Here is a 72,089-nt window from a genome sequence, read left to right on the forward strand (position 1 = left end):
TACTACTGTTTGTTAACAATAGCCCTGTTTAGGAAGTTGGTAGCAGGGTTATAAGGAATTGTTTAGCAGCTTTTCTTTAATTAATAAGCAATAAATATAACATTAGTTGAAATAGATTAGTTTAAAAAGTTGAAGTTATAGTTAATAATAGTGGTTAAGTTAGGTGAGTTATTTGAATAAGTGAATTTAGAAATTACATATTCTAGATATTTATAATGCTATTATATATAACTGTTATAGAATATAAGAAGTAATATAAGAAAGCTTTTTGTTGTAGAGAAATAGTGTGTATTGTTTTAAAATTAGAAAAAATTGGTTCAGTTCTTATTCAAGTTTTATTGTTGGTATATATACCTTAAGATACAGAGATAAGTAGTTATTTTGGCTGTGCAATTGTCTTCTATAGAATTTTTTTTAAAATTAAAAAAAATATTTCTACTTGAACGTAATAGAAGTTCTGCTTATATTAGAAGGTATTTAAATTTATTATAGTTTAAGGTGGTTAAAGTGTTATTAATAATTAATATTTTTGGAACCTACTTAATTGGCTAACTCATTGAATACAATAAATATATACCTTAATATTTTTTATTATTGTTAACATTGAAATAAATCTTAACATACATATTTATGGCTGATTCCAAGTTAAAAGTGGTATCTCAAAATATTCGTGGTCTTGGTAACCCTATTAAAAGGAAAAGAGTTTTGACATCTCTAATAAAAGCAAAACCTGATGTAATCTTGCTTCAAGAAACTCATCTTCATGCAAAATTTGATAACGAATTAAAATCTTCATGGATACAATATCAATATCATGCGAAAGGCACTTCTAAAGCCAGAGGAGTTGCCATAATTATCTCTAAAAATACTAAATTCATATACAAAAATATTCAAAGAGACCCCAAAGGTAGATATATTTTTTTAAAGGGCAAATAGATGGACAAATTTATACTTTTGCATCTGTTTATGCACCTAACAATAACCAACTAAGCTTCATTGAAGATACCTTGAAAAAATTAAATACTTTTCAGGAAGGTTCAGTAATTATAGGTGGAGATCTAAATTATATTTCAAACTATAAATTAGACAGAACATACTTCAACAATAAAAAACAAAAATAATAATAACACTTATTTACCTACATTGTTTAAGCAATTTCAATTAACAGATATTTGGAGAGCATTTAATGGAACAGACAGAAACTATACATACTTTTCAACTCGACATAATGTTTATACTAGAATTGATTATGTTTTAGTATCAACAGATTTACTTAAAAAAACAATTCATACTGACATAAGTCCTATAAATTACTCAGACCATGCATGGGTAGAATGTACCCTTTCTATAAAATTAGTAGCAAAAAAAGAACGACAGTAGACCTTTGACAAAAAAATAATCTCTAATGCAAACACAGTTGGTCTTATCGAACAATACATATCCCAATATTTGCAGGACAATCAAAATATTCATATAGCTCCCCATATGTTATGGGATGTATTGAAAGTAGTTGTACGAGGGCAAATAATTGCTTTATCAGCTCATCTGAATAAAGAAAAAAATATCCAAAAACAAAAAGTACTTACTACAATACAACAATTAGAACAACGCCATAAAGAGACAGGTAGCAAAAAAACATATAGGCAATTATTAAATGAGTGGAAATTATTGGAGTCTATGGAAATTAATAAAATTTATAAAAACCTTTTATTTCTGAAACAAAATTTTTGGAATAATTCACCAAGAACTCTACGAACTCTAGCTTGGAAAATAAAAGAAAAAAAATTCTCAAGAGATATTAGATTTATAAGAGACAATAAAGGACTAATCCAAACCAATGCTACAGAAATAGCAAGAGTGTTTAAAGATTTTTATTTTAAATTATATTCAACTAATAATCCCCGTAAAGAAGACATTGAACAATTTATAAAAAGTCATAAAGGAATTAAAAAATTGAAAGTTATACATCAAGCAATAATGGAAAATCCTATAACATTACAAGAAGTATATAACTCAATTAAAAATCTAGGTAACAACAAAGCATCAGGCCCCGATGGTTTTCCACCAGAATTTTATAAAAAATTTGCTGACAAATTATCTTTCACTTTAACAAATGCATGCAATAATATCATTGTGTCAGGAATTTTGCCTCCATCATGGTATGAAGCCACAATATCATTGATACCAAAACAAACTAAAGACAGTTTAAACCCAAGTGCCTACCGTCCAATATCCCTACTAAATTCAGATTACAAAATATTTACTGGAATATTAGCTAAACGCCTCAGTACCTTTATTGGGGATTATATCTCACAGGAACAAGCAGGATTTATTCCTAAAAGAGACTTAACTGATAATATTTTTAGGACACTAAATGTAATAACACACTGCAAGGAAAATCAGATAGAATCACTGTTACTATCACTTGATATACAAAAAGCATTTGATTCTCTTGAAATTTCATATCTCCTAGAATTATTGAAGCAAATGAATTTTGGTGATAACTTCCTTCAAATTATTAAAGCTTTATATGCCAAACCAATAGCAAAGATTAAGACAAATGGGATATTTTCAGAAAATTTTAATTTATATAGAGGGACTCGTCAAGGCTGCCCACTGTCTCCAGTCCTTTTTGTTATAGCATTGGAACCATTAGCGGAAATGATTCAACAAAATTCACAGATTAAAGGGATACATATAAACCAAAACATGCATAAAATAAGTCTATTTGCAGATGATATCATAGTGTATGTTACTGATCCATTGAACTCTCTGAAATACCTTGAATTAGACTTAATTAAATTCCAGCAAATTTCAGGCCTAATAGTAAATCAAACGAAGTCAAACATTCTGATAATTAACTTATCAGATAAACAAAAAACTTTAATAAAACAACAACATAAATATCAGTGGGCAAATCCATACTTAACTTACTTAGGGGTCAAAATAACATCAGATCCAAAATTATTATTACAATATAATCATATACATAAAATGCAAGAAATAAAATCAAACATATACAAATGGCAAAAACAAAGACTTTCCTGGTATGAAAGATATAATTTGATTAAATCATTTATAATGCCCAAACTATTATTTTTATTTAGATCTCTTCCTGTTCATATTCCCATCAAGCTTCTGAAACGTTGGCAATCGATATTGAACCAATACCTCTGGCAACGCAAACATGCAAGAATTGCATTCAAAACTTTACAGAGGAAAAAATCACAAGGAGGATATAGCTTCCCAGATTTAGAATTGTACAATGCAGCAACAAGAATAATTAATGTATTGCATATAATTCTGCATATAATTGCATATAATTCTGCTTCCCATCCCAAGATATACCTGTTGTGGGGCTAGGATATTAAACCACTCTCCGACACTGGCGCTGTGCAATGCCAGGTCCATAAATAATGAGACCAAAACGCTGCAAGATTATCTTGCAGCATTGAACGTGGACCTGGCTTGCGTGACGGAGACATGGGTGAGGGAGGGCGAGACAGTCTCTTTGAAAGAACTAGCCCCCCCAGGTTATACGATCCTCCACCAGTCCCGGACAAGTGGTCGGGGGGGAGGCGTGGCTTTGCTCATTCAGGAGTCTTTCTCCTTCAGACCACTCCCCACCCCAAAAATTACTGGCATTGATTGTGTGGGCCTAGCGTTGGACACCAAGGAGAGGTTGGCAATATGCATGGTGTACCGACCGCCTACTGCACCTGCATCTTCCCTGTCTGGTCTCTTGGAGGCGGTGGCCAGCTGGGCCTTGGAATTCCTGAAACTTTTGGTTCTCGGGGATTTCAACGTCCATGCTGACGACGATGCCTCCATGCAGGCCATTGACCTGGTGTCCTCCATGGCGGCCCTAGGACTCTCCCAGTTTGTTTCGGCTCCCACGCATCAAGCAGGTCACACGCTGGATTTGATTTTGGGGGCAGGGATGATGGTGGTCCTGGATGCCTATGATGCAGTGCCATGGTCAGATCACTTTGTTCTGAAGGCTCGTCTGAGCATGCCGCTCCTTTCCCGGGTGGGCGGTGAGCGGATTTATGCTCGCCCGCGGAGGCTTATGGACCCAATTGGTTTCCAGGCGGCTCTGCAGGATCCGATGCCCCCTGGCAGTACGTTAGATGAGCTGGTGGATGATTGGCATGACCGTCTTTCCGAAGCCATCGACGCTATTGCCCCCTGCCGTCCTCTCCGAGCCCGCAAACGGGTAGCTCCTTGGTTTACCGAGGAGCTTCGCCAGATGAAGCGGTCTCTGAGACGACTAGAGCGAGTGTGGAGGCGGGGGCGCAACGAAGAGGCAAGAACATCTTATAGGACGTTTATGAAAACCTATGAGGTGGCAGTGAAAGTAGCAAAGAGGGATTTCTTTGCTGCTTCCATTGCATCCGCTAGCTCACGCCCGGCTCAATTATTTCAAACAGTTCGGTCCTTGGTCTCCCTCTCTCAGGGAGATCACCAAATTCTTAATTCAACTATTGGCTGCGAGGCTTTTGCAAGTTATTTTGTGGGTAAAATCTTGTCCCTTCGCCATGGCCTGCCACCCACTGTTGATACAGTAAGGGAACTGGAGACCCCTTGGCCGTCTTCTGGGTCTGTATTAGACCATTTCAGGCTGCTCTCTCAGGACGATGTTGACAGGATCCTGCAGGGGATGAGGCCAACCACCTGTCCTCTGGACCCCTGCCCATCCTGGCTGGTGAAGGCCAGCTTGGAGGGGCTACGGGACCATTTGGAGGCCATTGTTAACATCTCCCTGAGCTCTGGGGTTTTTCCAGGAGTGTTAAAGGAGGCGGTAGTGCGGGCCCCTCCTGAAAAAAACATCTTTGGACCCCACCAACCCGTCCAGTTACCGCCCAGTGTCGAACCTCCCGTTCCTGGGCAAGGTGATTGAGTGGGCGGTGGCGGTACAACTGCAGGAATTCCTGAATGATGCTGTAGTCCTGGGCCCATTCCAGTCTGGCTTTCGTCCTGGCCATGGGACGGAGACAGCCTTGGTTGCCCTCACAGACGACCTTCGCAGGCATCTGGATCGAGGAGGGGCAGCGCTGCTTGTGTTACTTGATCTCACAGCAGCGTTTGACACGGTTGACTATGATTTGTTGGCCAGCCGCCTTGCCGACGTGGGGATTAGGGGGATAGCCTTACAGTGGCTGATCTCCTTTCTCCAGGGTCGGGGACAGAGGGTGGCGCTCAGGGGAGATCTATCGCCCCGTCACCCTTTGGTGTGCGGGGTTCCCCAAGGGGCGATACTCTCCCTGATGTTATTTAACATCTATATGTGCCCCCTCACCCAGTTGGTGCAGAGGTTTGGGCTGGGTTGTCATCAATACACAGATGACACCCAACTTTTTCTGTTGATGGATGGCCGGCCAGACACAGCCCCAGACAATCTGGCCAGAGCTTTGGAGGCTGTGACGGCATGGTTGAAACAGAGCAGGCTGAAATTGAACCCAGTGAAGACGGAGGTCCTGCAGCTGGGACGGGGGCTGCCAGATGTTGGGATCCAGCTCCCTGCCCTGGATGGGACACCACTGGCAACTTTGCCAGTGGTAAAGAGTCTGGGTGTGCTCCTGGATGCCTCCCTATCGATGAAGGCCCAGGTCATTTTTCCATCTTCATCAGATCAAGCAACTTGCCCCCTACCTGACGCCCCAGGACCTGGCTACAGTGATCCATGCAACGGTCACCTCCACGCTAGATTACTGTAACTCACTCTATGCTGGGCTACCCCTGGGCCTGATCCGGAAACTACAACTGGTCCAGAATGCGGCGGCACGGGTCCTGACTGGTATACCTTACCAGTCACACATCACACCTGTCCTGTGCCAGCTGCACTGGCTTCCGGTTGAATTCCAAATCAGGTTCAAAGTGTTGGTTCTTACCTTTAAAGCCCTGAGCTGGTTGGGACCGGCATATCTTCAGGACCGCCTCTCCCTGTACGTTCCCCGGAGATCGCTTCAATCAGCGAATAAATATTTACTTGTGGTCCCCGGCCCTAAGGAAGCCCACCTCGCTTCAACCAGGGCCAGGGCCTTTTCAGTCCTGGCCCAGCCTGGTGGAACGCTCTGTCAATGGAAAACCGGGCCCAGCGGGACATATTATCGTTCCGCCAGGCCTGTAAGACAGAGCTGTTCCGCCAGGCATTCGGTGATTGAAGGAGGCGGTGCCATATCGGCCTCCCACCTTTGGGGTGGGGGAGGGTTCTCCCCACCACTGCACTTTGTTAATTTGTTTTATTATTTGTATATTGATTTTAGTTCTTGTTTTTATTGATTTTAACTGTTCACCGCCCAGAGCCCCTAGGGATGGGCGGTATATAAATTGAAAAAATAAATAAATAAAAAGGACAAACTGATTGGATTAAAGCCATAACTACTCAACAAAAGGCAACCACAATACATGACTTAATCTGGAAAAACTCAAAACAAAAATTTAAGGAAATAGAACATAATCCATTTTTTGTAGCAATACTTGGAACTTGGGACAAATATAAACATAGACTAATACCAAAAACATCACGTTTTTCTACTGTTACATCATTTGAAGATGCCTCACTTAATAACTGGATAAATACACTGGGAAATAAGGGACAAAATAACATCGTTCATTTGTTGGATATTGCTTCCCCAACAGGTTTATTGGAGAAACATAAGCTAGAGGAAAACATAGGACAATCTGTACCTTGGTTTTTGTACTTTCAATTAAATTATTTTGCAAAAGATATTCATTTAAAAGAAATACTAAGTAAACCAAAAACAGACTTTGAACTATTGATAGATAACAAAGAATTCACCCGTAAAGGTTTAGTTTCAAAAATTTATAATTTATTAATACATGTTAAAGATACATCAGGTACAGCTCCATATAAAAAATGGCAACAAGACTGTGGAATAACTATCACAGACACTGAATGGAATCAGATCTGGAATTCAAGACTATTTAAATCCCAACCCATTAATATTAATCTACAATCATACAAAATACTTAATTTCTGGTATTTTACACCACATAAATTATCTAAAATATGTCCAGGGTCTGAGCCCCAGCCCCCAGACTTGCCAGGAGGGAACAGTGGGAGGCAACCAGGAGGCAGCAACCCTGCCACCCCAGCCAGCAACCAGGTCCAGAACCTGCCTACTCCAGGGGGAAGGGGCAAAAGGCCAGAGCCTCAGAGGGCTGGAGGGAGCAGGGAGAGACCAGCTAGTCCCACCCTCCAGGGGGAGGAGAGGGGGCTAAGCAGGCCAGAAGAAAAGGGCCAAGGCAGGGGGAATAGGGGCCCAGCAGCAGCCCAAACAGAGCTCTTACCTGGCAGGGAAGAGACGCAGCCACAGCAGCCCAAAGCCATGCCCCAGCCTCCACCTCAGCTTGAAGTCAGCAGCCTGGCTCAGGAGATATTCACAACCAAACCCCTCCAGGTGGAGCTGCTGAAGGCATTCTGTGGGAAGAGCTGGGCAGCCAGCCAAGGGGCCACAGCTGGGCCTACCTTCAGTAATCGGCTCAGCCAGAGAGGCCTGGCAGCCAGCCAACCTAACGCAGCTGTTGCTGATCCAGGCAGCCCAGCCAGCTACCCCAGCTGCAGCAACTTGAGAGAGCCCAGGCCAGTGCTGAGAGGCCAAGGAGGGGTGTGGCCTGGCAGGCAGGACCTGCAAGGAGGGTGGGGTGCTGAGAGAAGGCCCTATAAAAGCTGGCTGGGAAGAGCTCTGGGGTGGTTGGGTGTGAGTAAGGAGTGATGGCGTGGAGTGGAAACAGAGCAGTGTGAGAGCAAAGGCTAGGAGGAGAGTGGATGAAGGAGGAGGAGATGACAGAGGCCAAAGTGGGTGAGTGGCACAGGTTTAGCAGGCCAGCGAGTAGACTGAGAGGGAGTCTGGGTGAGGTATACTGCCCCTCCTTCCACAGAGCAGGGTCCTGCAGAATCCCTGGCCCCCCTTTGACATCAGGAGCAGACTGCCCAGCGCCCTGCCCAGTGGTGGCTGCTGCTAGCCCTGACAAAATATACTCTAAAACCCCACCTTTATGTTGGAAACAATGTGGACAAATAAGCAATAATGCTCACTGTTGGTGGAAGTGCCAATATGTAACAGAATTCTGGAACAAGGTGTTATCTCAAGTTGCAATAATAACCACCCACAAGATACCTATGAAACCAGAAATTACCTTTTGGATATTTGGGGAATCAAGAAATACTGTCCATTAGGAAAGATTTAATAACAATAATGTTTCATGCAGCTAAATTATCATTGGCCTTATATTGGAGATCTAAATCAGTCCCCACAATTAATACATGGTTTAATAAAATTTGGGACCTACTATTGATGGAGAAAATAACTGAAAAATTATATCTTCAAACTAACCCATCAGGTACTTCAAACTTCTATGTTAAATGGGAACCTTTCTTAGAATTTTTATCCAAAAACAAACTTTTATTAACAAAGTTAAAATATCATGATATTGTTGACATGGAAATGTGGGGGTTCTGGTGAGCTTCTTTAGTGAACTCTATTATGATGATTATGCTTTTATTTTACTGGTAATATTATTATTTTATGTTTTTGTAAAAGACACAACTCTCTTATAAACATGCTATCTCTGTATTAAGAGACAGTTGGTATTTTGTATTGTTGGAAAACTATAAATGTTTCATTGTTATATATACTTTAATAAAAAAAAATTTTTTTTAAAGTTGTCATTGTCTACTGTGAGAGGAGCCTGGCAGGTAGATCCCAAGACATTCTGGGGTCTCAGATTTTTCACATCCATTTTTATCCTTTTCACTGGAGATGAACCTCAGACCTGCTGCATGCAAAGCAGATGTTCTATTACTGAACTGCGGCTGCACTGCAAATACAGTTAAAACAAGCTCTGCAGGGGATTGGTAAACATAGGCTGTCATAGACAATTTGCAGAGCTTGTTAGTTCACTAATCTTACCTTTAGAAACAGTCAATTTTAATCCTACATTCATATTTACAATTAGGGCTGAGCTGAAACAGAGGGTCCTTTCTTGTGAAAAAGTTTGCCCCCAGTAAAGTTGTTCATAGGTCTTGAATGGGGGCTAAAATGTTTGCATCTTTTAAAGTCGAAACTGCCACTTCAAAAAAGGCCATCGCAGCACAGCAGGAACACGTTCTGTGTACTGCTGCAGATGGCCCCCTTTAAAGGGGTAGCAATTTTGCATCAAAAAGCGGTGTTTGTTTTTTAACGAGGGTACAATCATTTTGGAAACAAAAGTTTATGTCCACTGAAAAGTCTTCACTTCTCAGGAAAAAATAAATAGCACTAACATTTAGTGCAGTGCTATTTAAAATAAAATTCTGAAGCACTTTGTATACAAGACTCCACCAATTTTGCTTCAGATCATTTAACAGCCTTTTTTCCCAGTCTCCCCCACCCTCCCCTCCTCTATTTGATACTTTGTGGTAAACACATAAATCAGCATCATCTGTATTCATTAGAGAGAATGCCTTGTTCGGTGCAGAATTACCCCCGCTTTGCATGATTCTATTCCCATTCTGATTAATATAAATGACTTGTTAATTATGTTTCCCTTAACAGAAAAAATGTATTTGTCAAACTGTAAAAATATCAATAAAAATAAATCTGTTAAGTTTACAACAAGGTAGATCTGTAAACAGGATTGGATGCAGAGGAGGCCGCTCACCAATTTGGATGCCAATTGCTGCTATCCAGCTCTACTGGGAAGGAATTTCTCCTTTATGGAACAAAGATTTTGAACATTATTCAAGAAATCTGGAAGTCTGCATTTAAAAATTTTGGATTCTGCAACTGAAAAACGAACTCTTCGCTGGAGATAATATCTGCCAATTAGAATGGTTTGTGCCAATTTTGTGAATTTACATTATCATTTTGCGGTTTTCCTGAGAATTTTATATTTAATGTAATTGTGTTAGGACAAGGAGACAAAGGCTAAGAATAAATTGCAACTCCATTTCCACTAAAACCTCATTAAGGCTGCAGTCCTAATAACACTTTCAAGGGAGTAAGATGCATTAAATAAAATGGAATTTACTTCTGAGTTGACCTGTTTAGGATTGCTGCCTCAGTTACTCTCTGGTTTCTAAGTATGTAGCAAGTTGTCACTACAACTATGAGGACTAGAAACTTTCTTTTTTTTTAAGAATGAAAGCAAGTCAGGAATCCCAGGCCACTAAATTCTCATGTGAAAATGTCAGTTGATGGATCATCTTGGACAGGGGTGTTGACCTTACTGAATAGATTTCTCAAAAAATTCCAAAAGAAATCTGAGTTGATGGTAGATAATAGCATTCTGTTTTCAAACGTATTTTTGAGCATTTTATCATTACAGCCTAATATTCATATTTCTGAGGGGAAAGTGTTACAGTTTCAAAGGAAATGGCAAATGGACTGCCCAGGACTAGATAGTGAGGAGTGTTGGCACTCGGTGTGGTCATTTTATATGTGTAGTACTACTATTATTAATATAAAATACCAATCCTTTAAGGTGATTACTAGATAATATTTCATACCAAAAAACCTTATTCTTATTAATAAAAGAAATAGCCCTCTCTGCTGGAAAAATTGTGGGGATATCAGATCCTTTCTACATTGCTGGTGGTCCTGCAGATATATTACTGCATTCTGGGGAAAGGCAGTTGCCCAAATTAAATTAATATCCAGATACGAGGTAGCCTTCACCCCAGAAGTTGTATTATTGCACTCCTGGACAGATCTTTCATCACTGAAGGAAAAACAGGACCTGGTGGCAATTATGCTATCATGTACAAAATGGGCAACTGCAACAAAATGGAAGGAGAACGATTCCCCCCTCATTAGACTTGTTAGGCATTTGAAACTTTGGGAGCAAAATGCTTATGGCAAAGATAGCAGCTGGAATACAAGGGGGGAAACAACTGGGGGATGGAATCAATATATTTAACATGGTCTCCAATAATCAAGTTTTTGGCTTCAAATGAAAATCTGATTCAGCACCAAAGATTTAAGGAGTAATTGTTAGTTTTAAGTCATGTGACATAGTAAAGTCTGTATAAATTGGTTTATTCTTGACTGGGTATTTTTATAAGATACTATTGTATCCCGGATAAGTTAGTAGTTTTTACTTTTTTTATTTGTCCCTTCTCCCTCTTTCAGTGTATATAGCTTTTAGCTTTGGCTTTGTTACTATTGTGTTTCATAAATAAAATGATTTATTAAAAAATGCAGCATGATATTCAATTTCTCATAAAATCAAGATGATTTGACCCATGGATATGGCATTCGACAATATGAATCTACCAGAACATGGGTACAAATTAGCCAATATCCAGAAAAGCATGGTTGAGTTACACAGTTGAATCATTTGCTTTGATGTGCACTATCTCCATATTTGTGAACAATTTTTTGACCACTCAAAACATACCTACAATTTTGCTTTGCAGATTCAATAAAAAATGCAAAAATATTGTGCCTTCAATACAGCTGGCAAAAATCCCTCGTGAACTGCTTCCTCTTACTCTATGAGAGTCCATTTATGAGTACTGATGTGCATGAGTTTAGCTTCTCCTTTTTAATTGCTATGGGTGTTGGAAGGATTGGACCCACACACACAAATGAAGATGTAAGAAAACTGTATTAGTAACTAGTTGAGTTAAATGGCTGGACTACATCATAATTTATTAAAATATGTTAACGTATTTCAAGGAGCAGGCTGCTCTAGACAGCATTAACACGGTTGCCTTTACTTAAGCCTTTACTTACTCTGGCTTCAAACTTAGCCAGTTGGGGATGGTCTGGAACTCAGTGGTAGTGCATCAGCTTAGCATGCAGAAAGTTCCAGGTTCAGTCCCCAGAATCTTCAGTTGAAAGGTCCAGGTGGCAGGTGATGTAAAAGACCTCTACTTGAGACCCTGGAGAGCTGCTGCCAGTCAGAGCAGACTATACTGCCTGTGATGGACCAGTGGTCTGATTCAGTATAAAGCAGCTTCATATGTATGTATGATTGTGTTAGCCTTGTTTATTCTCATCTGCCCATGTAAAGTGTTGAGAGGTACCAAGTTTCATCATCCTTCCCATATGCGCCGTAAGCCACTACCAGGTTTGAAATTATGCTGCTCAGCACCAAGGGCACTACTTACCCACCTATCATAAGACATGCAATGGGCTGTTAAGAAGACAACCGTCTATCATGCTCAATGCTTCACGATGCTTGCCAATTCTCCATATCTATCACCCCATTCTTTATGGCCTAACCAGTCTAGAGACCAGGCCTGTTTATGTTCATTGGGAGACTTGAAGCAAACAAAAAAAAATGTGCTCTCTCAAAAATTCTTGCTTGGCCCCAGCTAATCCCATGATATCCCATAGGAGAGCTGGCAGGGCAGCAGCACACAGCAAATGCCCATGCTGGTGCTCTGTTAAGTAGCACCTAAATGCCCTTTCCAATTGGCTGGAGTATTCTTCAGCCTTGCCAGCCAGATCTCAGTGCCATGTATCTGGCAACTCTCCCAAAGAGGCAAACGCAGTCAAGAAATAAAGCTGAAATTACGTGCGTGTGTGTGTGTGTGTGTGTGTTGCCCAATAGTTTCCTCATAGTACCCAGGGGTACATAGGATGGTAAGAGGAGAAACAGCTGGCCCTATACAGCAAGGAGCAGGGGGCTATTGAAGTACCCCAGGTTCTGACGAATCACAAAACTAATTAATCGTATCACGAAATGGGACAATTTCATGGAAGTTCATGTTTTGTGATTCGTAGAACGCGACAAAACACAAAACTCTCATTTCATTTTTTCCCCTTTCATACCCATCTCTAGTTGGGACTCTTAATTAGGCAACTGCTAACCTTGCCTTCTAGGAACAGGGACTGTGGGGCTATCAGGTTCCATTCCTGACATGGGCCTTCATACTGACATATCTGGCAGAGGGATATTTGACAGGAGCATCTCACTGACTAAGGGTAACTCATTGACACAAGTAACTGTCCAATTTCTTCTTGCCTCAGAGCAACTCAGGCTATGCTGGTCATTGTGTGAGGCAGTTTTGTTATATCTGTGACAGGGGGTATGTCACAGACCCGGTATAGCAAAGTGAGACACCTATCCAAATCTCACTGCAGTGACATTCCTGTTACACAAGTTTGAGCAGATATCAGGAGATGAAGGGCACTTTCAGAAACTGGAATAGCCAGGCATTAATGTAGCAAGTCATGCAAAAAATAATATCCTGCAATGTTCCACAGAAAGTTTTTGCAATTAAATTCACAGGAAGTTGGATTGCTTAGGTAAGTTGGTGGAGATCAATCATAACCTGTATAAAATAATGAAGAAGAGTATTGAACAGTAGTCTAGACTCAATCTATCTTGGATAAGAAAGATTCAGCAATTAAAATAAATATTCTCCCTAAGATCCTGTTAGTACTGATTAATACCTCTGTGCTAGTAAGTAAACATGTTTTCACAGATATGGCAAAAATGGGAGGCAACACACCACTGTCCACATCAGTTCTGTTTAGAAGCCTGTTGAAGGGTTGGGTTGGCTTTCCTAATTTAACTCTCTATTGTCAAGCATGCAATCAGTCAGAGACCAAGGCTAAACAAGATTCTCAGAACTATGGGATGTGTATACGCTTTACAGCATATTTTACAATAGTATCAAAAAGAAGACCTTGCTAAGGTGCACATATTGGCTGTCAGTTGGAGGCAGGGTGAATGAATCATGTCTGAGTAGGAAGTCCCTGTCTGGGAAGGAGGAACAGATGATGCCAGATTCCTTAGCAGAAGCAGAGAAATAGGTAGGAGAATAGGCCAGCAAGGAAGCATACTGTTTCTGTAAAAGGACTCCATTGTGAGAGGCAGAAAGAGCTAACTGGCAGGTGGGATTGAAGGTGAACTTGGTAGATAAACATCAGCTGTTGAATCTCACAGATCAATCAGTGATGATAGGAGCTCCCAGGATGCTCTAATTACTTCTGGTTGGGCAAGGGAACTCTTAGGGTCTCTGTAGGCATGCATGTTTTTAAAGAGTTGAGGCTGAGTTCCCCAGACCCAGCTTGGGTTCCCCACAGCCACATAGCAGCTGTGGAGAATAGCTGTTAAAAATAAAGGAGACCCCCCCTCCCCAACTGACCTTGGAAAAGAAGGGCTCTTACCTTCGCCCTCAAGCCGTTTCTCCATGTCCAAATAACAGGGGGGTGGGATTTCCCTGTTCTTATACATGCACAGAATACTCCACATGGAGCAGCAAAAACACACATGTTCAATTGCTATTTTGGGAAACAGCTTGAGGGGGCAAGGGAGGACCCCAGACTCAGGATCTAGGCTGCACACTCTGAGGTCATTATCACATACCCCTACAAGCATCTCACATTTATGCACAGTGTATCATGAATAACCATTTTATACAGAGATGGCCAATGCTCATAATATTTTGGAATTATACATTCCAGGATCATGTTATAATTTCTTTATGATATAGCATCCTAATTGTGTGTTTTTTTATTTTAAAAATTTTATATTAACACCACTATGATATTGTACCCTTTTGTATGTCTGTATGTCCATATGAGTTTATACAAATAGAAAATTCAAAGAAACAATTTTAGTATTGGATGCAAATTCATTAAATGATCTTTAGCAACCTACAGTTTTCTTGCAATGTCTTCCAATAAAGGAGTATTGTAATATGGGTAAATAATATTGATATATGTTACAAGAACTGATATAACATTTCAGGTGAAGTATGCTGAATATTTAAATTTAATTGTGTACTATAAATGCTAAGATTTTTTAATTATTATCATCTAGGGTTCCCAGTCCCAAGTCCCTATAACCTCCCACTGTGAGAAGTGGGAGGTCTTCTGTGAGTCTTCTATTTGCACACATACAAAGTGTGTGACTGCTCCTGGCACCAATGTGATGATGTCATTTCTGGATGTAGGGTTCACAAGTGCCTGCCAGTGGTGGGCAAACTCCCAGGGATTTGCCCCCTCATCCACTGAACACCCAATGATTGGCGGGAGGCAGCAAATTCCTGGAGGTTGCCTGCCACTGGCAGGAACCTCAGGAATGTGTGCTGCACATGCACTCCCAACCAGCACAGTGACATCACTTCCAGAAATGACATTGTTGGTCCAGCTGCAGGAGCGTTCCTGAGCTTTGTTTGGGGCAATTTGGGCCCGAAATGGGCCAAATCGGCCCTACATGGAATGCAGGAGTGCTCTCACAGCCGGAGTGGTGACATCACTTCCGGAAGATCAACACGCTGCCAGCACGAGGTAAGTGCCAGGTCCCCAATCCTCCCGACAGGAGGATAGCGGGGCCTGGCAACCCTATCTGGACATCATCATGTCAGTGCCAAGAGCATGCACACTGCACATGTTCCTGGGGTGCCTGCCAGTGGTGGGTGATCTCCGGATGGCTAGAAACCTCCCACCATTTGGCAGTGATCGGTGGGCAAGCACATAAACCACTAGAAGATTGCCCGCCACTAGCAGGCACTTGAGATCCCTATCATTATGATGTGTCTCAGGATCCCATGTTTTGTGCAAACAGACAGCTTTACACTTGTATATGTATGTGCAAGACTTTCACTGTTTCTTCTTCCTCCTGAAGTCAGGACTACCTGAATGGGAGAATTTCTACCCCTTATTTATCTTATTTTGCTTTCTCCCTCACTACACAAATTTGATTTAGAATTATTAATTCTCACCATCTTAAGCTATTCTTGACTCATTACTTCCAGATGCTTCTGTTTTTGTTTGCCAGTGTAAACAGTGCAAGCACAGCCATTATTTGGCAATAACAGAAATCAAGTCTCATTCCTTTATAATCAATCAGCCATGATGAGAAGCCTGCTATCCTGCTCCTGTTATAAGGGGCCACATGCTGGATGAGACCTAAATCTGTTTTACTGTTGCAGATTCTTCCCAAGAAATCCTGGTAACTGTCATTTTGCTGAGACTGGCAATTGTCAGTTAGAGATGCCCCACTCCACCCCAGCTCTTTCACTGAGATACAATCAGAGTTTGTTAGAAGGGTGAAGTCATCACAATCTGGGTTGCTTAAGTGTCTGTGTGTTACATTTACATTCTTCTCCAGGGCAACTAGTAGCATATGAGGTTCCCAGGCTATCTTATCTCCCAGTAAGTGCTAGTCCCAGATCCACTTACTTCAGACATAGCAGCCCTTTTCAGACATACAATTTTGGTGCCCCTATCAGATGTACAAGGAAAGTGCATTACATGCTGTCACCATTTCCTGGGCCATTTCCAGATGGCTTACCTGAAGCCGCTCCATGCCGCAATGTTGTGGATCGTGCCAGGGAAAATGCGAAATATCTCGTTTTCTCGCGCGAGTTTTGCGCGACATCGCACAAAACTCGCACGAGAAAACGTGATATTTCGCATTTTCCCCGTCACGATCCACAACATTGCGGCATGGAGTGGCTTCAGGTAAGCCATCTGGAAACGGCCCTGCAGTTCTCCATTTCTACTTCTAATTTTCTAGGAACTGGACTAGTCTTATTTTCACTGCTGTGTCCTGAAGAAAGCTGGCTGAGAAGACGCATTCTGGTCAGAGAAGGATCCAAAGAGTGCTGTTGGGTTCAATAAGTGCTAGCCTAGAGGTATAAAGCTGATGTCTGTGGGTGGGCCCTTGATCTGAGTAACTCATCTAGGGTGTGAAGACTGTGTTAATGTTAGCTCTTACCAGTTTGACCCTGTGCCTTGCCTTTTATACTGGACTTCTTTGTGGATTCTGACTGCTTCCTTGACCTTGACCATTCTACCAAGTTTTGGAGTATTCTCCCCTTGCCCCGACTTCTGGCCTAACCCTGATTGCTTCTTCTGTGCCCTACAGACCTATAGCTGATCCTTGCCCACATGGCTACTGATCCCTAGCCTGACTTTATACTTATACCTTTTCTCCCTCCTGACCAGGTTTGTGCCTCACTCCTGACAGTAAGTCTTTGCATTACTATTCCAGTTACTCCTATTTGTTTGTGGCAATTTCCTGCTCTCTTACCTCAGAACGTTAGAATAATAATTACAATAAATCATTGGAACTGTATAAGAATATTAAAAATTGATAGGGTTGCCAAGTGTCCAGTTTCTATCTAAAAAATAAATTGAGGGGAAAAATGGATATATAAACACCTGGTATTTTCTAATTAAGAGTTCCAAGCTCTGGAGGGATAGAGTTGGAGGCCAGGTGGTCTTAAGGGCTGAATAGAAAGCAAGTCAGAAACTAAAGGAGCAAACAAAGAAATCAAGTTCTAGGGCTTGGCTATGGAGGGTGGACTGATGGAAGGCAAATGGTAGCTGGTGCTAGCATTTCCATCATTCTCCACCTGGCAGGAGAAGGAGATGACCCCCCCCCCAACAACATAGTGGTTTCTCCCCCTCTCTGAAGGGGCAGGTACAGTTTTATTGTGCATATGTTGAGGAGAACTGGTTTTCTGGTTGTTCCCTGTGCTACAATGTGGAGAGTTAATTTTTGCACGCGTTTGTTGTATTTTTTTCTTTCTCCTTTTCACATGGGGGGCTGTTTTGCATGCCCCACCTTACCCACCCATTCCAAGATGGCTGCTTCTTCTGGGTCCCATCTGGGGAAAAGCAAACAGGTTCTCTCTCTCTCTCTTGCTCTTTCTCTCTTTCAGAGCAGGTCAGTGGGGGGGATCAGGGGGAGCACAGTCCAAGTAAGTGCTGGGAGTGGGCATGATGAAGAAGTTAAATTCCCATCATGCCCTATAACTGTCAGCCCAATTGTGGTGACATTCTCACCTGACTGGATGGTAGGGAAGAGTTTTCACTGTTTTCAGTGAAATATATATATTGCTGGTCACTGTGAAACTAGGGAAATGAAATGAATGCTGACACAGCTTTGGGTTTTTTTTTAAAAAAATGCTAGTGGCTGGCTGGAGGGTGGCTGCTGCTTGATGGCCATTTTAGGAATTAGTAGAAAACTTAGTGTGGCTGAACAGAGAAGGACCTACTTTGAGGGTCTGTACAGGTGATGAAGCTGCTTCCCTTTTAGGCTTTCCCATGCAAAGACCTCCACGTGCGTTGGTTTTTTTAAAAAAAATCCAGCCCTTATAACTTTTTAAGCATGTGCAAAAAATTAAAGGGGTGGGGCTGACATTCCTGATCATGGCACCATTAACAACAGCACCTTCACTTGAGAATCCTGATTATTTCATGCACGTGCAGAACAAAATAAACTGTCTCCTCAACTGTAAAAATGCAAGGGGAGGGCAGACATTCAAAAGAACCATACCCAAACCAATTCCAATGCTTGGGGATCAACTGCTAAGAAAATCAGGAATACGTTGAGTGTATGAAAAAGCCCACAGAATGTGCTATGAAAAACAAACCACCTATTTAGACTGAGTATCTGAGTATTGCGGGTTGTGATAAATTTACTGAAACTGAAAGCAGTCTGTCTTTGTTGATGTCCAGTATTGCAAATTGCTGCAAAACTACCAGAAAGCAACTGCTGAAAAAGACCACATTAACACTCAATCCCTTGCATTATGCACTACACAAATTTTTCCAACTCAGTGTAATCTCTTTTATTACAAATGATGCATACAGAGAAGCTTTAGCCTTCATTTGCTAAAACTATACTGTCACTTCGAGATTCTACTAAAGCAAGTCAGGATAGGATATGGATGCACAGGATAGGATATGGATGCACATAGGATGGATGCAGATTTTTAGGAGGCAAAGTAATGACAAATATTGAGTAACTCATTTCTCTATTGAATGTATTAATCTTACATGATTCTTACAAAGTGAGTATCAGATGGTCATCCATTCCTACCAGTGAACGAGCAACAACAAACGGGGACAATCTCATCTGAATGGCGGACTCATAAAAATGTCTCATTATCCAATTGGTTCTACCCACACATAATAAATATTCCTCCCACTATATGTCAGGGTCAAACATGTTCTTGATTAACAATTCTAAACTAATTTTAAGAGTGTGTTGAGGTTTGTGAAAAACATAAGAAGCACAATCCTTTGCAGCTTTCTGCATTATGTTGCTGTTTATTGGTGTGGCATTTAATAAAAATTAAAACTCTAAGTTTGTTTGCAGCTTAGTTTCAATGTTCTTAGATCTTATTTATGAGAGGCGTTTTGTTTACTCCTTGGGTTACAGTAACAAAGTCTCTCCATGGAGTTTCCCTTTTAAACTTAGGTTGCCAGACGGAAATTCAACAAAGTTTTCCTTTTACACCAGTCCTGGTGAAAAACATTTTTAGAAGTCCTTCAGTATGTCTCTCTATATATGTAACATTTACACATAAAATAAAGAGGACAGATTTGAAGGCTTAACTGTAATGATGAGCACAAAACTGTTTTAGTTTCATTTTATTTATTTTATTATTTTATTTCTATAATTGATAGCCCGGGCTTTCTCACTGAGACTTAAGGCAAATTACATAGTGCGAGATTAGTACAATCAGTATCAAGGACATTTCCATAAACAATGCCATAGAGTAAATAAATACAAGTTTACAAAGACACAACATTAGCAAAAATCCAATACGGAGTTGAAGAAATGCTGATACAGAGCATAAGCAATTCTAGGACTGACATTAGACAACACCAAACTACCCAGTAGGATCATATTTAAAGCAACAGGTAGTACACAGGAGCACATTTTCAAAGCAACAGATAGCACGTAAGGCAACATAGTGGTGAAGTATCATCCCTAATTCATTAGTGAAGCATCTCTTTTGAGACCACCTAATATACAGCCCTTTTATCTGTGTAAAAAACCCTTTAAAGTAATTCAGTTTTGCATCATTTGCAAAAGGCCGGGAGAGAGGGGGCTATCCTAACTTCCTCAGACAGGCTATTCCACAGAGTAGGGGCCACTACAGAGAATGCATGTGTATGGGCAGCTGTTGTTTTTGCCCATGTGCAGGGTGGCACCTGCAGGAGACCCTGTTCAGATGAGTGAAGCTGCCGTGGCATAACATAGGGAGAGAGGCGGTCCTGTAGGTATGCTGGACCAAGGCTGTGAAGTGCTTTGTCTGTGATAGTTAACACCTTGAACTGAGCGCAGTAATTGATAGGTAGCCAGTGGAGTGACTGCAGCATGAGAGTGATAATTATGTTTCTGCTTGTTCCTGATAACAGCTGAGCTGCAGTGTTTTGCACGAACTGGCGTTTTCTAGTTACTTTCCATATTATACATTTGTTTTCTTTATTACATTTAGTTTCCATCGGCTTCAGTGAGAAACATATTTTTGGGGTCCACTCTTTTCACCTCATACAATCAGGATGAACTTCTTAGCAGTCGTACTGCTAAATCAAAAGATCCATTTTGCCATTCTCAGGTACATAGCAGAAAAGTATCAGCTCAGGAGACAATTAAAATTACCAACTTCAGAATAGGCATAGGAGGCATTTGACATCCCAAAACAACAGGTAAATAATATCTAAAATAGGGAGATCCTAATTTATGATTCTACCTACTCACGTCTAATGTGAGAGATGAAGTCTGTTTTTAAAACCAAAATGAAGCACACAGATAGGGATCATGTCCTTACCTGCACCATGCCTCACTGGTCTCTAGTGCTTAAAGCATTTTTCACCCAATTTCAGCCTCCAGTTGTGGAAGTGAATTGAGCTGGGAGAAGAAAGAATTAAAGTATAATTAAGTAAAGTGTGGGAGGGAATACATTTGGACCTCTTTCTTAACGGGTAAAATGGGAAGCTGCTTGTCTTCTTTCCATACTGGAGCTAGTAGCAGCTGGGAAGAAGTCACACTCTGGGAAGCTGCCTGTTGAAGTGCTGCAGCTTAATCTAAGAGCCAAGCTAAAAGTGATGCCTGACACAAGAAGGGCATGTGTCAGTTTTCCGAAAGGTTTGATGGGAAGTATAGGCATCTTATCAGTGCATCTCTCGATTCATCACGTGCTCTATACTGCTCCATCAATTCCCAGTTTGTTGATGGAGTTTTCATCTTTGCAAGGAGCTGAGCTGGTGGCAGTGGGGGAGGGTGCAGGGAGCCCACCTTTTCCTAGCCCATGGGAAACCCTGGCAGTTGCCACCGCTGCAAGTGCCCTTACACCATTTTGTCACCAGCTGGCAAAGCTTTCAGCAGCCGGGACTGTAAGGTGCTCTTTGCCAGTGGCAGAAACTTTCTGAGCCATACTGCGGCTCGCACACCCTATGTCTGCTTCACCCCCGCTGCAGCCTGCCCAGCCTTTGTGGCTCCAAAGCAGGCACGGAGTGAGCAAGGCACAGGGATGAGGAGGAAGAGGCAGCCAGCCTCTGTGGCCCCGAAGCAGGCATGCGGCAAGCGAAATGCAGGAATGAGGAGGAAGAGGTGGACCACCTTTGTGGCCCAGAAGCAGGCATGGGGTGAGTGAGGTGCAGGGACGAGGAGCAAGAGGCAGCCACCTTTTGTGGCCCCAAAGCAGGTGTGGGGCGAGTGAGTGCCGGGACGAACCAAGCCACAGGCTTAGCCAACCCAAGATCAGTGATGAAGATTTGAGATCTCCTCGAATCATTAATTTTTAAAGAAACTGAAAGAGAAGGGTGATTTAGAGCCAAGCTTTTTGCAAGGAGCTGAACTGGCAGCAGTGGGGAGGGGGGTGCAGGGAGCTCACCTTCTGCTGGCCCAAGGGATCCCCTGGCAGTTGCTGCCACTGCAAGTGCCCTTACATCATTTTGCCACCAGCTGGCAAAGCTGTAGGCAGCCAGGACTGTAGGGAGCTCTCCGCCGGTGGCAGCAGTAAAGCTTCCTGAGCTGTGCTGTGGATATCACACCCCACGCCTGCTTCACCCCCACTGCAGCCAACCCAGCCTTTGTGGCCCCTTAGCATGCATGGGGTAAGCAAGGTGCAGGGACGAGGTATGAGGAGGAAGAGGCAACCAGCCTTTGTGGCCCCGAAGCAGGCACAGAGTGAGCAAGGTGCAGGGACGAGGAGAAAGAGGCAGCCACCCTTTGTGGCCCTGAAGCAGGCGCAGGGCAAGCGAGGTGCAGGGATGAGGCACAAGGATGAGGAGGAAAAGGCAGCCAGCTTTTGTAGCCCTGAAGCAGGCGCGGGATGGGCGAGGCGCAGGGATGAGGCTCAAGGACGAGGAAGAAGAGGTGGCTGGGGCTACAAAGGCTGGCCGCCTCTTCCTCCTCCTCCCTGTGCCTCCTCCCTGTGCCTCGCTCACCCCACGCTTGCTTCAAGGAAGAAATCCCACTGGAACCGTCGGGCCAAGCACAGCTGGGACAAAGGATGGGAGGTGGAGGGCCATGCCAGGGGCCTGGCAAGACAGCCATTGGGTCACAGCTGGCCTGGCAAGACAGCCATTGGGTCACAAGTCAAGGGGTGGGGCTAGAAGGGAAGATGCAACAGGCCACAGCCCTATCACAGGGCCCATAACCAGAGGCCTGGGAGAAGAGGGGATGAGGTGCCACAGGGGATTGGCTGCCTGGGGAAGGGAGGTGGAGCCAGGGACTATAAAAGGTGCCAATGAAGCTGGCGTGATGGAGCAAGGCAAGAGAAACAGAGCATGAAAGTCAATGCACAGCAGGCTAGGAGGCAGTGGCAGCTTTGGGTGGTACAACCCCCTCCTGTGCTTATATATGAGGCCAAGAGAGGAGCCCTAGGGTACCTGCGCAATGGTGGAGGGAGGTATTGATGCAGCAGGAGACGCGGTGGCTCATAATACATTACACAAAATGAACTGAAGACTAACTGCATTAATAAACCATCTTTAAACCATGGTATAAGATCCTAGTTACATACCTTAGCTAAGCATAGTTAACAAAGTGGCCCGTGTCTAGGTGATTATACTAACCGTGCATAATTAAACCATGGTTTTGCATGATGTTTGAACCAAGCCTGTCTGTACCTCACCTTGTGTTACTGGTTGCATTGCACAGAATGTCAGATGCTGCTGATCACTGATTTTGGGGGGGGGGGGGTGATCACTGTAGCATCTGGCAGCCTTTATCCCTCCAGTATGCAGTGCTATCTGTACACTTACATATGTCATGGAAACGTTCACTTCTCTAGTTAGCAGTGGTGTTTCACATACCTGGGAGGCAGGGCTGAGTAAAACGTTTTCAGTATCTGAAAGAAGTGAGCAGAAGAAGTGAGCTGTGAAAGCTCATACCCCACCACAAATTTTGTGAGTCTTATAGGTGCTACTGGACTCTCTCCTTTCTACATTTTCAGTATCCATCTCCCCTGCATGCCACCATGTGCAAGCAAAACATTTTGCCTTTGTATGGCAGTGTATGCAAGTACCCTGCTTCAGTCCATAACCCTCCCTTTTTGCTAACAAGCAAGCGTAAATGAATCAAAATAAGTGCCATATAATATGCAAATATATTCAGTTTGTATCATTTATACTACTTTTTGGCCATAGAATTAGGATTGCCTGGATATGAAATTTCAATACTTCTGCAAATATTACTTGCAGTCCTGACTAGAAGTTGGAAACCGTATATAAATGAGACCATAAAGCCCTGCTGGCTCAGTCAAAGAACCACCTAATTCAGCATCCTGTTTTCCCACAATACCCACCCTAATGTTTCCAGGAAGACCTACAAGATCATTACAGAGGCAAAAGCCTCCCCTAAGTCAAAGGATATGATCGCTGTAGCTGAATGAGAAACTGTCATTGTCCGTATGTAGCTTTGGAAAAGATAGCTCATTTGTGAAAGGCTGCCAGTCAGCTATCTATTAGTAGCCATAAATTCATTTAACATTAAACAAGAAAATCAGGGAGAAAAGTGTTGCAGAAGGAAAACTTAATTTAGCCATTCAGAATAGCTAATGTCCCCTTGAGTGCAGTACCAAAGCAACCTTAAGTAAACATGCTGAGAACACGCCCCTGCCTTCTGGTGTCTTGTTCCAAATTCCCCATATACAGCTACAAAGGGGGGTGGGGAGGAAGAACCCAAGGAGGATTAACCTGAAATCTGTCAGCAGAACCAAACGCTTGTTTTTGTTTTGTTTCCCACTGGGGGAAAAAAGAAGGGAGAGTTGATGTCAGTGACAAAAATAACCAAGTGGAATATACTTCAGCAGTCTGAATAGCGTAACTGTCATTGGGAAATGAAATGATGAGAATTTTGAATGGGAAAACTGTAGATCTGAAAGTGACTTTATTAGTGAGTGCTGCAGACATCTGTCACCATTTACAATCCAGTACATTGGGGATACGCAAAATATTCCAGCCTTAAAGGTCATTTGAAGGGGTTTTGTTCATACGCCCTTCCATTTTGATTTCCCCCCCCCTTCAGTAATTTGACTTCTAGGAGTGTGCATCTGGAAAGTTTACATTCAGTTTTGGTTCTGGGGGTTACGGAACAATTGCATCTCATTAGTGGCTTATTCTGGCTGGGGTGGTACTGGCTCAGAACTGATCCATATGGTGTGTGTGTGTTCATTTCATGAGTTTCAGCCCCTTGCACTCATGTTGGCTGCGCATGTGTGTCGTGTGTTGGCCAGAATGTGCAAACACACTCCCTTCTTTTCAAAAGGGCGAGGCTCTGGGACAGCTGTTTTTGCACAGAATGGCACGAAAATCACACAGAAACACTGTCCTCTCTCTAAACCATCGATCCTCCGAGTTTGAGAGCATGCAACAATGGAGTTCTGTGTTTATGGACCCCAACAAATGCTTGGGGAAGGTGTGAGTGTTGGTTAACTGCACACATGCACGAGTACACACACATGCATGCACGCATGCACGCAACCTGTTGATCCAATGAGTTTCTCCTCAAGCACATGAAAACTAAGGGACTTCAAAGTAAGTGAGTGTTGGCAATGGCTGGGAAACAAGTGGTGCCAGCACAGCGCACAAGCAGGAAAGCATTCCATTGACAACCAGCGGGGCACAGCACAGCAAAATTCCAGCTTTAACGACAGAGCCAATAAATTTTACCTTTGAGTCCTGCTTTTATGCCATGTTTCCCTGTGCCATCTTGTTTCATTTCTAAGCTGAGGGGCCATTCAGACAAATCCCCCTCCCCAATTTGCTGTAGGAGCCTAAGCCAGGACTCCCAGCCTCCAGCCTGTCCTTGTACTGTGTGTAGAAGCACACAGAAAAGGAGGGCTAGGTTTTTTTCTTTACAGGAAGGGGAGGATGGTCCTCTTTTACACCCCATTTTTAACAGTAAAAGAGAGAGACTGGACAGGTTGCTGACAGCCAGTCTCCCTTTCCAACTAAAACTGTTAACCCAGATTTGAATGGCAAAGAAAAATGAGAAAATGGGATCACAGAAGAAACTGAGAGAGAGAGTCCCATTGTTATACCCAAAAATAAAAAAAATCTGTCCAGATTGGTCTTTTCACATGGAATACTGATCTGGAAGGACTTGAGGGTGCATGTGAGTGTGCAACACACATCTGCTATCTCCCCATCATTTAACTCTGGATTAACCGTTTTAATCAGGAAAGCCCCCAAAGCCAGAAATCCTTGACAAAAGTTCCAGATCAGGCACTTGGCAGTGCTGTTAGTGAGACATCTCATTGTGAGGACGCCCAACAGCTGATTGATGCACCATGCAGTATGTAGGGCTGTCAAAGCTGTGGCCTGGAACAAGTCCACTTCACTAGGGCCAGAGGACTGGGCACCAGAACCTTGAACCAATAGCCTCATCAACTCCAGGGTAAAAGGGCATCTGGAATCTTTCTTTACTGGTTCTCCTCACACTCAGCCATCCAGCAGCTTCTTCATGCTAAAATTCACTATATTATCTGCAAAACTCTCAGTCTTCATCACTGGCAAGATACCCTTTAAGATATCTTTGTTATGGCCGCTAAAGCCTTTTCTTTTAAAGAAATCACCAATCACTAAACATGCACCCTGGCAAGGGCCAGAACTGTTCTAAAACCAGCTTATCCCTGAAAACTAGAAGCTTTATTTATTTAACATTATTTATTGTTTGCCTTTCTCACTCAGTCTCAAGGTGAATTGCACAGTCTATACATACATTAGATATACATGTGTATATGTTCAAGGCAGCTAACAAATATATGAAGATTAAAAGATATCTTAAATTCACAAAAATTAAAACCAGGTACATACAGCTAATACTTCTCTCAGCCCATAAAATGTTGGCACATAAGTACATCACACAAAGAAAAGCCCTTTGCACGCTCCATGAAAAATTGCCTTGGTATTCCAATCCATTATATTTTAAAGCTATTTTTAACATACATTGACATTAAATTATTACACTATATTACTATAATGTACTATAATAATAATGTACTATAATATATGTTGACATTAAAATATATTAAAAGCATTAAACTGCATTAAAATAGTTTTAAAATATAATGGATTGAAATATCAAGATAATTTTTCCTGGAGTTGCTAAATACAACCCTAAACTATCAAACAAGTGCACTTTGAACATTACAGTACTAATTATGGCACACTGCAAAAATAAAATAAAGAAATGGCACTCTACATTTTTAAAAGAGATTTTGAACTTCAATATAAGGCCTTAATAACTGTCGTATATATTGTACATCACATTGTATGGCAACAATGAGCAAGAAATGTGACCTTGAAATTTGAAGGTAGGTAACCTCTCCCCAGTGACAGGATTATTTTTATTTTGGCTGCAAACACATTTTGTGATGTTTAATAACACTGTAAAATTGCAATAAAATTAGGGATACCATCCCTCTGGTAGGAGCAGGGAATCCCCCACTCCCACCTCATCTTTCTCACCACTGATCTAAGCAGCAATGGGAGAAAAATAAAATTAAAAAATGGCTGTCAGGCTTGTGGCATGATGTTACTTTTGGGAAAACTCAGAAATAATTATAGTCCTCTCTGGGAATTAGTGAAAATTCTATAGTTTTACTATAAGAATATCTGGTGATTCCTAGAGAGGTGTGACACCACTTCTGGGCTTTCCCCAGAAGTGACTATCATTGCAGGCAGTCACCACCTCCTAGGTTTCTCTCCTGGTCACTGTTACTACTCTTTTGACCAACAGGCTGGATTCTTTACTAGCATGCAGAAGGCTGTGAAAGAATCTTTCTTCTTGAGGGAACCCTGAAAATGTGACCATCTCCTACTTGCAGTCTGAAGTGGTACAGTCCGCTCTGCCAACTCAGAATTTCTCATTCTGGCATGATTAGACCTGAGTGAGGATGGACAAGGAAAAACTTTTCTTGTGAGGTAACTGCTACTAGAAATCAAAGAGATATCCCTTTGGAAAAAATTAGGCCCTGAACACCTTGGCTTAGGTCAGCAAACACACAATTGAGGAGCTCAAAAGAACCTCTACTTTCAATGTGTTTGGTATGTTCATATACTATTTTTGGTTGACATGGTTCAGTGTGAGAACTGGAAAAAGGGGAGTAAAACCTTCTTACTCTACCAAGAAGATAGGGTTTCCAGGTCCCCTTACCGTCCTGATGGGAGAGGGGAGGACCCGGCACTCATCTTTCAAGTTCCCTTATGTGCGCATAAAGTGCATGCACACTCCTGATGCTGCAGTGATGTTCCTTTTGCTCCTGATGCATCACTTCCAGGATTGATGTCATTGCACCCAGGGCAGGCACACTTCCACCCTTCACAGGGGGCAACTTAGGCTAATTTTGGCCCCTGTGAAGAGCAGGAGTATGTCCGCTGCTGGGCATGATGACATCATTGTCATCATGTTCATGGAGAGTGCACCTACTGCGTGCTGGCCCAGAAGGCTTCTTGCCTTCTAGGCTCGTTCCCTGGGGGCCTTTTTCCCCTGCTGGCAAGGTGAGTGGCGGTGGGAGTGGGGAATCCTCCAACCTGTCTTCAGACTGGCAGCCCTACAAGAAGAGCACTTATGAATTTGGAACTATTTGGAGAACAAGATTTTAAAAAAATTCTTTTACTACAAGACTGGTTTTTCTTTATAATAGAAATTCTTAAATAAACTGTCAATATAAAACAAAGTTCTGAAATTATATAAGTTATTCTTTTAAAAAGCAAAATTGCCTCTAATCTTTCTGTGAAAAAAGTCCTTGGACTTATTCTGGTGGTTCAAAATGGGAGAAGTTATAGTAAGACGTGCATCAATTTGTTTTATGTATTGGTTTAACTAATGATGCTTATGTAACCTGAGAGAACCTATCAGCTTTTCAAATATAAGGGGGGAATTTAAGTAGTGGGGGAAGGGAGGAAGAGCTTTTGAAGGGGCAATCTTCATTGCAAAGGCCTGCTCTTTTATGTATGTTTTAACTCCTCAGTCATGGTAGGGATTAGGAGAAATGAGATTGGAAAATAGGGACGGGAAACAAACACAGAAGAACTAGAAGGTACGGGGAGAGAGAGGAATAAAGGCATACCAGGTTGGATAATGGGCTTAGCAACATCTCATGTTTGCCTCAGTTTCACTGTAGTTTGCAGCGATACAGAGCTTTCTAAGTAACCGTTGCTAAGAAAAAGTGTGACAAGCAAGTACCAGGAAGTCAGAACTTCTGGCTACTTTATTCTGCCTTCCTTGCGCCCCTAGTGGCTGCAGTGCAGAATTGCACTAAAAGTAAAATAAGCTATTGGAATCCAGTTTTCGGTGAGTAGCCATGTTGGTCTGCTGTTGAGATGGGCATGGACTGGAAAAAAAACGAACCATGTGGTTCATGGTTCATCAAATTTCACAAACCACAAACTTTCACAAACCTGCCCCTGGTTAGCAAACTGGTTTGTTTGGTTCATGAAAATGTCACATCCAGGTCAGAAAATCATTACTTCTGGGTCAGCAGAAGGTCACTTCTGGGCCAGCAGAAGTTCACTTCCGGGTCAGCAGAAGGTCTGTAGGAAGTCCATCCCCTGTTGCCTAGGAAACTGATTGATTGGCAGCAGGCTGTCTGCAGTGACGAACCAAAAAAAGAACCAAACGAACCAGCCTAAAAGTTCATGGCGGTTCATCAGAAATGGTATCTGACGAACCATGGTTCGCAAACCACAAACTGGCCTGGTTCATACTTAATTTTGGTTCGTATTTCGGTTTGTGCCCATCTCTAGTCTGCAGTAGAACAGCAAAATCTGAGATAAGCGGCACCTTAAAGACCAACAAGCTTTTCAGCTTTCAAGAGTCAGAGCTCCCTTCCAAATCCTGCTGTTCTACTGAAATCCATTCACAGAATGGATCAAATTGACTTAGGCCTAGGGTTGCCAGGCTGTGCCAACTTTACACAACAGAGAATATCATGATGTGGCAATAACAAACAAAGTAACAAATTGTGAGTGCGTACTAAGAAGCTACAATCAATAACAATTCAACAAAATATTTGTATCAAAACAGAGAATGTCTCTTGTATATTTCAATGATTTTGAAATCATTGAAATCAAACCTGCCAGAATAAGGTTACCAATAACCACATTACTGTATCATTTCATTAGTTCTATAACATGTTATTCCAATATTAATACATATTTATAAAGTGCTAGTGCTTATTTCCAAACATCCATCATTTCGATGTATTGTCGAAGGCTTTCACAATACAATACAATAATCAAGCTGATATTGCACTAGTCCCCTTTATTAATGCAAGTCCACAATTAGCTCTGGAAAAGCTAATGTAAAGCGCTTAGCTTCTGTCCATAGGTCCATTCAGTCCCAAGCTGTTGTGGACAATTATGCAGCCAACTGGGAGCCTGAAAGTTCCTGTGTGACTGAATGGGCTGTACTGTTTTTTTTTTGTAATCCTGTTTCGTTATCTTCTGCTATGCAGTCACTTATCCAACTAAATTTTTGGTGTTTGCTACTCCCGGATGGGCATCCTCACCAAGCACTTGCTAAAGGCTGTGCCAACTGGCAGGACTTGGGGTGGGAAAGGGATATTGAAGGTGTTGCTGGTAACAGTGTGACACTACATCCTGGTTTCTCCTCAGATGTGACATTGGGGAGTACTGACTGCACTTCCAGGTTTACACAGAACTGGAACAAGGAAGAAAAAGGGGGTGTGGGAAAAGGTCCCCGCAAACTCAACCCAAACTAGCAAGGGAACAAAATAGAGGGGTCAAGTTACAACCTAAAATAAAATATATTTAGAATGTATTTATTACACAGAACTGGAGTTATGCTGTTGGGTCAACGGTGATTTTGTTTGCTTGTTTGGTCACCCTACTTGGGCCCCTTGAATTGTATACTTCCAGTGTCCTCTCTTGATGGTCCTGCATTTGATGTTCATTGTTGTACCTGTGCCTTTGTAGTCAGATGCAACCTGCACCAGGATGCTCAGTCACATGGGCCATTTCAGTGCATTTCTGGTTTAAACTGCAAGTGATGAAATCGGGCCAGAGAAGCCTGCATGCAGCATTCTCTGGCCTTCCTCTGCTTAACCCTGCCCTCCAGCCAGGTGAATGGATAGAACGGAGAGAGGCTGGGGGCAGGGAACTCCACACCGTGGCAGGGGATCTGACAGCCCTGCTTGAGGGAAAGACAAGAAAGCCTGAGTATGTGCTATAAGGCAGGAAATCTCCACTACTGAAGCCATGAACTCACTGGATAATTTTATTTAAAGTATTTCTACCCTTCCTTTCCACTGACAGCATCCAATAATTTTAAACACTGAATATCGCAATGTACATGAAAATGATAAAAGGATGGTGTTCATTCTTTTGTTCACTCTCAAAATTGACCCATTCTAGAGCTCTCAGAAATACTCTCGCTGACCTGGCAGCCACAGTTACAGTTACTGCTATTCTTCCCCTGTCACGGTGGAAATCCCACTCCCCTCCTTGATGTTAATAACATCGTTGGGGCTTCTTTACCTGGACACTAAGCTATTGACTAATGGCTTTGTCTCCCTTCCTCTTCTTCTACTTCCTGACAGTAGCAAGCCGGCTTTTTTCTTTACAACCTAGGCAATATTCCTCAGCCCCAGCGCATCTGCAATATACCTATAGTAATGTTGTTCTGCTTAATACTATCATGGTAATTCTTACCACAACCCTGGACTTGTAACAGTTTAGAAGATTCTAATTAGATGATGTTGATGTTGATGTTGATGTTGATGTTGATGTTGATGTTGATGTTGAGGTTGATGTTGAGGTTGATGTTGATGTTGATGTAGAATACAAGAGTTTTTACAAGATGAGCCAACCAAGTTGGGAGACATTTGTCTCCTGACAACAGGTCCCTCATCTTTTCTGCCTTTGCTGTATTTCCCCATCTGCCCCAAACACACCAGGACCTAAAGCCATCCCATGTTTTCTTTTTGACCTATATGGATGGGAAAATCCATATACAGTGTGGAGGTGTACCTCAATTTTATTCAACAAATTATAACAAAACATTAGAAGGCATAAGACAAATAGTTTTAATTCTATCTCTTCATGTTTTATTCATGACAGCTCTGACTATTTCAGCTCCTTGAATGACAAGAAGGAAGCCTCCATCAATCAGGTTGTTCAGAAGAGATTGTCAACACTGTGTTGCATTTTCTTATTCTCATTCACTTCTAACACTGTATTAGGCAGAGGCATGCCCTCCAACACTCTTCAAGTCTGGTAAACTTGTTTTACATTATGTCAAATCAAGTCACGCTTCATTTGCTAAAAACATTGGTCATTGCAAATATAGGAAGAAAACATCATTTTTGATACGCAAAGATGACTGGATACAACATCAAAAAGAACGTGGGCTTTATAGTTTGTCAGAGATGATCCTCAGCAGCACATTTTGCAAGATAAATTTATGCCTGATTCTTAGAGCTTGTAGGGCAAAGATAGCAACCTCATGCATTAGATACTTATCTCCATCAAGCACTGAAGGAAAGGGTTTTTTCCCCTTTACATTGCAATGGTTCCTTCTCAAATATTTCCAGAGAAGGAATACAAAGAGTAATTTAATATACTGCCAATGCAATCCTAAGTGGAGTTAACCCATTGACTGCAATTGATTTAGAAGGGTATAATTCTGCTTAGGATTGCACGGTATGTGTAGTGTTTTGTACTTCTGTGCTACAAACATATAAACTTTCCTCATAGGGATTTGGCATAACTCTCCTCTAAATACACATGAAGTTGTCTTATGCTGAGTCTTGATTGGCCTGTCCAGGTTAGGGTCTCAGACAGAGGTCATTCATATCACCTATGACCTGATCACTGTTGTTTGTTTAAAAAAATCTCTAGGCTAGATTACTGTAACTCGCTTTATGCAGGGCTGCCTTTGAGCCTGACCCGGAGATTACAGCTGGTACAAAATGCAGCGGTGCGTGTTATTACGAGAGTGCCAAATAAGGTGCATATAACACCATTCTTACGTGAGCTGCATTGGTTGCCAGTGGAGTACCGGATCAGATTCAAGGTTCTGGTATTGACCTATAAGCCCCTGTGCGGACTGGGACCAGCATATCTACGGGACCGTCTCTCCCCATATATTCCCCAGAGGACACTCCGATCAGGGGACAAACAGCTGTTGGTGGTCCCTGGCCCCAAGAAGGCCTGCCTAGCCTCGACTAGAGCCAGGTCCTTTTTGGTCCTGGCTCCCACCTGGTGGAATGCTCTGTCTGCTGAAATCAGGGCCCGGCAGGACTTACTATCTTTTTGCCGGACCTGCAAGACAGAGTTGTTCAGCCAGGCATATGGCTGAGGCTGGGCCTCCGCCAGCCTGGAAAAAAGGGGTGTATGAAACCCTCCTTGTGAAGGCTGTCCACCATCTTGATTGAAATGTGTTGTTTTAATGAATATGAATTTTTAACTGTATTTTAATTATATTTTAATATGTTGTTATCTGCCCTGAGCACGCCTGCAAGGAGGGTGGAATACAAATTTGAAATAAATAAATAAACAAACAAACAAATAAATAAATAAATAAATAAATAAATATGCCACCTCTGCAGAGACCTGCTCAAAATGGCCCACAACTAAAAACAATTAAAAAAATAATAAAAAATAATAAAATAAAATAAATTATCAATAGAGAAAAGCCGTTGAGCAAGGAGACAAAAACAACATAAAACTGAACAGCATAAAATATTCATAAGATAGTCCTCAGACTTAAAGCAGACCAAGAAACAGTGTAAAAAGATGACACTTCTCAACTCGAAACATGATGAAAATAAACATTTTGATCTGGTGCCTAGACAACTATAAGGCAGGTGCCAGGCAAGTCTCTAGAGGGAGAACTTGCCACAGGTGAGCTGCCACCACTTTAAAAGCTCTGGGATGGATCCAACCATCCTTCAAAGAGTCTTCCTCCAACTTTCAAGCCACTAAAGATGAAGAAAGTCTCCTTAGGTAGAATAAAGGCTTCAAGCTGCTTTGTGGAGTATGGGGATGGGGGTAAGATCCACCTCATGTCTGTAGTCACTCACCACCACCTCCCCTCTGCAGACAGGAACACAAAGAAGGAGGCTGCAGGGGCACTTTTACAGAGCAACCAGGGCAGTTTTCCCAAGCCACACACTGGGAGGTGGTCCCCAACTACCAAAGTACCAAACTGTCATGGTTGGAAACCCCCCTCCACTGGCCTTCTCCACTGCCTTTCTACTTATGTGTACATGGCAGTAATCCATCACAGAAATCTACTACAGAACTGTCAGCACAACCATAGAAAGGCATTAAAATCTTCAATGTTAAAGATAACAGGCGAACAAAACTCCTAAATCTGGCAAATTCTTCTGATTCTGGATTATGAAAAGTGATCTTCCAGGACAAGTCCTCCAGTGCAATGTCTCTGCTGATATGGGTCACCTTCCTGCAGCAGTAGAAAGATCAAGTTACATCTCCCCTCATTGTATATCACAGATCTGAACTGGTTTCAGGCACGCATTTTAACTTCTGCAATGGCTCAAAGCTAGGGGCCGTCACCATATGCTTTTCTTTGAATATCATATTTCTATGAATATCATTTGTTTCTTCATTGGTGCATAATAATTTGTGGGGAATTAATTGCTATAAGACGTAGTCATGGCTTCTAAAAGAATCAGAGTCAAATCAGACTCTGGTTCAACAGTCTTGTTTTGTTTTTGATAAATAGCAGGTGGGGAAAGAGACACTGATTTAGATCAGAACTGCAACACCAAATGGTCTGTTGAATTTGTTATTTGCCCCATTGGAGGAAATCATATGGGTAATATACTTACAACTTGTATGTTTCCCCCTGCAGGGCAAACAGCAGTTTTGGAGGGCCATCAGAGACAGGAAAAACAGTATGGGACAAAGCCTTAATCCCTATGCCATGGCTGATCAAAATGTGCCGGAAATCTGTTTGTGGATCTTGTAACATCTTGTCTGGTGTGACCCTTAGACTTTGAACTGTGGGCTCTTTTCTCTATATATGTTGATTTGTTGCTTTAAATATTCCTATTGTCTCCCTTAGCCTAAGTAATAATAGCTGCCTTTATGTGATATGTGTTACTATGTATCAATTATCCCTTGAATACAGTAATCAGTCTGTTAGTATAAAGGACATGGTTTTGCTGGTGTTGTGATCTTGTTTAGGGCAATGAGGTCTTATTGGAGTGCGCAACATTATCCTGCAACCAGACTGTATACAGAGGTATTTCCTACTGAGATCAGTGGAAATTTCTGCTAAGTAAGTATGCTCAGTCTTCTAGTTTTAGAGTTTATCTGAGGCATGTTTGTTCTACAAGTGCCTGCTTTTAGCTTTTAGCTTTCAGGAACAGATAGGATTAAAAAAGTCAAATAAAAATAATTTCCATTAAGCAATGGCACTTGACCCAGTTCTAAACAGGGTAACTTTCATTTAATTGAAAGCAACAAGTATATACTGGAAGATGTATTGTCGAAGGCTTTCACGGCCGGAGAACGATGGTTGTTGTGGGTTTTCCGGGCTGTATTGCCGTGGTCTTGGCATTGTAGTTCCTGACGTTTCGCCAGCAGCTGTGGCTGGCATCTTCAGAGGTGTAGCACCAAAAGACAGAGATCTCTCAGTGTCACAGTGTGGAAAAGATGTAGGTCATTTGTATCTACTCAGGAGGGGTGGGGTTGAGCTGAGTCATCCTGTAAGAGTTTCCCAGGGTGTGGAATGCTAATGGCGGGAGGCTTCACTGTATCCTGAGGAGGTTCTTTTGCATATGGATTGGTACTTGATGTGCTAATCTTCTCTGCAGGGCTATTGTCAAGGATAGAATGTTTTGTTAGCCTGGTGTTTTTCAGAACTGGCAACCATGCTCGGTTCATTCTTAAGGTTTCTTCTTTCCTGTTGAAGTTTTGCTTGTGCTTGTGAATTTCAATGGCTTCCCTGTGCAGTCTGACAAAGTAGTTGGAAGTGTTGTCCAGTATTTTGGTGTCCTGGAATAAGATACTGTGCCCTGTTTGAGTTAGGCTATGTTCAGCCACTGCTGATTTTTCAGGTTGTCCAAGTCTGCAGTGTCTTTCATGTTCTTTTATTCTTGTCTGGATGCTACGCTTTGTGGTCCCGATGTAAACTTGTCCACAGCTGCAGGGTATACGATATACTCCTGCAGAGGTTAGGGGGTCTCTACTGTCTTTTGCTGATCGTAGCATCTGTTGTATTTTTCGGGTGGGTCTGAATACTGCTTGAAGGTTATGCTTTTTCATAAGCTTTCCCATCTGATCAGTAATTCCTTTGATATATGGCAAAAACACTTTTCCTGTGGGAGACTGTTTTTCTTTGGTTGTTTGCTTCATCCTGGGTTTGATTGCTCTTCGGATTTCATTTCTGGAGTAGCCATTTGCCTGAAGTGCGTGGTTTAGATGACTAATTTCCTCATTTAGCAAGTGCGGCTCACATATCCGTCTTGCACGATCCACTAATGTTTTCATTATGCCTCTTTTCTGTCGGGGATGGTGATTGGAGTTTTTGTGTAGGTACCGATCAGTGTGAGTTGGTTTCCTGTAGACCTTGTGACCTAACTGAAAGTTTGCTTTGCGGATGACCCAGGTATCCAGGAATGGGAGTTTTCCCTCGATTTCTTTCTCCATGGTGAATTGTATGTTCAGGTGGATGTTGTTGAGATGATTCAAAAACCCCATCAATTCTTCCTCCCCATGGCTCCAAATGATAAATGTATCATCCACAAACCGGAACCATACACTAGGTCTAGAATCAGCACCCCACAAACCTAGTGTATGGTTTCGGTTTGTGGATGATACATTTATCATTTGGAGCCATGGGGAGGAAGAATTGATGGGGTTTTTGAATCATCTCAACAACATCCACCTGAACATACAATTCACCATGGAGAAAGAAATCGAGGGAAAACTCCCATTCCTGGATACCTGGGTCATCCGCAAAGCAAACTTTCAGTTAGGTCACAAGGTCTACAGGAAACCAACTCACACTGATCGGTACCTTCACAAAAACTCCAATCACCATCCCTGACAGAAAAGAGGCATAATGAAAACATTAGTGGATCGTGCAAGACGGATATGTGAGCCGCACTTGCTAAATGAGGAAATTAATCATCTAAACCACGCACTTCAGGCAAATGGCTACTCCAGAAATGAAATCCGAAGAGCAATCAAACCCAGGATGAAGCAAACAACCAAAGAAAAACAGTCTCCCACAGGAAAAGTGTTTTTGCCATATATCAAAGGAATTACTGATCAGATGGGAAAGCTTATGAAAAAGCATAACCTTCAAGCAGTATTCAGACCCACCCGAAAAATACAACAGATGCTACGATCAGCAAAAGACAGTAGAGACCCCCTAACCTCTGCAGGAGTATACCGTATACCCTGCAGCTGTGGACAAGTTTACATCGGGACCACAAAGCGTAGCATCCAGACAAGAATAAAAGAACATGAAAGACACTGCAGACTTGGACAACCTGAAAAATCAGCAGTGGCTGAACATAGCCTAACTCAAACAGGGCACAGTATCTTATTCCAGGACACCAAAATACTGGACAACACTTCCAACTACTTTGTCAGACTGCACAGGGAAGCCATTGAAATTCACAAGCACAAGCAAAACTTCAACAGGAAAGAAGAAACCTTAAGAATGAACCGAGCATGGTTGCCAGTTCTGAAAAACACCAGGCTAACAAAACATTCTATCCTTGACAATAGCCCTGCAGAGAAGATTAGCACATCAAGTACCAATCCATATGCAAAAGAACCTCCTCAGGATACAGTGAAGCCTCCCGCCATTAGCATTCCACACCCTGGGAAACTCTTACAGGATGACTCAGCTCAACCCCACCCCTCCTGAGTAGATACAAATGACCTACATCTTTTCCACACTGTGACACTGAGAGATCTCTGTCTTTTGGTGCTACACCTCTGAAGATGCCAGCCACAGCTGCTGGCGAAACGTCAGGAACTACAATGCCAAGACCACGGCAATACAGCCCGGAAAACCCACAACAACCATATACTGGAAGAATTAATTGAGCTGAGGCCATTAAATGAGTTGTTCAAGAAAATGCACCGTATTGCCATTTCTTACTACTAAGCAGGAGATGTTAAATGATGTGGAAAAGGCAAGCATAGTTAAACTTTCTTGACCTGATTTTCTGAAAATTCTCCTAAATTTTCCAAGCAGGGATTAGTTATTCAGAGAAGGACATTTTGGTCTGTGTCACCACCAGCCACAGAGCTAAGGACCACCAGCAGGTTGTAGTCTCTTTCTCCTGGAAAACACCATCTCAAGGTGCCTGTTGAGCCTCAGCCTGGCCTCAACTGGGTATAATTGTTCACTTTTTCTGTATCTTATCTTTTGAATTTGTAACTAACCCAAGAACAGGCACCTGCATCTTTTGACTGATGCAATTTGCTTTCAGAGTAGGGTTGCCATTTGCCTGGGGATGGCAAGACAATTGTTGTCTGGAAAACAGGATATAAATATAACATCCACATGAATAAAAAATGTTCAATACCTTTGTCATAGAGGTTGATCTATTCCTGCCAATCCCTTCATCATGGCCCTGTACAGTCATTACGATTTTGGCAATCCAACTTTGCATAAAAGGAGATCATTTTACACACAATATCCATTCCTCAGTACTCACCATTTTGCTTGAATAGCATATAAAGCTGAAAAAGACATGGTGAACACTCATATTCGGAAGAATGTTCTCTAAGTACACAAGGTTAGAGCACCAACATTTTAATGACTTATGGTTAAAGCTTTTGATAGTATCAACTTTAACCAAGGTTGATGCTATCAGGATTTGCTAGTTGCCAGGGTCCTGAAGCCAGCTTCAAAATCTGAGTCCAAATCATGAGTCCAAAAACTAACAGTATTCCCTAACTAGCATTAACCATAGTTAAGTTCACTGCTGGTATAGGCTTTAACCCTACTTAATATAGCAGGATAGAGCAGAATGAATTTGCAGGATAGAGCAGAATGAAGGGAGATATACCATTCTGCAACCCCTCCCAATCCTTTAATCATGTTTAACTTTACAGGCCAGATATTTTCAGAAACAGTTCCAGTTCCCCTTTACTATGATTGTCACTCCAGCACAAGTCCTGTTTTGGTATCTACACAATGGGTGATTCCGCACAAATGGTTTTCCCTGCTTCAGCTTCTAAATGACCTCGATTTTTTCTTGTGTTTCCACACGTGGGAAGGCAATCCTAGCAGCAGATTCGAAGTCACTGCACGTTTTGTCCGTTTTTTTTCCATCCTGCTTTCCCCCGACTTATTTGTCCACGCGCAGCAGATTAGGGATTTTAATCATGCAGAATTCTTTATCCGATGTTCTCCCCACTCTTGCTCTTTTCTCTCGCCCTTCGAATCAACTTAATTTGATTGGCCAATCATGTTTTCTAAGCTACACCCACTACCCTTTCCCTTCCCCTCTTTAAAAAAAAAATGTAAAAAAAACATTGCAACGTTTCTACAAAGCTATGCAGAAACATATCCTGTGTCACATGACAATAGCTGACCAATAATGGGTCCATTTTACAACACGCCAAATTTGTTACTTGTTGCTCGCTGACAGCTGACAGCTTCTGAGGTAGAGTGAAAGTGTGATGGAGGGACTTCAGCATTCAACTAGTGGTCTAGGCATTTCATGGAGGGAGAAAGAGACTGTCCTCAACACAACACCTATCACTAAACCATACCGCTCACGAAGAAAACGGGAAAGATAGACGCAGGGTCACTGGTAACAATTTTCCCTCCAAATGTCAATAGCCAATACTCTTCCACAATATCGGTGGGAAGTGCTCTGGCCTATCCAATATGTTTATTTGATGCAACGTTTATGTGTAGCAATGTTTTTTTGTGAGAAATTTTTTTCTAATGTGTTGGTTTGATGCAACGTTTATGTGTAGCAACGGTTTTTTGGGGGGGGAATAAAAAAAAATGAAGATGTGCATCATTCGACACTTCCCCCGGAAAAAGCGATGAGGAATCGATTTTTATCCTGTCAAAAATTCCACTTGATGGACTTTGAGCCAATGAAATGTGCGAAACAAAAGCCTAATGTGGAATCAGGGAGAAGTGGATTCGTAGGTCTCCACCATGGCATGACTGCTCAGAAAGTCCGATCAAAATTGATCATGCGGAATCCCCCAATAAAAGCAAGGGTGAGCATTCTTCTAATAATAACATATTGTCGAAGGCTTTCACGGCCAGAGAACGATGGTTGTTTTGGGTTTTCCGGGCTGTATTGCCGTGGTCTTGGCATTGTAGTTCCTGACGTTTCGCCAGCAGCTGTGGCTGGCATCTTCAGAGGTGTAGCACCAAAAGACAGAGATCTCTCAGTGTCTCTCAGCACCAAAAGACAGAGATCTCTCAGTGTCGTGAGACACTGTCTTTTAGTGCTACACCTCTGAAGATGCCAGCCACAGCTGCTGGTGAAACGTCAGGAACTACAATGCCAAGACCACGGCAATACAGCCCGGAAAACCCACAACAACCATATACTGGAAGAATTAATTGAGCTGAGGCCATTAAATGAGTTGTTCAAGAAAATGCACCGTATTGCCATTTCTTACTACTAAGCAGGAGATGTTAAATGATGTGGAAAAGGCAAGCATAGTTAAACTTTCTTGACCTGATTTTCTGAAAATTCTCCTAAATTTTCCAAGCAGGGATTAGTTATTCAGAGAAGGACATTTTGGTCTGTGTCACCACCAGCCACAGAGCTAAGGACCACCAGCAGGTTGTAGTCTCTTTCTCCTGGAAAACACCATCTCAAGGTGCCTGTTGAGCCTCAGCCTGGCCTCAACTGGGTATAATTGTTCACTTTTTCTGTATCTTATCTTTTGAATTTGTAACTAACCCAAGAACAGGCACCTGCATCTTTTGACTGATGCAATTTGCTTTCAGAGTAGGGTTGCCATTTGCCTGGGGATGGCAAGACAATTGTTGTCTGGAAAACAGGATATAAATATAACATCCACATGAATAAAAAATGTTCAATACCTTTGTCATAGAGGTTGATCTATTCCTGCCAATCCCTTCATCATGGCCCTGTACAGTCATTACGATTTTGGCAATCCAACTTTGCATAAAAGGAGATCATTTTACACACAATATCCATTCCTCAGTACTCACCATTTTGCTTGAATAGCATATAAAGCTGAAAAAGACATGGTGAACACTCATATTCGGAAGAATGTTCTCTAAGTACACAAGGTTAGAGCACCAACATTTTAATGACTTATGGTTAAAGCTTTTGATAGTATCAACTTTAACCAAGGTTGATGCTATCAGGATTTGCTAGTTGCCAGGGTCCTGAAGCCAGCTTCAAAATCTGAGTCCAAATCATGAGTCCAAAAACTAACAGTATTCCCTAACTAGCATTAACCATAGTTAAGTTCACTGCTGGTATAGGCTTTAACCCTACTTAATATAGCAGGATAGAGCAGAATGAATTTGCAGGATAGAGCAGAATGAAGGGAGATATACCATTCTGCAACCCCTCCCAATCCTTTAATCATGTTTAACTTTACAGGCCAGATATTTTCAGAAACAGTTCCAGTTCCCCTTTACTATGATTGTCACTCCAGCACAAGTCCTGTTTTGGTATCTACACAATGGGTGATTCCGCACGAATGGTTTTCCCTGCTTCAGCTTCTAAATGACCTCGATTTTTTCTTGTGTTTCCACACGTGGGAAGGCAATCCTAGCAGCAGATTCGAAGTCACTGCACGTTTTGTCCGTTTTTTTTCCATCCTGCTTTCCCCCGACTTATTTGTCCACGCGCAGCAGATTAGGGATTTTAATCATGCAGAATTCTTTATCCGATGTTCTCCCCACTCTTGCTCTTTTCTCTCGCCCTTCGAATCAACTTAATTTGATTGGCCAATCATGTTTTCTAAGCTACACCCACTACCCTTTCCCTTCCCCTCTTTAAAAAAAAAATGTAAAAAAAACATTGCAACGTTTCTACAAAGCTATGCAGAAACATATCCTGTGTCACATGACAACAGCTGACCAATAATGGGTCCATTTTACAACACGCCAAATTTGTTACTTGTTGCTCGCTGACAGCTGACAGCTTCTGAGGTAGAGTGAAAGTGTGATGGAGGGACTTCAGCATTCAACTAGTGGTCTAGGCATTTCATGGAGGGAGAAAGAGACTGTCCTCAACACAACACCTATCACTAAACCATACCGCTCACGAAGAAAACGGGAAAGATAGACGCAGGGTCACTGGTAACAATTTTCCCTCCAAATGTCAATAGCCAATACTCTTCCACAATATCGGTGGGAAGTGCTCTGGCCTATCCAATATGTTTATTTGATGCAACGTTTATGTGTAGCAATGTTTTTTTGTGAGAAATTTTTTTCTAATGTGTTGGTTTGATGCAACGTTTATGTGTAGCAACGGTTTTTTGGGGGGGGAATAAAAAAAAATGAAGATGTGCATCATTCGACACTTCCCCCGGAAAAAGCGATGAGGAATCGATTTTTATCCTGTCAAAAATTCCTCTTGATGGACTTTGAGCCAATGAAATGTGCGAAACAAAAGCCTAATGTGGAATCAGGGAGAAGTGGATTCGTAGGTCTCCACCATGGCATGACTGCTCAGAAAGTCCGATCAAAATTGATCATGCGGAATCCCCCAATAAAAGCAAGGGTGAGCATTCTTCTAATAATAACATATTGTCGAAGGCTTTCACGGCCAGAGAACGATGGTTGTTGTGGGTTTTCCGGGCTGTATTGCCGTGGTCTTGGCATTGTAGTTCCTGACGTTTCGCCAGCAGCTGTGGCTGGCATCTTCAGAGGTGTAGCACCAAAAGACAGAGATCTCTCAGTGTCTCTCAGCACCAAAAGACAGAGATCTCTCAGTGTCGTGAGACACTGTCTTTTAGTGCTACACCTCTGAAGATGCCAGCCACAGCTGCTGGTGAAACGTCAGGAACTACAATGCGAAGACCACGGCAATACAGCCCGGAAAACCCACAACAACCATCGTTCTCTGGCCGTGAAAGCCTTCGACAATACTTTAACAATGTTGCCTCCAGAAGCCTGAGATGCCAGGGAGGGAGGGAGAAGAGAAACCACCTGCCTGTGAGAGAGAAGCCAGCCTGTCAGCCCCACCCTTCTCTGTGCCTGAGGTACTTTAACAACATTGCCTCCAGGAGCCTGTGTTGCCAGAAAGGGAGGGAGGGAGAAGAGCAACCACCTACCTTCCAGTGAGAGAGAAGCCAGCCTCTCAGCCCCATCTTTCTCTGTGCCGAAGTACTTTAACAATGTTGCCTCCAGGAGTCTGTGCTGCCAGAGAAAGAGGGAGGGAGAAGAGCAAAAATCTGCCTTGCCTGTGAGAGAGAAGCCAGCCTCTCAGCCCCACCCTTCTTTGTGCCTGAGGTACTTTAAGAACATTGCCTCCAGGAGACTGTGTTGCTAGGGAGGGAGGGAGAAGAGTGGCCACCTGCCTGCCTCTGGGAGAGAAGCCAGCCTCTCAGCCCCGCCCTTCTCTGTGCCTGAGGTACTTTAAGAACATCTTGAAGTGCCTCAGTTGCTTGAATTAGTGTTGTGCTCACCTGTTGTTGTTGTGGGGAATGGAGAGTAAGTTGGATGATGGTGGACGTAGGGAGGAGGGCCAGCATGGGGTCAGGGATCCCAGTCCTCTGGGGACATGGGAGGTATGACGGTGAGAGCTGGGCTCAGTGGAGAAGGGCATGGAGATATGGAATGGCTCAGTGCCTTTCTAACTTGTGTCCCATCCTGAGAAATGCTGGTGATGGAGCTAGGAAAAAGAACCATCCTTCAACACTGATGTTGTGCAATGCCAGGTCCATAAACAATAAAACCACAATGTTGCAAGATCTCTTTTCAGTGAGTGATGTGGACCTGGTATGTGTGACTGAAACCTGGGTGAGGGAGGGTGAAACAGTTGCCCTGGGAGAACTTACCCCCCCCCCCAGGATATTCAGTCCTCCACCAGTCCCAAATAGGTCAGGGGGAGGGGTGGCAATCCTTGTCCGAGAGTCTTTCTCCTTCAGGCCACTCCTCGCCCCTGAGATCTCTGGCATTGAATGTGTAGGCCTGGTGTGGGGTGCCAAGGAGAGTTTGGCTATCTGTCTGGTGTACTGACTGCCTAGCACACCAGCAGATACCTTGTCGCGCCTGCTAGAGGTCGTAGTGGGGTGGACCTTGAAGTACTCCAGACTGATGGTGACTCCTCTGTGCAGGTTGCAGACCTGGTGTCTTCTACGGCAGCACTTGGGCTCTCCCAATTTGTGTCAACCCCTACACATCAAGCAGGCCACACGCTAGATTTGATCTTTGGGATGGTGTTAAATGTAGATCTGGAAGTGGTAGAACCGGTGCCATGGTCAGACCACTCGGTCCTGAAGGCTCGGCTGGGGATACCACTACCACCCCTCGCAAGGGCGGTGAGCTGATTTATGCTTGCCCGTGGAGACTTATGGACCCAATTGGGTTCAAGAATGCTTTGCAGGATCCAGTGCTCCACTGCAGTTCATTAGATGAGCTGGTGGAGGACTGGCAGTGCTGGCTCTCTGAAGCCACCGACGAAATCGCACCCCCCATCGCCCTCTTTGCCCCCATGCAAGATGGGCTCCCTGGCATACAGAGGAGCTCTGACAGAAGAAGCAGGAGCTAAAACGGCTTGAGCAAGTGTGGCAACAATCTCAGGACGAAGAGGCAAGATCATCTCATAGGACATTTATGAAAGCCTATGAGGTGGCGGTGAAGGCTGTGAAGAAAGAGTTTTATGCAGCCTCCATTGCGTCAGCTAGCTCACACCCGGCAAAATTGTTTAATGTAGTTCAGTCATTGGTCTCCTTGCCAGAGGGAGGCCATCAAATTTTGAATTCAGATATTAGCTGTGAGACTTTGAGGAGCTTTTTTACTGATAAAATCTTGTCTCTCTGTCACAACTTGCCAGCCACAGTGGATTCAGTGAATGAGCTAGAGACCCCTTGGCCGTCTTTGGGGTTGATATTTGATATTTCAGCCCACTCTTTGGGGAGGAGATTGACAGGACCTTGCGATCAGTTAGGCCCACCACTTGTCCCTTGGTGGATTATGAGAGTGCCAAATAAGGAGCATATAACACCGCTCTTACGTGAGCTGCACTGGTTGCCAGTGGAGTACTGGATCAGATTCAAGGTTCTAGTATTGACCTCTAAGGCCCTGTGCGGACTGGGACCAGCATATCTACAGAACCGTCTCTCCCCATATATTCCCCAGACAACATTCCTATCAGGGGACAAACAGCTGTTGGTGGGCCCTGGCCCCAAGGAGGCCCACCTAGCCTCAACTAGAGCCAGGTCCTTTTCGGTCCTGGCTCCCACCTGGTAGAACACTCTGTCTGCTGAAATCAGGGCCCAGCATGACCTATTATCTTTTCATCGGGCCTGCAAGTCAGAGTTGTTCCGCTAGGCATATGGCCAGCCTTGAAAAAGGGGTATATAAAATCTTAACCCTCCCTGTGAAGGCTGTCCACCATCCTATTTTAAATGTGTTGTTTTTAATGTACATGAATTTTTAATTGTATTTTTAATACAGTATGTTGTTATCCGCCCTGAGCCCACTCACAGGGAGGGTGGAATACAAATCTTAAATAAATAAATAAATACTTAATGACTTATGTTTTGATGCTTTTGTTCCCTCGTTTTTCCCTAAGCACCCTAGTATGCTTTCTTCTAGTATTCTCTTTCTGTTCTCAAGTTAAGAATGCTGGTATCCACTTTCTAGTACCTCAATCCCATTCTTTTCACACACCAGTGCTCTCCTTCAGCCATTAATTAAATCTGAATGTCTCCACAGGCAGTTTCCAACCACACCTAACCAGCAGTCTCTTCACTTTCCAGAACTACCGACCTGTTTGACTGGGTAGGGAAAATCTCCTCCTCCTCCTCCAACAACAACAACAGCAACAATAACAACAACATTCAATTTATATACTGCCCTTCAGGACAACTTAATGCCCACTAAGAGCAGTTTACAAAGTATGCCATTATTATCCCCACAACAAAAAACCTGTGAGGTGGGTGGGGCTGAGACAGCTCCAGAGAACTGTGACTAGCCCTAGGTCACCCAGCTGGCTTCAAGTGGAGAAGTGGGGAATAAAATCTGGCTCTCCAGGGCCATTTCTAGATGGCTTACCTGCCTCCGGAACGTCGCGCCATGTTGCGGGGAAAACGCGAAATATCGTGTTTTTTCGCGCGAGTTTTGCACAACGTCACGCAACATCACGCAAAACTCGTGCGAGAAAACGCGATATTTCACATTTTCCCCGCAACATGGCGTGACGTTCCGGAGGCAGGTAAGCCATCTGGAAACGGCCCAGATTAGAGTCCCGCACTCTTAACTACTACACTAAACTATCCTCTTTCTTTGACCTGTTTGGAAGTCTGTACGTACTTCCTAAACTTCCTTGCCAACTTTCCCTAGTTCTTCTACTAGTGTTAAAACTACTTTCCAATAGGATTCTGTCTCCCAGCTCTTCACACTTGATCTCTCTCAGATAGGGCTGAAACCCAGACCCTCCTCTTTCCCTCTAAAACTTGCAATCTGTCACCCTTGGGTAAATAAGTTTTGTCTCGTACCTGAGGCAAAAGGTCATGTGCCAGACAAACATTTGAGGGGCATTCCAAAGATGAGAAGCCATGGCAAAAAGGCCATCTCCCTGGTGGGCTCTTACATTTCAGGAGTGTCATACAAAGGGCACGCAGTGTCTGGACAGATCATCCGAGGTCTCAGACATGCATGTATGGGAGTAAGTAGTCCTACATGTCAGAGAAATCTCTTGGTGGTCCACTACACCAAGTTAGTTGTTTACAGACTTTTTTATGCCCAGGACAGAATAGTATTTGTTTTCTGTATATCTGCCTGAGCTATTTTAATATAGCAGGTTAGAGTTTACTGCTGCTATATTCAAAAAAATTATGATTGTATTGCATTGTTTTGATGCTAACATCCTCAGCAATGTTTATTCTATAATGTTCTTTTGGAGCTAGTCTTTTGTCCTGTAGTACTCTTGTGTGCAGGTTGAACTCCAAATGCGTCATCCCCACCCCACCCCCCGCCGCCCCAGCTCTTGTCTGTGCAGCCAAAGGCCTCCTGGCATAAAACAGGTTCTCTCAAAATCATTCTGTTCCAAAGAAATGTTTAAACCAGATGCTTTTCCAGTAGAATGAGCCCAGACTTTTATTGCTCTCTTTTTAAGCAGAAATGTCACCTTCCTATCAGCCCAGGGTGAGTGAATATAAAGCTGCTGATTATATCGTGTGAACATCTAGTGTTCCTTTGCTGGCATACCTTTCCTAAGCTTCCTCAAGGGATTCCTGGTTATTCCTTGTTGTGTTGCTGTTTGTGAACATGAAAGTAATGTATTTATTTTCTCTCAGATTTTAGAACGGAATCATGGGCTCTTTGTTGTTTGTTTTGATAAATATTTGATTTGCTATTTATAGAAGCTAAGGAATTCTCAAAGCATCATATTAAAAAATGAAAATAAATTTGGCACATGGCTATGACTGGTTTATGGAGCTCTGATCCTGGGAGCGCTGAGGCAGAATTCCCATTGTTACACTTAGGAGTTTGCACATTCTGACCCTTGGTTTGTGAGGTCTCTTGTTTTAATCATGATAAGTTTTATCATTATTGTGTATCTTAGTTGGGGGTTCATTTGTACCCTGCCCTCAAGTATTTCTGCCATGAGGCAGCATAAAATAAATACTCAAAGGGTTAACTCACTAATTGTACAATAAGGTATGCAGGACAGGATAGTGTCAGATGTGCCTTATTGTTCCAGAACAGTATCCCTACTGTTAATTTTTTCCTATAGCTGTATAGATTTTAGCCAGACTCTATAAGTTATAAGAATAAGTTAACTTTGGTTCTATTGAAAGGCATGCTGGGATGAGTCTTGGCTTTCTTTCTCCCTTTGCCCATTTCACCTTCATGCAATGGCCTTGCAACGTTAGCAATTCAGCCGAAGAAAGTGGGAGATGGGGATGTTCCAGAGAGCCATGATTTACAACAGAAGAATGGTATTCAGGGACCTGAATACCAGTTTATGCTCTTCCCAAAATCTGAATCCAAAATATTCAGAGGTGGGGTATGTGCACATCCTTAGTCATTATATTCTACGGCAGTAGGTTTCACAAGTAAATTGAGTTAATAAGGCCCAGATTGATATGAGCCTTAGCCCATTCCAGAGTTCCATCAGGTCTTTGGAGCAAACTGGTTCAAACTCAAAACTGTCTGTCTCTACTGTCTTACCATTTTGTGACTTCTGGAACTGCAGCAAGATATAATATCCCGCCAATTGTACCATAGTAGCAGGTTTCTGGCAAGTAACAGTTAAAAAAAAGTCATTTTTTCCCCTGCACATCCTACTTATTCCGTTACCTTAAAAAAATCCACAGTGTATAACTGACATGGCTACTTATACTCCACTATCATGTTGAGTTTGCCTCTGTGCAGGCAAAATAAAGTCAGGAAATACATTCATTTTGAAGGGGAAATTTTACATCTGAAATCTCCTAATATGTATCCACATGGCAGACCTAAACTGGTTACAGTGTAATTCAAAACAGAGTTATACCAAACTAAAGCAGGGTTACACCTATTGGTGTAATTCAGTTAATTATTATGCCCTTTCCCCTGAGAACTGTATGAGCTGCAGTTCTGTGAGGAGAACCAGGGATATCTTAATGAAGAATTATCAGCCACCATACCAAACTACAATTCCATGAGCCTTTTCAACTGTGGTTTGTGGTAGTTTAACACCTTAAGGATTACAAATATATTTCTTCATTGAAATTATTGGATGCTGCTGGCAATTAAGTAATGTGAGAACTGAAGTTTCTAGATCAAAGTAAAATTCTTTGCAAGACTGCCTTTCTACAGGCTAATTAAAATGGGCTTTGCGAAACCTCAGCTGCTAAAGTGGACTGCCTTGAAAGATCTTTGCTCTTTTGCAAATTAATTAAAACTGTATGCTCAGCATGATACAAGATTTAAAACCTTGCATGCAGATTATGTAAGATTTTAATTCTTTTACCAGCAAGCTGAACAGGAGATTCTTAGATTATTAATTACTAGCAAAATTATAATAAAGGATGAACAGTAAGTAGCTTTCGATCTTTAGATACAACCAGGGGTCATTTCATAGAAAAAGAGCTGCAGGAACTCATTAGCATAACTCATTAGCATATGTCACGCCCCTTGACATCACCAGCAGTGTGTCAGAAGGCAACACCCACCCCTCACGCTCCACTCCAAAAATCTCCAGATATTTCCCAACTCAGAGCTGACAAGCCTGCCTGGAGAAAAATTGCTTCAAAAACACAAAGAAAATAGTCATGTTAAATGGTTTTATTATAAAATCAGCAACTCTACAAATAACGATTAAACTGAATAGTATGAGACAGGATCTTTAGTGCCCCTCAGAATGGACACTCAGAACAAAGGCAATTTTAGCAAAACAGGGTGGGAAACTAGTCAAAGGATCAAAATTGATGATTTTGTTGACCAAAATTCCAAAAAAGCTGACAAAAACTGACAAATTACTGACCAATTTAATTTCAGTTTATCGATAAATTAGCGTTTATCACTAAGAACTAGAAGTGCAGGGTGCAGTCTGTGTGTATGCTCTCGCCCCTGCCACATGAAGTGGCAACTGCCAGTGGGCACAGTAACATTCAGGAACAGTGTATAATGCTTTTCTAGACAGATTAGAGCAGCTCATCAGAAAGCCAGCAAAGCACAGATTTTTAAATTAAAAAATCCAGTCCACACAAAGGAAGCGACATACAATAACATTAAAAAACAGTTTGTTTCAATGGTTTTCCAGGCAGAGCATCAGAAAGCCAGCAAAGCACAGTTTTTTTAATTAAAAATTCCAGTGCACATAGGGGGGAGGGGATACAGCAACATTCAAGAACAGTTTGTTTATGGTTTTCCAGGCAGGGCATCAGAAAGCCAGCAAATCACAGATTTTTTAGATAAAAAATTCCAGTCCACACTGTGCATCTGCCTGGGGAGGGGGAGGGGCATACAGCAACATTAAAGAACATCACCAACAAAGCAAGCAGAACACCCCCCCTGGCCCCTCCCCCAGCCTGGAGATATTCTCACGTTAGTTGCTCACGTTTTGCAGTACCAGTTGGCTGCAGGGACGCTGCTGGTGACCCTCTGACTTTGGAGGCTTCAGAGGGTGCCGCCGGTCACCTCAGCCTGCTTGCTCACTGGGAGGCTGGCCAGCGCAGCCCCGAGCACCCTGGCTGGCTGCACAGATGGCTTCCAAGGGTGCCGCCAGCCACCTCGATCAGCTTGCTTGCCATGAGGCCAGCCAGCGCAGTCCTTTGCAACTGGCCGACTGTGCAGCCAGCTTCCGAGGGCAGCAGTGGTTGCAGCCTCAACCTGCTTGCTCACCAGGAGGCTGGCCAGTGCAGAGCGCCCTGGCTGGCTGAGCAGCCGGCTTCCAAGGGTGCCAGGGGCGGCCTCAACTTGCTTGCCAGCCGGGAGGCCGGCCATGCAGCCAGCTTTTGAGGGTGCCGGCAGCAGCCTCAACGTGCTTGCTCACCGGGAGGCTGGCCAGCACAGCCCCGAGCGCCCTGGCTGGCTGAGCAGCAGGCTTCTGAGGGCGCCAGCGGCAGCCTTGACTGGTTTGCTCGCATGGAGGCCAGCCAGCTTAGGTCCAAGCACCCTGGCCAGCCAAGCAGTCGGCTTTGGAGGGCACTGCTTCCCTGTGCCACTGCTCCCTCTACTCCCCCCTTTCTATAACTCACCAGTACTCCAGGTGGTTGCTCTCTCTCTCTCGCTGCTGCTACTGCTGCTGTGGGGAGGAAAAGGAATCATGTGGGCAGGGCCACCACCCACAAAGGCTTCTTTTTGGAGCTACCGGAATGGTGTTCTGGCACGTTCTGCCCCGAATGGAACCCTGGATACAACAATGATAACATTTGAAAGATTTACCCGGGGCTTTTTTTCAGCAGGAACATGGTGGAACAGAGTTCCAGCACCTCTTGAAAATGGTCACATGGCTGGTGGCCCCACCCCCTGATCTCCAGACAGAGGGGAGGTCAATCTAAACTCCCCCCTGTCTGGAGATCAGGGGGTGGGGCCACTGGCCATGTGACCATTTTCGCCAAGGGTGATTTAAACTTTAAAAAACTCCCCCCTTGTTCCAGCTGACCCAAAGTGACGTCATTGTGCGGTCCCGAGTTCCAGCACCTCTTTTCCCAGAAAAAAAGCCCTGGATTTACTGACCCTATGATGTTGCTTCAAATCCACATAATTATGACTACACAGAGATACCATGTGGTACATACTTAATGATGTGCAGAAATTCTACTATTAATACAGCTATTCAGTGGGACATCACCAAGTCCTACCCTGTAGTCCCACCAATGATATTGTCAAGCACCAACCACTGAATCTCAGAGAATGAGATAATGGAAAATTTAGCAACCCTACCCCCCTCCTTCAGTGTCTTCATGCACCCTCTGACCAACATTTCTGGCTATGGGCCTGCCTCTAGCATACATTTTAAAATATAATCTGAATGTACATACTTATTAAAACTTTTAGCAGATTTTCTTGTTTTTAATTTCATCACAGTTCATTAAGGCGGAATAGGAAATGTAAGCTTCAAGTCTAAGATGAAGGGGCTTAAACCCCTCTCCTGTAGGCTTTCATATGCTAGAAAGCATAAATATGTACCCCAGAGGATGCTTCATTCAACAAATAAACAACTGTTGGTGGTCCCTGGCCCAAGGGAGGCCTGCATGGCCTCAACCAGAGCCAGGGCCTTTTTGGTCCTGGCACCAAAAACTCTCTGTCTGAGGAAACCAGGGCCCGGAGGGATTTATTATCTTTCTGCCGGGCCTGTAAGACAGAGATGTTCTGCCAGGCATATGGTGGAGGCTAGGTTGGGCCCCCACTGGCTACACTAAAGATCTGTCCACCACCCTACATATGAGCCACGGCTTGAAAAGCAGTATTTTATCATCGCCATCTGAAGAGAAGCTGTATTGTATAAAGTTGTTTTAATGTTATTTGTATACTGTTTTATCTGTTTTTAACTGTATTTATGTAATTTGAAATGTTGTACTCTGCTCTGAGCCCACCTGGTGGGGAGGGCGGACTAAAAATCAAATATAATGATGATGATGATGATGATGATGATGATGATGATATACACTATGGAACATCTATAACCTGAGAATCTGAGTCAAGTAAGCCCCTTGACTCCCATCAATCATCAACTGAATCTCATGATGGGTATTCAAAAAACCCAGTCAACGTACAAATTACAAATTAGGAAGATGTTGCTTTTATGACCAGAAGAAATTAACTCAATGAAAAATCAGAAAACATAAGGTTAAAAACTTCAGCAATACAATTTGCACACTGTCATGTGTCATGTCTGCCCATTTTAGGCAACACTAGGGATTAAAATATGACTTTGGATCCATCTCTCAGATCTACGTCAAACAAACAGCAGATAAAAGGTTAACAGAGTGACCTAAGCAAACACAAAAAAGCAGGTCTGTGCCCCCAAGAAATGTACAATCTACGGAAAGAACACAGAAGAAGGAGATGAGGGCATGGAAGGGTGAGGGGGAAAGTAACGGTACTAGGAATGAATATGTGCAAATGTACTTATAGTTGTCACCTGTAGTTTAACTAGGCTGTTGTGCTTTTGACTAGTGAAAAATAATCAGTAGATCAGGTAGGTAAAAAGTGAGAAATTTGCTGATAGGTAATTCAGACTCTTATCAGAAGAATATTAAAGTCAGGTTCTACATGGGCAATTTCACATTCATAATGAGATAATACAGATTTATGCTCACACACAACAATGGCTTGTGAATATTCATAGACTTGCACCTGGACATTATCTGACAGAGCCATGCATATTCATGAATGCATCATCTGTAGGAGAGGAAAAGAGATTCACCTGAACTGTGAACTAGAAGTATAAGAAATTAACAATCAGTATGTGCCGGTGGTTCAGACACAACACAGAGAGTCAAAAGCAACTTATGTGGTTCCTTTGAAAGATACCTTAGAGGGCACATTTAAAAGCACTGGGCAAAAGGTTATAAAATACGTGTCCTGTGTTATGCAGAGCAAACAAATCTCATGTAGGCTTTCCTGTAAAAATTGTGCAATAGATTGTTAGGCATCTGTAAATGCTGGGGCCATGTCAATTACTTCTGTGCCATGAAGGAAACTACAGCCTTTGGGAAGGGGCTGGACAGGGTTGCGCCCTCTGCTTACTCAGACCCAGCATAAACTCAGTGCTCAAGAAGAAACACGAAAGACAAAGATACAATAGCTCAATGATACTAATGAAGGCCCTCCACTCTGGTACCAAGACCTTTAAATTGTATGTTACTACCAGGATAGCTCCCTCTTATAAAAGGCGCTTTAGAGGTCCTATGAGGTCAAGCATCTGAATCAAGTATTACTCTTGTGGTGTGATAGCACCTAAAAAAACAGTTCTAGCAGTAATGTATGAAAGTGGTGATGAAGTGGAAAACCCAGTTTGCAGGGTCACTTCTCATGCCAGCAGGGATGTGAAGAGTGTTGGAGCAAGCTGAAGAATTTGGTAACCTGTGATTTCTCTTTTCAGTTTATAGACTAGATGTGCATGTGTTTGTGAGAGAGTGCACATTGTGATCATATACACCTGTGATCATATACACCTGGGAAAGGACTAAGGGATGCAACATAAAATGGAATCTGATAATCCTGCATTAAAATGTGGTAGTCAGTGCTAGTCATCATTTGCCTATGTAAACACATAAATGGCCGAGAGAGAGAGAGAGAAACACACACAGTTTGATGATGTGTTCTGATTTTAATGGTTTTTAAGATGAGTCTAATTTGTTAACCATCTTAGTGGACCTATTGAGACCAAAAAGGCAGGCTAAACATCTTGTAAATAAATAAATAAATAAAATAATATGCGACCATGGTGTGAAGAAAATGCATTTTATTCTTATTTGTTTGTTTATTATATTTTTAACCCTCCCTCCCCGCAAGTGGGCTCAGGGCAAGGTACAATTGATTAAAATACAACATAAAAAAAATAATTACAGCATAAAAACAGCAATCAATAAAACCATTCCAAGATGGGGCAGTCCTGCATGCCTGCCTGTCCGCATACAAAAAGGGGAGGTAGTAGCAGATAGATAGAATATTGTACCCCTTTTCGGGGCAGCCAGCAGTGGACTTTCCAAAGCCCCTCATAGATGGAGACCAGTGGAAGGCTCGGCACTGATGGACTAAAATTAGCCTCCATCATATGCCTGGCAGAACATCTCTGTCTTACAGGCCCACCTAAATGATACAAGATCCTGGCAGGCCTGAGTGTCCTCAGACAGAGAGTTCCACCAGGTTGGGGCAAAGACCAAAAAGGCCCTGGTCCTGCTAGAGGCCAGCTGAGCCTCCCTAGGGCCAGGAACCACCAGTAGATGTTTTCCAGTTGAACAAAGCACTCTCTGGGGCACATACAGGGAGAGACAGTCCCTTAGGTATGCTGGTCCCAGTCCGTTTAGGGCTTTATAGGTCAGAACCAACACCTTGAACCAGATCTAGAATTCTACTGGGAGCCAGTGAAGCTGCTGCAAGATAGGCGTAATGTGAGTCCTACATGAAGCTCCAGTCAGGACACGCGCAGCAGCATTCTGGACCCGTTGAAGTCTCCGGATCAAGCCCAAGGGCAACCCTGCATAGAACGAGTTACAGTAGTCCAACCTGAAGGTGACTGTTGCATGGATCACTGTTGTTAGGTCCTGGGCCGAGAGTTAGGGCGCCAGTTTCCAGGCCTGCCGAGGGTGGAAAAAGGCTGCCTGAGCCACAGCCACAATCTGGCCCTCCATAGATAAGGAGGAATCCAGGATCATGCCCAAACTCCTGATTGATGGTACAGGCACAAGTGGTGCCCCCCCCCAAAGGTCGGGAGAAGGATCCCCACCTCTGACAGCCCATGGCTGTCATACACGGCTGTTGTACACGGCCAAATACAGGATCTCCATATTCACAGGATTCAACTTCAGCCTGCTCTGTTCTACCCACCCAGACATGGCCTCCAGAGTTCTCAACAGGGTGTCAGGGGCAGAGTCAGGTTGGCTGCCCCTCAGCAGATACAACTGGGTGTCATGTGCATATTGATGACAACCCAGTCCAAAACTCCGCACCAACTGGGCAAGGGGGTGCATATAAAGATTGAACAACAGGGGAAAGAGTATCACCCCCTGTGGAACACCGCACTCCAAAGGAAGGCATGTGGACAGTCTCTCCCCCAGCACCACCCTCTGTCCCTGACCATGGAGAAAAGAGACAAGCCACTGCAAGGCCATCCCATGAACCCCCACATCGGCGAGGTGGTGGGCCAACAACTCATGGTCGACCATGTCAAATGCTGTTGAAAGATCTAATAAGATGAGCAGCACTGACCCACCCCAATCCAGGTGCCTACGGAGATCGTCCGTGAGGGCGACCAATACTGTCTCCATCCCATGACCCGAACTGAACCTGGAGTGGTATGGGTTCAGGACAGAGGTCTCTTCCAGGAACACCTGTAGCTGATCCACCACCACCCACTCAATCACCTTTCCCAGGAATGAGAGGTTCAATACTGAGCAGTAACTGGATGGGTCAGTGGGTTCCAAAGATGGTTTTTTCAAAAGAGGCCTCACTACAGCTTCCTTTAGCTCCCCGGGAAAAACCCTGGAGCTCAATGATGTATTAATAATGACCTCCAATTGGGCCCCCAACCCATCGGCACTGGCTTTCACCAGCCACAACAGGCAGGGGTCCAGGGAGCACGTAGTGGTCCTCACCAGCCGCAGAATCCTGTCCACTTCCTCCTGGGAGACCAGGCTGAAGTGATCCAAAAGGGGCCGGAAGATGGCCAAAGGGCCTCCAGTTCCTTTACTGTATCAATTGTGGCCAGCAGATCGCGAAGGAGGGACGAGATTTTATCTGCAAAAAAGCTCCCAAAAGCCTCACAGCTAATAGCCAAATTTCCAATTTGATGGTCTCCCTGCGATAGGCAGACCAAGGACCAAACAACCTGAAACAATTTTGCCGGGCGTGAGTTTGCAGATGCTATGGAGGCAGCAAAGTATTCCTTCTTTGTCGCCTTCACTGCCACCTCATAGGCTTTCATAAGCGCTCTATAAGATGTTCTCACCTCTTTGCCCCGAGTGGCAGAAGAGGGTGCTAAGCTGGCAATGCCATGGTTTCAAACCCTGGCAGGCCAGAAACCAAAGAAATGCCTCTGTAGCCCAGTGGCTGCCTGAGGGGATCAGTCAGGAAGGAGGCCAGAACACAGCTGGCCAAAAGAGGGTTCAGACCAATGATGGTTGTTGTGGTTTTTCCGGGCTGTATTGCCGTGGTCTTGGCATTGTAGTTCCTGACGTTTCGCCAGCAGCTGTGGCTGGCATCTTCAGAGGTGTAGCACCAAAAGACAGAGATCTCTCAGTGTCACAGTGTGGAAAAGATGTAGGTCATTTGTATCTACTCAGGAGGGGTGGGGTTGAGCTGAGTCATCCTGTAAGAGTTTCCCAGGGTGTGGAATGCTAATGGCGGGAGGCTTCACTGTATCCTGAGGAGGTTCTTTTGCATATGGATTGGGGCTTGATGTGCTAATCTTCTCTGCAGGGCTATTGTCGGGTGTAGAGTGTTTTGTTAGCCTGGTGTTTTTCAGAACTGGAAACCATGCTCTGTTCATTCTTAAGGTTTCTTCTTTCCTGTTGAAGTTTTGCTTATGCTTGTGAATTTCAATGGCTTCCCTGTGCAGTCTGACAAAGTAGTTGGAAGTGTTGTCCAGTATTTTGGTGTCCTGTTTGGTTCCGGTTTGTGGATGATACATTTATCAATTGGAGCCATGGGGAGGAAGAATTGAGGGGGTTTTTGAATCATCTCAACAACATCCACCTGAACATACAATTCACAATGGAGAAAGAAATCGAGGGAAAACTCCCATTCCTGGATACCTTGGTCATCCGCAAAGCAAACTTTCAGTTAGGTCACAAGGTCTACAGGAAACCAACTCACACTGATCGGTACTTACACAAAAACTCCAATCACCACCCCCGACAGAAAAGAGGCATAATGAAAACATTAGTGGATCGTGCAAGACGGATATGTGAGCCGCTCTTTCTCAATGAGGAAATTAATCATCTAAACCACGCACTTCAGGCAAATGGCTACTCCAGAAATGAAATCCGAAGAGCAATCAAACCCAGGATGAATCAAACAACCAAGTAAAAACAGTCTCCTACAGGAAAAGTGTTTTTGCCATATATCAAAGGAATTACTGATCAGATGGGAAAGCTTATGAAAAAGCATAACCTTCAAGCAGTACTCAGACCCACCCGAAAAATACAACAGATGCTACGATCAGCAAAAGACAGTAGAGACCCCCCTCACCTCTGCAGGAGTATACCGTATACCCTGCAGCTGTGGACAACTTTACATTGGGACCACAAAGCGTAGCATCCAGACAAGAATAAAAGAACATGAAAGACACTGCAGACTTGGACAACCTGAAAAATCAGCAGTGGCTGAACATTGCCTAATGCAAACAGGGCACAGTATCTTATTCCAGGACACCAAAATACTGGACAACACTTCCAACTACTTTGTCAGACTGCACAGGGAAGCCATTGAAATTCACAAGCATAAGCAAAACTTCAACAGGAAAGAAGAAACCTTAAGAATGAACAGAGCATGGTTTCCAGTTCTGAAAAACACCAGGCTAACAAAACACTCTACACCCGACAATAGCCCTGCAGAGAAGATTAGCACATCAAGCCCCAATCCATATGCAAAAGAACCTCCTCAGGATACAGTGAAGCCTCCCGCCATTAGCATTCCACACCCTGGGAAACTCTTACAGGATGACTCAGCTCAACCCCACCCCTCCTGAGTAGATACAAATGACCTACATCTTTTCCACACTGTGACACTGAGAGATCTCTGTCTTTTGGTGCTACACCTCTGAAGATGCCAGCCACAGCTGCTGGCGAAACGTCAGGAACTACAATGCCAAGACCACGGCAATACAGCCCGGAAAACCCACAACAACCATCGTTCTCCGGCCGTGAAAGCCTTCGACAATACATCACCTCATCACAGTGCACAAATAAAGCACCATGGATACATACATCTTTATATTGTTCTTGCTAGCTGAAATACAAGCCACACATGCATTTATTACTTGATTTCTTTACATGTGACTGAAGTACACAATCATGTCAGCTAAATATGTTAATAGACTTCATTAAATACTACTGTATTTCAAGCAGTAAGAAGCAGTATGTAAGTTCTGTCTGTAGTATTAAATTTGTGATTTCCTATTTGCGTTTCAATCATCACTTGATGTATTTATCTATAACATCTGCCGAATATTGGCACATAACAAAACACCATTTGTGCAAACCAAAGACTATTTAGAAACAAAAGGCTATTTCAAGCCTGCCATCATGATGCATGTATGAACCACAGACAAAGGCAGATGCAAGATGCAGTGGAAAGGAATGCAAATCAACTGTTTCCTCCAGAGAACTAAAGCACAGTTTGAGCACCCCATATGATTGCACTGTTCGCACTTTAAAAGGAGCCATATTTTGAGTGTATTTGCATCTATGCAATTGTAGCATACCCATGGTAGCGGCTTGCCTGGTAACCACTGTGGATGCATGCTCATAATTTACTGGATTGTGTATATTCCATATGCTTATAGGCCATCCTGGTCGAGATCATGCATCATTTACAACCAGCTATATTTGGAGTATAGTTTCTACTTTTGTGCTACACTGTTGACAGCATTCAGCATTAAATATCATAATGCATCCTCAGATCTTACTGTATCAAAACAAAATTCCTAGCTCTGGATCAAAATAAAATTCCTGAGAACAGACCAAGTATTTTTGATCTAGTTCAGAACACACTTATCTTGAATGAGGCCGGCAAAAGATGGAATACAAGAAAAATCCAACATGCTGCTTTTCTCCTCATCAAGACTGAAGAAAGAAAAACATTTCTTGTATAAGTCAATATTGTCTTTCTGTTGGGTGGGTTAGGGAGCTAGTGGATCAGGTGGTGGATAAAAATAGCCACAGGAAAACAGAACGAGAAGGGAGGTGTGCAAGATGTTTGCAATACAATTTAGAACTTTTCTGAGTGCTCAGTTAACAATGGACATGTTTTTGAGTGATTGGGGATGCTGCTCAAAATTTGTGATCAAACGAGTTCGAGCAAATCACACATCACTGCTACTACCTGATGCAGAAATAGCATTTAAGCTTGCAAAGTATGGGGAAAGCACCAACTTCTCACAATACATAGCCAAGCACTAACGACAGGCCAACAATAATTCCAAATGTCCTCCATTACAAATCCTTTGACCTTCCCCTGCAAGTCCATCTGTTCTTGTGCATAATTTAATAGGGCCCTCTTGAGAGCTACTACCCAGTACTGAGTGGGAGCCAATGTCACAGCAGCTACCAGATTTCTTACCAATAGGAAGATGAGTCAAAAACATACACAGTGCTGAAGACATGTCAGCTTGTATTCACTCATGCTCTACTACCCTTCCTTCTTTTCACAAATGATTTGACACAACATATAATTCTATGGGCATGTAAGCTCTGAGCCTGTCCAGTATGTTTTTTCTTTGGGGCCTTAGTGAAACTCCATAGCAAACTCCTTGACCTAAATATTTCCAGGCAGCTTGTGATGAGGCCATATAGTTGGCCCAAATCAACCCACTGCAAAGCATAGGAGTGTTCCCAGACCTGCACGATGATGTCACTTCCCAGAATGATGTCACCCTGGGAGCTCTCCCAGGAGGCCTGTTCCCTGCCCCACACCCCACCAGCCAGGGATCTCGAGGGACCTGGGATCCCTACTTCAGAGACAACTGTGTTTTTAATTTTTTCTGCTAGTTGTTTTAATCTTGTTGTTCTTAGAATTTGTTGTCTTGATTTTGTTGTTGCCCAGCTTGGGTCTCAGTAATCTGGGAGGAAGGCAGTGTTATCATTTTTTTAAATAAATAAACATTAAAGCTTATACTACTCTATAGTGATCATTGCCGAGTCCCAACTTGTACTTTCAACACTGGTACTCTCTTATGTGGGTCTGAAGGTAGGTTCACCAAAGGGAATCTCTCTAATAAAAAAAAAACTGCCTCAAAGATAGTAGCTGATGAAAGTGTAGAAAACCTGCAATGGAATCCTTTATCTGTTCCATGGTATTTTTTTTAAAAGTATTGCTAATTGGATAAGCAAGAAAATAGGGTGCCTGTACTTTCAATAGCTGTGTAGTTAAGTGCAAAGTTCCTGCACCAAATCTTGTCGCGGGTGGTTTATTACCTAGGGATGCATCTTTCCTAGTTCAGTTCATCATTCTGAATCATATTTCCATTATGAAAATCATGTGCCATTTCCTTTTTCTTGGAGTGAGCATCTCTGTTGTTTGTAAGCCAGAAATATCAGACTAAGCATATTAACCCCTCCCTACCATATATATCTCCCAGAAGCTCTTTGACTGACAGATTTCAAGCACTCTAGCCTTGTGAGTTACTTTGGGACTAATACTTCAATTGGTACAGAAAGACAAGCATTCTCTTTGCAGACAGTTTTTGATTGTTCAAAGTTTTGACATTAGGTATGCAAATCACAGAGAATGGGACTGTGCTGAATACAATCACTGCAAAGCCATCCTGCTGCTTAAATTCTAAGTGCCATGGGCCCCACTGGTTCCCTGTCTTCCTTTTTTAGTGCACGGGAGAGAATTAGCACTGCTGCAGGCATAATCAGTCTCCCTTAGTGAGAAATGTGAGAAAAATGCTCCTTGTCACCTTATCTAACATAGCATATGGCTTTCCATAAACTCTGTTGATCCCTTATAAAGCTAGATTTTACCCAGCTAATAGATCCCAGTCTGTCACGGGCTGGGCCAGCCCAAGCAGGGTGGTTCAAGTCCAAACCTTAATTCCAGAGTCTGAGGGGAGTTCCAAGAGCAAAAGCCAGGTAAAATCGGTGGTCTGAGCACGAGATAATGCCAGGAGTGAGTCCAGAGTCCAAGAGCAAGGTCAGGTACAATCCAAGGTCATTTACCGGTAGTGTCAGGTCCAAAAGCGGGCACGGAACACAGGATTCGGTTTTGTTTTCTCGGCCATGTCGGACGCTCCTCTTCGCAGGTCCGAGAGGAAGCGTCCGAGCAGCCTGACCGGGCGGCTGATCTGCAAAGATTAGCCCCCAGGACTCCCAGGGAGGGAGTCAGGGTCCGGGACGCTGCGGGAAGAACCCTCTGGCAAATCCATGCAGGGGGTAAATTGCCCGTTTGTCCCCATGGAGGCCGGCAGACGTTCGCGGCACCTTGCGTGCTGCCGGGCCAAGGAAAATGGCAAAGAACAGGACTAGGCGGAAGCCTGTAAGTAAGCGAATCCCTTCTGTTATTACAAGCGTATGTGAAGGAGTGGTGGGATCTGAAGTTAAGAAGACTCGGATTTCTTCCCCCTCACTGAGTTTCAGAAGGTTGGTGGTCCCCCCCTGCCCTAAAATGGCAGCGAGAAAGCAGAGTCCCGCTTTGGGCAAGTCACTCTCGTCTGCCCTGCAGGGAAAAGTGGAGTCGCTCGAGGAATTGGTGAAAAGGTCGGTCATCGAAGCCATAAAACCCTTTGTTGACAAGCTGAATGAAACAGATCAAAGGGTGGGCTTAATTGAGAGCGATGTGAAAGCCATTAAGGAAGTAGTGGGGGGGGCAGAGAAGTCTGCTCGGGAAAATGCGTCACTCATGAGAGCAACGAACAAGGAGCTAAAGCTGGTGGAAAACCAGCTGATCGGGCTGCAAGTGGAACGAACACAGACTGTTTTGCGTCTCCAGAATGTTAAAGAGGAGGAAAACGAGGATCTAAGGGAGCTTGCCTCGGAATTATTGGCGTCACCCGTGAGGGCAACTAAGGAAGAGGTAAAAAGCGCCATTTTGGAAGTCCGTCGGGCTTCTTCAAAATATGCAATGAAGCGGCAGCTGCCTTGCGAGATTTTTATTGAGTTTTCATCTAGGAAGGTCCGAGACACTATCCTATTTAACTCATATAATGCGGACTTGGACTTTCTGGGAAATAAAGTCAAGATACTGAAGGACGTTCCATTTCTAGTTCGGAAAAGAAGATTTAAGTACAAAAAGCTCGCAGCTCTCCTGAGGGAACGAGGGATAAAGTATAAATGGCTGTTTCCGGAAGGAATTTGGTTTAATTATAAAGATCAAGCTTACAAGATAAACTCAGAGGATCAGCTAAGGGATTTTGTGGACAAAAATCAAGAATTCGGGCAAGATACCATGCAAAATGAAGAAGACTCGAAGCCTGAAGGGAGGGGGGAGGCAGCGAGCGCAGTGGCTGTAGCTGCTCAGAGAGAACTGCGTCCGAGGCCTAGGGGGGGGGGAAGAAGAAGATTTAATATGGGTTGTATTTTGTATTTTGCAAGGTCAACCACTCCATCATTACTTTATGAAGGTTTAAATTTTTAAGTATGGCAGCATGAAGGTTTAAATTTTTAACTATGGCAGCATGAAGGGAAAACATTGTAGTGTAGTGTTTATTGTTTGTGTGTTACCTCCCCCACTTTTCCAGCCCTCCTTCCCCTTCTCTTTCTTCTTTCCCTTTTCCCTTTTCCTAGTACTTTGTAGTTTTTTTTGTAGGTTTTTGTCTTAGATATTAAAAATAATAATAAAAAAAATAGCGGGCACGGAACACGGAACACAGGACCACGGGACCACGGGACCACGGGACCACGGGACCACGGGACACGGGACACGGAACACGGAACACGGAACACGGAACACGGAACACGGAACGGTTGCAGGCAATAGACACGTTGCTTCCATGCCCAGCAGTTCCTCCAGACTGGCTCTTATAGCCAGGCGTGGTTTTCAGCCAGCTGCTGGGGCTCCATCCTGACACTACTCATCATCACTCTCCAGCAGCTGGCGTTGGCTCAAGAGGCGAGCACTGCACCATCTCTCCTGCAGTTCCAGTCTCTGGCGCTGCCTGCGGCGTTCCTTGGGCGTGGGTGAACCTGGGGGGGTGGAGGCTCTTGGCTGCGCTGCACCTGTAGAAGTCCCTGGCTGAGCTTCCCCTGTGGTGTTGGAGCTAGAGGGTGCTGGTGTCTCAGCTGCTGGCTGCAAGCTCTGATCAGCCAGCAGCTGTTGCTCCTGATTGCTGGCTTCTGCTGAATCAGGGCTAGGGCTGGCTACACAAGGCTCCTCTTCTCCTGAGGAGTCCTGGCTGGCTACACGAGGCTACTCTCCTCCAGAGGAGACCTCACTCTCAGACTGGGCCATGACACAGTCGCATTGTCCACTTTGGTCTGCAATTAGCCTTTTCTAAGATTCCCACCAACCCACTTCTCATCTTTTCACACAGAGCAGTTTTGCTGTACAAAAGTGGTTGAAACATGAGGGAGTCATACTTCCTCTCCTCGTGCTTCTGGGATGCATCTAAGGATAGATATGTGCTTTTTCAAGGAATGTGGAGCAGGAATTATAACTGATCTCCAGATGACAGAGCTCAATTCCACTGGAGAAAATAGATGTTTTGGAGGACAAGCTCTATGAAATTGTGCCCTGATGAGGTCCTACCCTCCTCAAACACCACCCTACTCTTTCTGGGCTCTTCTGTATCTATCTTGCTTTCCTTTAGGCTCTAGACCATGTCCACAACATTTCTTTTTACCCCAAGCTTTTACCTGAGAGGTTCCATTTTAAAAAATTGTTTTATGTTGAATGTTATTTTATGCTGTTTTTATGTTCTTGCTTTATTTGTATGGCTTATTATTGAACTGCTTTTATTTTTATGATTTTATTGTATTGTTTTTACTTTGTGAACCACCTTGAGCACATATCTGGAGATGCAGCATGTAATTTTTCTAAATAAATTAACCTCCAGGTGGGGTCTGGAGTTCTCTCAGAATTCCGACTGATCGCCAGTCTACAGAGATATGTTCTCTTGGAGAAAATAGCAACTGTGGAGGGTATACTCTACGGCATCACATCCCTGCTAAGCTCCCACGCTTCCCTAAATTGCACCCTCCCCAGGCTACACACCTAAATCTCTAGGAATTTCCCAACCCAGAGTTGGTAACCTTATCCCCAGCATTCAGAGACATACTACCTCCAAACATGGAGGTCCCACTCGGTCATCATGGGTGATGATCACCACTGATGGAATTCTCTTCTATTAAGTTGAACTGGTACTTGATTTGTTTACAAAAGTTCCCTGATATTTTGGCATGGAGGTCTGAACACTAAAAGATAGCAAGGAGATGTGATACAGGTAATGAGGAAGAGATCCAGGATACAGCTTGATCTTTTTATCTACACTGTCTGGATGCCATCAGGATACATTAATGCCTTCATTTATCATGCTGCTATCATTAGAAACCTCAATTATTTCTGAATACCACACTGACAAAATGCTTAATTTAATGACTTGGTGATGTTAATCATTTGTGGATACAAAGAACAATAAAACATACTTGTGGCTGGGGAGCCCCCATTATTTTTTATCAAGATAAACAAGGAATGGAGAAAGCTGTAATAAATACCCCAATCATTTACACAGACATAAAGGTCAAATATTATTGCAGGGAACAGATACCATACATCTTTTGCAAGCAGCACACATCTATTAAGAAAATATCTTTTTAGTTCATAGTGGTAGAGTAGTGGATGTAGGAATGTGCTTCAAAACTAAGTGGTAGTCTATTTGGGAGGTTGGGACCCCTCCCAGATTACTTCTCTCATTGCTCCCATTTTCATACATACTCAACAAATGGCAAATAAACCATTTTGTATGAGATTTGTTCATTCATTCCAGCATTGGCTAGTCTACAGCCAAGCACCATTTTGTTGGTCCAAGTGACTTAAACGTGGCATTACAGGGTCCTGCAAAACTCCACCTGTCACAGAAACGAATCCTTCAGAATATGTTCAAATCTGCGTTTGAAATTTTCTCACTCCAGGCACTAAACAAGTAAGATGAGAAAAGTTCCCTGGATAACAACAACAACAACTGTGCTTATATATCACCCTTCTAGACAGATTGGTGCCCTTGTCAGAGCAGTGAATAAAGTCAGTATTATTGTAATCTCTACAATACAGCTGAGGAGCTAAGGCTGAGAGGAGTAGCTTACCCAAGGCCACCTGCTGAGCTCATAGCAGGAGTGGGATTCAAACCAGCAGAGTGCTAATCTACAGATCAACCACTTAACCACTATGCTACAGCAACTCTAGAAAAATAGATATGAGATGACCCAGGGTTATGAAGATAGTACAACTCTGCTGGCACTCTTGCTAAACAATGAAGAATGGACTTGCATGAACTTTATAGGAGGCAGTTGTGTTCCACAGATGCCTTTAATTCTTGACAAAGCCATACATATGTGTTTCCTATAAGGAGATCTGCCCAAAAGAAGAGCAGATTGTATGTAATTTATGAAATACATATCAATGCATATGGGGTGGGTGGCTGGGAAGGGAAAGAGGACATGGTGAGGGAGGGGATAATGAGCTGCCCACAGTAAGTCCTTGTGGGTCCCCACTTGTTTTATCTAATCCTGACATTCAGAAGTGGAAGAACTCCTTCTAAAGGCAGGACAGATTCATATTCATTGTCGTGTTTGTCAAATGATAGTAGACATATTGCCACTGTTAAAGAACTGGCCCTCTCTGACCAGCTGGGTGCTCAAGACTATGGTCCTGCAGGGTTTGTTACCCAAATCTGTCAGGATAAATGGCAGGATAAAAATTAGGATAAAATTAGGATAAAATTAGGATAAAAATATCCTAATTGAATAAGCACACTTACTACTGTGTAAACCCCATTGAGCTCAAGTCTAAGTGTAATAATAACATAATAATAATAATATTTGATTTATATACTGCCCTTCGGGACAACTTAATGCCCACTCAAAGTGGTTTACAAAGTATGTTATTATTATCTCCACAACAAACACCCTGTGAGGTGGGTGGGGCTGAGAGAGCTCAGCTCCAGAGAGCTGGGACTAGCCCAAGGTCACCCAGCTGGCTTCAATTGGAGGAGTGGGGAATCAAACCTGGCTCTCCAGATTCGAGTCCTGCACTCTTAACCACTACACCAAACTGGCTCTCATGCATAGGAGCATGCTGTACATAATCCAAGGTTGCAATGTTGGGGTAAAACAATTCTATTTAACACAGGAATATGTCCCAACTCATAAATTCAATCTAATTTCATTATAGTGCCTCCACATAAAGCATAGAGTCTTCCTTGTTTTCCCCAAACTCATCACTAAATATTATTGTATGGAGATATAAATGGAACTCATTAGTCTGTTGACATTCAATGGCTGCTCAGTACATAAGATGCAATCCAGCTTGTTATTGATGTTTTTTTAATGGCACAACATAATTACGCAGAAATGTTTGCACTTCTATTAAGATCATTGGGGCTAGATTTTAATAACTGTGTTGCTGCCAATGTAGCAGGTAAATAATGTATTTCATTTTTATAACAAAATTTTTATTAATACTTTTTCATAATTACTTTTTACAGCACTATTAACAATAAAAGCATAAGCAGAAGAAATAAATATCGTTCTCATCCAAAATATTTCAGCTTTAGCATTGAAAACACATTTTTTGGCTACAAAATACATGGAATCACTTTACTGAAAAACAATAAATGCATAATGCAGTCCAAGCCCTCCCCTACCACATGACCTTCTCCCCACTTCTATTTCCATGTGCACACAACAATTATTGCTATTTTTCAACTCCAATGAGGCATATTCATTTGGAATGTATCAGCCTATATATTTTTGGTTTACCTAGGTCTTTTAACTTTGTGGAGTCCAGAGTCTCCCCTCCTAATTTATTTTTTTCCAAGTTTGACTGGTTTTTTTCATGTTATACTGTTTCTTTACAGCTGTTTTTCATCTATTTTATACTGTTTTGTGCTCTATTGTTTTTTAACTTCTCAATGATAAATAATGTTTGATTTACCCCTCTGTCTGCTATTGTTCCTTTCCAATTGCTCTTCTTATTCAAATCTCTGAATTATCCTAGCTGTTACATCAACTGTTAGAATATTCTATTTTTAAAAGTATGTTTTGTCTTTGAGTTCTATGGGTGTGGCTTTTGTTCCTTTTGATCAACAGAGCTCTGGAGCCTTACAACCTTTTATAATACTTTTTATTTATAATGTTCAAGGACAATACCATTCCTAGCATTCTCTGCCTGCTTGCTTCTCTCTCTCTCAAACTCAGTTAGAAGGGGTCACCTTCTTTCAAATCACATAGTTTAAAAAAGCTATCAGGTGCTTTGCACTCTATGTGGGGCTGCCTTTGAAAACAGTTTGGAAACTCCAGTTAGTCCAAAATGCAGTAGGCAGAGTACTATCAGGGTTTGGTTACAGGGATAATAACAATGCTGTGCTGAACCCTCTGCACTGGTTACCCATCTGTTTTCCTGCAATACTGGTTCTTATCTTTAAGGCCCTAAATGGCTTCGGGCCAGTGTAGCTGACGAGGACCATCTCCTCCCATACTACAACAAAGAAGACGCTTTGGTCCACTTGAGCTCAAGAATCATTTTGAAGTGCTAGAGATGGTGACAGAGATGAGAGTGGAAGGAGAACCGCAAAGACCTGGAAGAGGGTGTGTAGAGGACATGGGGCCACGTAGAAGTGGAAAAAAATGGAAGGTGGTGGTCATTGGGGACTCTCTGCTCAGGGGCATGGAATGCCATGTCTCTTGGCCAGATCCCCTATTCCAAGAGATGTGTTGCTTGCCAGGGGCCAGAATTCAGAATATTACCAACCGACTGCCGAAACTCATCAAGCCTGCTGATAAGTACCTGTTTGTGCTGATTCATGTGGGAACGAATGACACAGCTGCGAATACTATCGCAAGAATTAAAGAGGATTATGAAGCTCTTGGAAGGCAGTTGAAGGCATGGGGGGCACAGGTGGTATTCTCTTCTATCCTTCCAGTCATAGGAAGAGGAATGTGCAGGGAGCGGACCATACTTGAGGTAAATCGTTGGCTGAGATGGTGGTGCTGGCAGGAGCACTTTGGGTTAAGGGACCATGGGATAGGTTTTCTTAGAGAATGCCTTCTAGCACATTATGGGCTTCACCTCTCAAGGGCTGGGAAGAAAACGTTTGGAATGAACCTGGAGAACTTCATCAGGAGAGCTTTAAACTGATGCCACAAGGGGAAGGGGACGATCGACATGGGAATTTCAATGACGAAGTGAAAACAGTGGGGACCCACCTGGGTAGGACAGGTCAAACAAAGGTACAAGGCTACAAGTGTCTATATACCAATGCCCAAAGTATGGGTAATAAGAAAGAAGAGCTTGAGCTTCTATTGCAAACAGAGGGCTACGATATAGTAGGAATTACTGAGACTTGGTGGGATGTTTCCCATGACTGGAATGTGGTAGTGGATGGGTATGAGTTGTTCAAGAAAAACCGGAAGGGTAGAAGAGGAGGTGGAGTGGTGTTGTATGTGAGGAGAGGGATGGATTGTCGAGAAGTTATGGAGAATGGGGTGGACAGCCCAGTGGAAAGCATATGGGTAGAAATAAGGGGAGGAAGGACAAAGGGTATTATTGTTGGAGTCTGCTACAGACCACCTGACCAGCAAGAAGAAATGGATGCTGCTGTCAGACTGTGGAATCCCAATTATCTAGAGTTCATCTCCCCCCTTCTGCAAGAAGCACAAGGTCTCTTGATTTCAAAAGGTTTATTGGAAGATTATGCTCAGGATACAGGGGCCCACAATCCAAGGACTTGAGGCCCTTGGCTGAACCAAAGCTTTGTTGAGAATGACACACAAAGTGAAAGTAACAACACTTCAAACACCCATTCCCAGCCTCCCCCCTTAGTCCTGTCTAGAAGGCCTGGGAAGGCGAGGACATCAAGGTCGGCCGGAACGGAGTGATAAGAATTCTTCGCTCCCATGGATATATGTGGCTTGGGCAACACCTGGGCCTGGAGGGAGAGAACTAAACAACTACAGATTATAACATAAGAATATGGTGTAGCTTTGGCTTGAGAACTGACTAGCAAACTGACACTCTGACATTCTGCCCCCCTTAAGACCTCTCCCCTCACCCTTCTGCTCCTGCTTTTTCTGGGTGGTACTTATGGAATTTAGCAATCAGTTTGGGAGCATTTACATGAGAAGCTTCTACCCACTCACGAAACCCCTCCTCAAAGTCCTTCCACCTAACTAAGTAAAAGAGCTTATTGTGTCTGCGTTTGGAGTCTAAGACTTCTTCAATTTCGTAGTGAACTTGGTCTTCTATCATGGTTGGGTGTGGCACCAATTTTCTGGGATGCCACTCATCTGGGGGAGGTGCTTTTTTGAGCAGGCTGACGTGGAAAGTTGGGTGGACTTGGTGTAGATTCTTTGGTAATTCCAGTTCTACAGTCACATCATTGATTACTTTCTTTATTGGGAAGTGTCCCAAGTATTTCAAGCCCAACTTTTTACTAGGTTGTTCCGTTCTGAAGTTTTTGGTGAAGACATACACTTTATCTCCGGGGTGTAATTTCCACTGTGCCACACAATGGCGATCTGCATACTTCTTGTAGTCAGCTTTGGCTTTATTCAAAGTCTTTTGGATTTCCGTCCACTGGTTTGTCAGGGCGATCCACCATTCGCCCAAGTCCCCCGAACGTGTACTGGGGGGTTGCATATCAAAGGGGAATACTACTCATTCGAAGCCATGGACAATTTTAAAGGGAGTCTCTCCTGTTGAACTGTGTACCGTGTTGTTGTAAGAGTACTCGGCAAGATGCAAGAGCTAGGTCCAATTATCCTGTTGGAAATTAATGTAGCATCGGAATAATTGCTCTAATATTTGATTAGTTCTTTCGGATTGTCCATCACTTTGAAGATGGTGGGTGGAGCTTATTCCTTGTTCAATGCCCGCCACTTGTAAAAGCTCCCGCAAGAAGTTGGCAACTAATTGAACTCCCCGATCCGATATGACCTTGGAAGGAAAAGAGTGCAGTCTTACAATATGTTTCATGAACAAACTGGCCAACTTCTTAGCTGAGGGAATACTGGAGGCATGGAATGAAGTGGGCTTGTTTGGAGAATAAATCCACCACTACTAGAATACAGGTACAACCCCTAGATGGGGGAAGATCAGTAATAAAGTCCATGGAAACCACTTCCCAGGGCCTGTTGGGAGTTTCCAAGGGTTGTAATAGTCCTGGGGGCTTCCCCCTCCTGGGTTTCGCCATAATACATGTGGGGCAGGAAGCTACATATTGAGACACATCCCTCCAGATACTGGGCCACCAAAACTGTCTTTGAATTAAATGCAAGGTTTTCAGGTATCCGAAATGGCCGGCAGTCATTCATGGCATTGTTGAAGCACCATTCGTCTTAAACTAGCAGGAATGTACAGTCGATTTCCCTTACACCACTCTCCAGCCACCATTTGTGTTATTTTTCCTGTGGGCACTTGCTCTCCCTCTTTTTCCACTTAGCTTTTCACTTTAGCTCTCCACCCTGTTTGGTTATCTGGCTGCTTGGTTGCCTGGCTACGAGTAGTAACCACTCCCCCCAATCGGGTGGGGGAAAACACCGTGTCAATAGTCTCCTCCTTCCTGCTCTGGTGTTGGGGCATGTGCGAAAGGGCATCTGCCAGGAAATTAGACTTGCCCAGTAAGAAATTCAGAGTGAAATCAAATTTAGAAAAGAATTCCACCCAACGGAGTTGTTTAGCATTGAGATGCCGGGGTGTTTGGAGCGCTTCTAAGTTTTTGTGATCAGTCCAGACCTGAAATGGATGACGCGCTCCCTCCAACCAGTGGCGCCAGGATTCTAAAGCAATTTTACCAGCAAACACTTCTTTTTCCCAAACACTCCAATTCTGTTCCGCCTCTGTAAATTTTCTGGATAAAAACGCACAGGGCCGCACCCGCCCATCCCCCCCTTTCTGCATGAGGACACCCCCAATAGCTGAATCGCTTGCATCCACTTGTACTACGAAGGCTTTGTTCTCATCGGGGTGTTGTAGGACCGGTTCGGTAGTAAACCGGTCCTTCAGCATTTCGAATGCTAGCTGACAGCTTGGGCTCCACCGGAGTTGGGCTGTAGGTTTGGCGGCTTGCTCTCCCTTCCCCTTTGTCTTAAGTAACTCTGTTAGGGGGAGGGCGATCTGGGCAAAGCCTTCAATGAACTGTCTGTAAAAGTTAGCAAAGCCCAGGAATCATTGTAATTGTTTGCGTGTGGTGGGCACCTGCCAGTCTTGCACTGCTTTAACTTTGGTTGGATCCATTTTTAGTCCTTGCCCTGAAACACAGTAGCCTAGATAGTCCAACTCCTCTTTGTGAAACTCACATTTGGATAGCTTAATTGGAAGCTTGTGGTGAATGAGGGTGGCCAGGACTTTCCGGACTAATTTTACATGTGCCTCTTTATTTTCTGAATAAATAAGCACGTCATCAAGGTAAACAACAACTCCTTTATACAAGAATTCATGTAGAATTTCATTTATCATTGACATGTAAACCGAAGGGGCCCCAGATAAGCCAAATGGCATGACCAAGTATTCGAACTGGCCGAGGGGGGTATTGAACGTGGTTTTCCATTTATCCCCCTCCCTTATTCTAACATGAAAATATGCATCTTTGAGATCCAATTTCAAAAAGATCTTACCCTGCGCCACTACACTCAGCAGGTCTCGAATTAATGGAATCGGATAGCCGTTGGTCATAGACACAGCGTTGATGCCTCGAAAGTTGGGACAAAGTCTGAGTCCTCCATCCTTTTTCTTCATGAACAAAACCGGGGCTGCATGAGGGGAGCTAGCTGGACAGATGAATCCTCTCTCTAGATTCTTGTCTATGAACTTTCTCAGTTCTTGTCTCTCAGCTGGACTCATGGAATATAACTTTCCTTTGGGGAGCTTTTCCCATGGGATTAATTCAATAGCACAGTCCGTGTTCCAGTGCGGTGGCAGCCTATCCGCCTCCTCCTCACTAAAGGCTTGAGCCATGTCCTGATACCCTGGAGGGATTAGACTTAGTTCTTCAGCGGTTAACAGGGCGACTTCCGCATTCATGGGGGCTACTTCACACCACTCTGCCTTCCAATGATGTTGTTGGCAATATTCTGGATCAAACACTATCATTCCTTTGGCCCAGTTGATGTAGGGGTTATGATCTCATAACCATCTACTGCCTAAGATGAGCGGGTATTTGGCAGCTTGGCTGACAATGAACGGATGCACTTCCCAATGCTTGCCCATGCCTGTGGGCACTAGTTCTGTTTCTAGGACTGCTGGGTTCATGTTAGAGCCATCTATTTGTTCAAAAATAATTGGGACTTTTAGTTCATGCGTTTCTAGCCCCAGTTCATTTACTAGCGCTGGTGCTATAATATCTCGGGAGCACCCTGAGTCAATTAAGGCTTGAACTTGGATGTGGGTCCCCCTCTTAGGATTTAATAGCAAAACGGGAATGAACAATATGGCCCCTCTTTCTCTCACCTCCTCCGGGGTGGTCTTCTTCTCGATCTGTCGTTGGGGCCTCCTCACGACAGATCCATCTCGTTTCCCGATGGTGGGCTGAGCTCATCAGCCTCTGGGACCTGGGCTTTGAACTCCATGCAGACTTCCTCCACCTCCAAGCCCGTCTCGGTGTGCCCTTTTTTTGCCATACCCCGGGCCCTGTTGGATCGTGGGGCCTGAGTGGGACACGCCTGGGGAGCCGGTGTCTGCACACAGAGAGGCTG

This window comes from Eublepharis macularius, chromosome 1, assembly GCF_028583425.1.
Source record: "Eublepharis macularius isolate TG4126 chromosome 1, MPM_Emac_v1.0, whole genome shotgun sequence".
NCBI lineage: Eukaryota > Metazoa > Chordata > Lepidosauria > Squamata > Eublepharidae > Eublepharis > Eublepharis macularius.